Below are 72,089 nucleotides of genomic sequence, written 5' to 3'. Positions count from 1 at the left end.
GAAAACACGCGGCTCAGGTGCGGAAAAACGTGAGTCCTGGAGAAGCGCGCCTGTCTGGATTGGGTGATTTGGCCCCGCCTTCCTGCCTAGCGCAAGTCGGAGTGCGGTTCACGGGCAGGCATTGACTAGGCAACGCGTTATAATCCCGCAGGGAATCGCAAAAGAAATTAGCTTTAATTTTATTATAATAACACTTTAATTCGGACCGGAAGCCGAGCGATCATTGTCCTGACTATGTCCGAGCGATCGGTCGTCGAATTATGCTTTGAATTAATCTCGAGCACATTGTACGGAGTGCTGAGTACAGTGTGCAGTTGCGATCGGCTTTTGAAGTTCCACGGTGAATTCAGAAATGGGAATGCGGCAAATCAGAGCCGTTGTTCGCCGGCAAGCATACGTAATATATAGATGGGCTGCAGGAACTTATGTACCAAAAGTACTCTTGAAGATGTCGTTTGAAAGCACGACATCTTGCGTTTCAGATTACGTGGAACGGAGCTAGCTAGCATTAAGTTTGCAATGTGACGGGCACGATAAAGTTGCAATGAAGTTAAATATTGTCACGCAACCGCCGAAATTTATATCAGGCGATCGCGAATACCGATCACGAAAGCTTTAACTCTGAGGCGGAAGCTCAATGGCAGATTCCAAAATCTAAAACACCTAAGCGTGGAATGGAGGGAAGCAGCGCAAGTCCCCGCAGCCTTAACTACCAAATCAATCACCCGGTAAACTGCATTCAGGTATTATATACAAAAAGTAATGCAAGGGTTTATTGGGAAAAGCAAAGACAGTGAAAAGCACGCGCCGATAATAAAATAAGGTAGCTAAATTGGGATCCCACACACAACAGATATCAAATACAAAACGAGGGAATATGAATTAACAAAAAGAACACGTCACGTCGTGTACAGTGTACGCGGAGCTCGGGCTTATCCGTGTCGTCGTCTTCCTTGCTGCTGTCCAACACCTCCCCGCCCGGCCCGACCGCACACCACGAGGTCCTTCGCTCCAAGTCCCTCAAGGCCTCGCTCCAAGCGCCACGCGTACCACGCAGGCCAGCGGCTCCACACGAGGTCGACCCGGAACAAATTCCTGCCGCATCTCAAACCCAACTGCTCAAAACGGACTCAGGCTCTGCACTGCACTGCCAGGAATCCAACTGTTCGGGATCAACTGCGCTGAACTACGAACTGCCAGGAATCCAAGTGCTCTGGATCAACTGCCAACTCTGCCTGTGCACACCTCAAACGAACTGCCTGGCGTTCTCTCAACTCAACTCGACTGAGGAATGGAACTCGACTCTCTCAATCCTCCTGCTCAACTCGGGATCAGATCTGCACTCCTCACTCGATCCAACAACCAGCAAAGGCGTCCGGCACTGTTAATATCTCTCGCCGGTGACGTCAGCATTGGCGCACTGCTCTGCCAATCAGAGCCTCCACCGACTCGCCCCTGTGCACGCCCACTGCATCACTCCAACTCTCGTCCCCTACTCCGTGGTCCTTGTGTTATAGCACGTGCTATGCGAGGTGGGTAGGCCTCTCGGAGGTGTAAATGGTGGTGGCCATTATCGGTGGTGTCCGAGCCCGATTTCTTCCTAAGTCATGTCAGGGGGGAAGGGCGTCATTTAGTGTTGTACTAAAGGTCCTAACTAATGTTTAAGTGATGTGCAGTGCCAAAATGGACAGAGGTTTGGCTACCACGTGAGACATACAAGGGCTCTACTCATTATTCCCTACACTACTTAACACACGAATCTCCTGGTAGATTCACAATCATACATCTTAGCCGACAAAACGCCTACACATGACTTATTACAGGTAGATTCCCCATCGCGACAGTCAAAGCATGTTACCTACTCAGATCTACTCTGCTCTACATATTGCTCTACGTAATTCATAACACAGACCTCCCCCCCCCCACCTCCCCCCCCCCCCCCCCCCCCCTGGAAACGTAGCTCCTGCAAGGTTCACTGCAGGCGCTACCATTCCAGCCTTAACACTTACCGTCACACAATGAATTAACCTATGAAATAAATCAGGACGGGCTGTGGGAAGTGAGTCGGACTACCTACCTACACTTCCTTAACATGCTAAACCCCTTAACCATCATGCAATCAAATATGTACATTGATCTTCTTTGTTCCTGCGGAGGGAGGAAACAAACAACACGCAAAAATCTACCTTATCCACAAAACTTAACCTTACTCAAAAATTCAAAAATAACTCTATAAATCTGTACATACCCGGTCTACAGACCGCGTCCCCCGGTGGATGCCACAAGACACAACCTTACCTGTGGGGCCATCCACAATGCACCCCCTAAATTTCCACGGGCCCTGTCCAGGTGTTACAGGTGAGTGACATGGCTCGGTGGATTTCGCCCACATTCATTCGACACAAACCCCTTAACCACTCATTCTCATTCCGAAATTCAGCATGACACTTTATCATTACCAGCTCGTATTTCACCCCCCCCCCCCTCCCGCCCCCCTGCAGGACCATGGCATCGATGTCATATACATGTGTGTGCATTCCTCAACTAGGCAGCGGGGAGGTACCGCACAAAAAGATGGTGGGGGCGCTTCAGGCTGTGGTGCCCGCAGTCCCAATACAAGTCAACCGACTTACAAGTTCATTGCCCCTCCCCCCTCCCTTTACCTCTTGGCCCCGTGACAGCCCAACAGCCCCTTTCCGCCATTACCTCGCCGGTGAGGGTCTCCACACACACCAGGCTCCTCCACGGCCTCCTGCTTCATCGCAGCAACACGGGTCACCGGGGGACTTCCTCACCCCACGGCACCAGAACCTCCACTGACGAGCTCCAATTTCCAGATACCACCGGCTGCCAGGGGTAATTGCCGCAGAGGGGGGCCGCAGGCATCGCTCCTCAGAGCTTGATCCGTACCTGCGGACACACACACCTTCCCCACCCACAAGACCCCAAAACACACTTCCTCCCCCGCTGCCATTCAATTCTCACACAACTCAGCACAATTCCAGAAATGGTACAAAAGATGTTTCAAAGCTTTGCCATGGCCTGCCACATGTGAAATCCCATTCACAGTTCAAATCATTACACATTTCCATTTCCAAAACACATTTCAAAACTCAATAATCATCACTCGCTCATATTTCTCCAACCTCACGACCACATGAAAACACATCACCTCCACACATAAACACACGCCACCCACAAGACACTGTGTGGCCCCCATTCCATCCCCCTCACCGGCCATGTCATCACTCTTACCCACGTCCCAACTCCAAATTACATGTCCCCAAAATTTCCAAGCAAGTCCTGGAGCCTGGGACAGTAACCATCAACACTCACCTCAAGTGCAGGCAATTTCCGGTTGGTCAGGTCCAAAGTGCAATCCACGCTTCACAATCCCAAAATTTCTCATTGGGCCGACCAAATACTTCCAAATTTCACTTTTGTCCCCACTATACTGGCAGGTATGTGGATCCGCATCCAATGGTGATCATCACTACACAACTACCAGTGGCCACGACAGCTCTGCACCTCTACCGTGCAAGGGTCATCGGGACAAGGTGAGCAGTCAAAACGCCAACATGGCCCATGAGTGTCCATAAGGGTGCGACCCACCATCCATCCTTCGGCCCCCCTGCGAGGAACACGGCTGCACCAGCCCCAACTGGCCAATGTGATGAGCACCTGCTGCCACAACACACTCTACCGCACACACAACCTCGGCCCTGGGGAGACGGTCGCAATGCGTGGCATTTCCCTCACGTCACCTACGCTGCCCTCTCGTCCCCCAGTCCACAGAACCGCAGCCCCCCCAGTGCTCACCCACATTTGACCACACCAAGGTCCAGTCAACAGCCATGCTCCACCAGGAGACCCACCCAGAAGACATGGTCCACATGTTAGCCATTAGGGTTTAAACCCCATGACTCAATTGATCATAACATCTGAAATTATATATTGTGCTTCTGAAAACTGATTTGAACTCAGCTGCAGAGGCGGGTGGACAAAATGTGGTTTCTAGGCTCGAGGTGCAGGATACAGGAAAAACCTGTGGATCCTTAGCCCAGTAAACAAGTCCTTGAATGTATGTGCCAGACAGAAGATAAAAAGCCCACAACCCACGTACAGGGAAAAACATGTTGCCAAACGCCTTCTTCACAAAGGGAATAATTAATTATATATCTTTGTAGTTTCCAGTGTGTCTCCTAAATCAAGGACGTAACCAACCTTGGAAAAGAAATATAGACATTACATATCCTTTGATTGTTATGTATTCAGCATGTGTATTCAATCATTAATCTACTATTATGCCTAGTGTCAAGAAAACCATTGAAGGTATTATGAGAACATTTCCTTCGGCCTGCGCTCGGGTCTGATGTGTTTAGATAAAGAGCCAGAAAAAGGTCACCCTATCCTATGCTTACATCTTTTCAGTCTAAGTTTGGCCTTCTGCAGGAAGGGACGATGGTAGGTGGGTCTTTACGGCCCAGTTTCCTTTGTCTTTAGCGCAGACTCTTATCTGATATTTTTGCTATATATGAAATGCCTATTTGCTGATTTTGCAGCGAGTGTCTTGAAAATGCCTGCTGCGTGTCAGGCGGTGCATTCTTGAGCCTTGCTCCACATTGTGTGTTTGTAATCGATTTCATTAAACATTGCTGCTCTGCTCCTCGTTCTCCTTCCTTCCCTTGAGGTCATCGACCCCCACACACACACCTCGGACACACACAGCACCACGTTGACCCTCAGGCTACACAACTACATCCCCATGATCCCGCATCCCAAATATCAGCACAGTCACCCCCACAACCAATTGAAAGCTGTGTCCTGCTACCCTATCAATTTCATCACAGCCTCCAACACTTTTGTCTAACACGCCTGGATCACCAATGGTGTCACAAAACAGTGTCCACCATTTCTCTTCACAAAATTCACCCTTAAATTTGCATCTAATCCACACATTACCCATGCCATACATTTTCCACATTTCACTAACCTCACCAAAGAAAGATGCTTTGCCATACACATGCCAGCCAAGCATGGCCCATATGCTCGGCTCTTTACACATTCCAAATTCAACAACCCCATGGCTCCCTTCCCAAACCGAGAGTCCATAAATCATAACGGAGCATCTGTGGAAGGTCACTCTCACACCATCACGTTCTACAGATGCCCCAATGGTTGTCCAGCAGGCAATCTCCATCCCTGTCCATTCGGTTCGACCCGCGTCCATAGACCAACCACCATGCCAGGTCACCACATGCTGGTTGTCCCAGAGTCTCAGGGAGAGGGTGTCAGGTCGCATGCCCGGGTGGTCACCACATCAGGCCCAAGTTGGCCGTCCGCAGTGCCACCACCAAAGCGCGACCCACAACACCTCCCCCTAGTGATCCTCAATATCTGCCATCCCAGGCTTGAGGAGCCACCTTGGACCCCCCTTGAGGTCTTAACCCCCTTCAGGGTCCGGTGACCCTGCCGGCCCGAGCCACACGCCCGGACGGCGCCCCGACGGACAAGGGACGCCACACTCCACCAGACCCCCCGTGGGGCCCAGGTCGTACCTTGACACCTAAGGCTGGACCCCAGGTCCAAATCTCGCCAGCACAGCCCCCAGCTGGCTGGCATCACCAAATTTTGAAAGGGGCAACTTTTGCCCGAGGCCATCACCATTGACCTCTCCATGTCCAAATCCCGCAGCCCGGGGACCAACTCTCCCCATGGCTGCACCAAATCAATTTCCCATTTTAATTTAATTTTAAATTTCCTTTTAGAAATTTTCATTTCCTGTGCCAAACCGCAGCTGCAGGTAACAACCTCTACCACCGGTTGTTCTGCCCCTCCCTGCAGCTGGTCCAAATTCCCTATAGGGACCAAATCTCCAGAGGCTCTATCTCCCGACTCCCCAAGGTCCAAATCCAGCCCGGAGCCAACACATTCCCCCAACTGGTTGTTCAATTTCGGAGCCTCCGTTGCCCAATCAGAGTGCACGGTGAGGGTCCCCTTTATCATTCCAACCACCCCCTCGGACCAACTCACCTCATCCCCCAAACTCCTTTGGGCCTGAACAAACTCTACCTCCATGGGACTGTCCCGTGTCCCAGGTCCCCAGCCGCTGTGTCAAATCATCATCATCATCATCATCACAAATCATTTCTGGCCCCGCCAGGTCTTCATCAATATCCCCAATAAATACCCGGTCCGGCTCCATTACACAGACCCCCAAAAACTCTACCCCCTCTTGCTCTGCACCATCGCCCTGGTGCTGCACCAACTCCAATTCACCCCCCTGTTGAGGTGTTGTGACATCCACCCGGTCCCGACAAACAACCAGGCCACCAGGTGGGAAACGCTCCCTATTGCAATTTGCACATTCCATGCTCACCTGTGCGCATTCCCCATTCACCTGCTGGCATTCCCCGTTCACCTGTGGACACTCCACGTTTACCTGCAGGCATTCCCCATCTACCTGTTCACATTCCCCATCCAACTGTGGACATTCCCCATCCAACTGTGGACATTCCTCATCCAACTGTGGACATTCCTCATCCACCTCTGCACCTGCAGTCTCTCCATCTACCTGTGGGCACTCCACACTCACCTGCACACATGCCACAATTGCCATTCCCGGTGCAATTCCCAATTTTGCCATTCCCGGCTCCTGAGCCCCGTCGGCGTCATTCTTTCGTTCTTCCTTCAATTCATTCGTCCAGGCATCCATTTTGTTAATCAGTCCCTCAATTTTTCCTTCCAACTGTTCATTCATTTCCTTCATTTTATTCCCTTGTTCATTCATTTGTTCATTCATCACCTCCATTTCCCCCTCCAATCTATCAATTTTGCTGTCCATCCCTTCAATTTGTCCTTTCAATCCCTCCTTTAATCTATCCATGTTTTTGGTTTGGGCATTCAATTCTCCCGTCAACTCCTCAATTTTTCCGGTTTGAGCATTAATTTGCTCCTTCATTCCCTTCATTTCATTCCTTTGGGAGTCCATTTTTCCATCCAACCCATCAATTTTGTTTTCTAGTCGCTCACTGCGCTCACTCTGAGCCTCCATTTTGTTTTTCATTTCTCCCATATCTTTACTCATTTTGTTTTCCAGCCCATCAATTTTATTACTCTGAGCATTCAGTTCCCCTTTTAACCCATCAATTTTATTTCCCATTCCTTCAATTTGCTCTTTCAATTCTCCCTTTAATCCCTCTATGTTTCTGGTTTGAGCATAAATTTGCTCCTTCATTCCCTTCATTTCAATCTTTTGTTCATCCATTTTGTTATTCATTCGCTTCAAGTCTTCCTTCATTTGATCACTCAATCCTTTCATTCCTTCCCTACTTTCATTCCCCTGGGACTCCACTTTGTTTTTCAGCCCATCAATTTTATTACTCAATCGCTCACCCATTCTCTCACTCTGCTCCCTCTGAGCCTTCATTTCAATATTTTGTTCATCCATTTTGTTCTTCATTCGCTTCAAGTCTTCCTTCATTTCAATCATTTGTTCATCCATTTTGTTATTCATTCGCTTCAAGTCTTCCTTCATTTCAATCTTTCATTCATCCATTTTGTTTTTCAGCCCCCCAACTTGATTTTCCAATCGCTCACCCTGAGCCTTCATATCTCTCTTCAAATCCCTTTTCATTCCTCCCATATCCGTTTCTATATCCATTTTCCATTGCCCAATTATGCTTTCCATTCCCGAAATTCCTCTCGTCAATTCCCTACTGGCTCGCTCACTGCTCTCGCTCTGAGTCCTCCTATCTCTCTTCATTCTGTTTTCCAATCGCTCACCCATTCTCTGCATAAATTCCATTAAGGCCTGGTTGTCTATGGGGGCCGTCCATGTGGCGGAGAAAGTTCCGACACTACCCTGAATTCCCCCATCAACATCCGACCCACTCCCTAAACTGACGGAGGCCTCGCGACGTACCTCCATCTCGTCGATCTCCGACAACCGCTTTTCGGAAGATCGCTCCGCGCGCGCGTATGATTTTACTTAAAAAAAACAAATTTAAATTTGTCGAAGACGCAATATCGCGCTCCGTATGCCCAATTGACTATTAAATTTCTCCGCCTCACCTATAAAAAAATTTGCATTCGAACGTCGGGCGTGATGTACACCCGACCGTGTCGATGTCTTGCCGCGGACAAAAAAAATTTGTCCGACAGGTTCGAATCCCTAACTCCTGACACCAAATGTCGAGCAACCGCTGAAATTTATATCAGGCGATCGCGAATGCTGATCACGAAAGCTTTAACTCCGAGGCGGAAGCTCAATGGCGGATTCCAAAATCTAAAACACCTAAGCGCGCGGAATGGAGGGATGCAGCGGAAGTCCCCGCAGCCTTAACTATCAAATCAATCACCCGGTAAACTGCGTTCAGGTATTATATACAAAAAGTAATGCAAGGGTTTATTGGGAAATGCAAAGCCAGTGAAAAGCACGTGCCGATAATGAAATAAGGTAGCTAAATTGGGATCCCACACACAACAGATATCAAATACAAAACGAGGGAATATGAATTAACAAAAAGAACACGTCACGTCGTGTACAGTGTACGCGGAGCTCGGGCTTATCTGTCTCGTCGTCTTCCTTGCTGCTGTCCAACACCGCCCCGCCCGGCCTGACCGCACACCACGAGGTCCTTCGCTCCAAGTCCCTCAAGGCCTCGCTCCAAGCGCCACGTGTCCCACGCAGGCGAGCGGCTCCACACGAGGTTGACCCGGACCAAGGTCCTGCCGCGTCTCAAACCCAACTGCTCAAAACGGACTCGGGCTCCGCACTGCACTGCCAGGAATCCAACTGCTTGGGATCAACTGCGCTGAACTGCGAACTGCCAAGATTCCAACTGCTCTGGATCAACTGCCAACTCTGCCCGTGCGCACCTCAAACGAACTGCCTGGCGTTCTCTCAACTCAACTCGACTCAGGAATGGAATTCGACTCTCTCAATCCTCCTGCTCAACTCAGGATCAGATCTGCATTCCTCACTCGATCCAACAACCAGCAAAGGCGTCCGGCGCTGTTAATATCTCTCGCCGGTGACGTCAGCATTGACGCACTGCTCTGCCAATCAGAGCCTCCACCGACTAGCCCCTGTGCATGCCCACTGCGTCACTCCAACTCTCGTCCCCTACTCCGTGGTCCTTGTGCTATAGCACATGCTATGCGAGGTGGGTAGGCCTCTCGGAGGTGTAAATGGTGGTGGCCATTATCGGTGGTGTCCAAGCCCGATTTCTTCCCAAGTCATGTCAGGGGGGAAGGGCGTCATTTTGTGTTGTACTAAAGGTCATAACTAATGTTTAAGTGATGTGCAGTGCCAAAATGGACAAAGGTTTGGCTACCAGGTGAGACATACAAGGGCTCTACTCATTATTCCCTGCACGACTTAACACACGAATCTCCTGGTAGATTCACAATCATACATCTTAGCCGACAAAACGCCTGCACATGACTTATTACAGGTAGATTCCCTATCGCGACAGTCGAAGCATGTTACCGACTCAGATCTACTCTGATCTACATATTGCTCTACCAAATTCGTCACAATATACAGTCACGTGAAAAAGTAAGTACACCCCATGTAAAGTTTTGACTTTTTCAACATATTTCAACATACAGCTATTTGATCTTCATTTCAACAATATTGATAGATAAAGGTGATATAATATAACAAATATCATGAAACATTTACATTTTGTAGTCCATTGTAGAATTTAAATAAACATAAATGCAAATTTCGCATGTGGAAAAAGTAAGTACACCCCTACATTTATCACTTCTTCAAATACCTAAAATTAGAATCAGGTGCACCAGCTCAGGTGCAAGTGATTAGAACATCATCAGAGATGATCTTGGAGGAACCTGTCTTATTTATACCTCAGACATTTAGTTTGGTTTGCTCTTTGTTGTTGAAGTGTACGGCGTCACCATGCCTCAATCAAAAGAGCTCTCTGAGGCCTTCAGAAAGAAGGTTATAGATGCCGACGAGTCTGGGAAGGGATTTAAAAAGATCTCCAAACAATTTGAAATCAATCATTCGACTGTCCGGAAGATCATCTACAAGTGGAGAAGATTCAAAACAACTGCCAACTTGTTCAGGCCAGGCCGCCCCAGCAAGTTCAGCCCGAGAGCAGACCGCAAGCTGCTGAAAGAAGTCTTCTCTGAGAACCCCAGAATGTCATCACGGGACCTACAGGCAGCTCTTGCCACTGTTGATGTCAAAGTGCACGAGTCCACCATTAGAAAGAGGCTGCACAAATTTGATCTACATGGGAGGTGTGCCAGGAGGAAACCTATGCTGTCCAGAAAGAACATCAGGGCAAGACTAAAGTTTGCCAATGAACACCTAGGCAAAGACCAGCACCTCTGGAACAATGTGCTCTGGACAGATGAGTCAAAGGTTGAGCTATTTGGCCACAGTACCAGAAGACATGTTTGGCGAAAACCAAAGACAGCATTTGACCACAAGAACCTGATACCAACTGTAAAGCATGGTGGTGGAAATATTATGGTTTGGGGCAGCTTTGCTGCATTAGGGCCTGGGCAGCTCACCATCATATAATCCACTATGAATTCTTCATTGTACCAGAGGGTGCTTGAGGATAATGTGAGGCCATCTGTCGGAAAGTAGAAGCTCAACCGAAGGTGGACCTTCCAACATATCAATGACCCTAAACATACCAGTAAATCCACCAAGGAATGGCTGAAAATAAAGAAATGGAGGGTTCTGGAATGGTCAAGTCAAAGCCCGAATCTAAATCCCATCGAGATGTTGTGGGGGGATTTGAAATGAGCTGTGCATGCAAGAAACCCCTCAAACATCGCACAGCTGAAAGAGTTCTGCATGGAAGAGAGGGCAAAAATTCCTCCCAGTCGATGTCAGATACTTGTAGACAGTTATAAGAAACGCCTACTTGAGGTTGTTTCTGCCAAAGGGGGCAATACCACCTATTAGAGCCAAGGGTGTACATACTTTTTCTACATGCGAAATTTGCATTTATGTTTATTTAAATTCTACAATGGACTACAAAATGTAAATGTTTCATGATATTTGTTATATTATATCACCTTTATCTATCAATATTGTTGCAATGAAGATCAAATAGCTGTATGTTGAAATATGTTGAAAAAGTCAAAACTTTACATGGGGTGTACTTACTTTTTCACGTGACTGTATATACATAAATTAGTGTTGAGCCGCAAGACAGGTGTGGGGATTAGCGAGTTGCGTGAGTCTGTGAGCAGGACACCTCAAAATCTTGCGACCAGCCTTGACCAGAACGCAAATTTTATTGTGATAAATAAATAAATGGTGTTATGTGTGATGTAAGTGAGAATGGCTCTTTTTTTTTCTTCTTCTTCTTTTGTTTTTGTATACAGAATCGAGGCTCGTGAAAGAGCTAACATTTATCACACAAACAAATCAAACAGACAAACGAAATATATAAAAAGAGGGAGCGGTAGACAAGATGGGGAGAGAAGGGGAAGCACACAAACACAACATTTGAGAGCAGGGACATCGGGAGATGTGTGGGAGGGAGAGGGCTTGGAGGGAGGAGGCGTGGGAAGGGGGGGGGGGTTGGGAGAGGTATAAAACACAAGGACACCAAGGACTTCCAGGAAAGAAGTTGGTATTTCAAATAAGTGGATTTGGGGTGAAATTAGCGGGGGTAGAAAAGATCAAGGTTTTGGATGGGGGAAGATAAGAGATGGTGGTGAACAGCTGTTTTAAAGACCTGGAGGGAGGAGTGAGATTGAAGAGAGTGAGGGAGTTTGTTCCAGAGGCGGGAGAAAAGAGGAATGAAGGAGTGAAGGTGAGCAGAGAGTCTTGATTTTGGCAGTTTAACCATAAGAGGGTTGCAGGCAGATCTTGTGCGACCTGAAGGAATATTTGGGGGACAGAGCCCAGAGAGAGCTGGGGGGGGGGGCAAGGCCGGAGAGGAGTCGGTAGAAGAGGGAAAGACCACCAACCTGCCTGCGGTGAGTGAGTGAAAGGCCATCGGAGTTAGCTTCATCGCAGGAGATTCCAATGATTCTGAACGCTTTGGTTTCAACAGCGTGAAGACGAGCTCGGTGTGAGGCAGGAGCACCAGCCCAGAGGGGAGAGCAGTATGCTCTGGGGGCATAAACGTCTGACGAGCTGCCCTGAAGGTAGCGCTCAAAACTTTGGTGCAGAGCTGAAGTGAAAAGCTTTGGGACTTGGGCCAAAATTCACTTGGGACTTGGGCCATAGTACTCTTGGAGAGAGATATCGTGTGGAAGCGCGCGAACGTGCATGCTGACTTCGAAGGGAGATGACGTCATCTGTTGATTGGATATGTATGCAGTAACGGTGAATTCGAACTTCTTTTCTTTCTAACTTCTTTTCTAAGTTGCAATTGCCTGCCTTTTTCTGGCATTAGCTGAACTTTGGCACCCATGTTCATGCAATCTTAAACAAAAAAACACACTCATTAGATTGTATGGCCGGCCTTTCTGTAAACATTTTTTGCAACACCTGGCAAAAATAAACATTGCACATGATGAAGAAACTAAGAACAAACATTCATTCCACACAGAGCAGAATATTTGTAAACAGTTTTTGCTCCTTACATGAAAAGTTTATAACCTTAACTTCACGTTTCAGTTTAGATTTAGTATTGCACTTTTCGACCTATTTCCAAAAATTACTTTAAACGTACGTTTCACACAAGAAAGAAGCATTGAAGCACAATATATTATCAATCAGTATATAAGCAGATTTATCTTTGGTAAGAGTTTTGTTCACATCTTATGTCCATTTTGCACATGAAACAGTAAAACATTTTTTTAAATGTTGGGTGTACCTAAACTTTTGACCAGTAGTGTGTATATATATATATATATATATATATATAAATGTGTGTATATATATAGGAAATCAACACCTCTCAGTCTCATCCACAGATATTTCTCCTATTCATATATTTCTGTGAGTCCATTTTGCATTCAGGAACAGAATAATTATGGTCAACCATCTTGAAATTGCCAATCTTTCAACTAAATGCTGGACTGGAAATTATGTTTCAAATACGATTTCAATGACAAGTTTTGCACTAGCAATGGCTGGTTAAAAGTTCCCAGAGAGCAGAACGGAATCACCGAAAACACAAACACGCACAACGCATGCGCAAAAGGCCTCGTTTAACATTCATACGCCATTTTTAAAGTCCCCACAATCCAATGGCTATTGTCATTCCATTCATAACTTGCCTGTGTATCTGGAATCCCCGGTAGAAAAATCATGGGGATTCCTGTGAAGCACACAATATGGAGGGAGATTTAATTGACCACAGCCACGTGATCTACATCTCCTTTGTCATATTTCAGGTGCTCTCTTGTCATTTTCCTTTTATGGTAATTTGGTGCACTCTTTGTGTTGTCCATAAATTAGCAGATTTTATTATCAAATTGGAGATGCCAACATCCACTTCCTTACTTAATCCCATGTCAATAACGATAATCGAGAAACCTCTCTAGAAGAAAGATTAATTGGATGCCGCCGCTGTTATTAGGAAGAAAAGCTTTCCTCCATAAAATGTCGTTAGCCTTTGAGCAACAAAAGCTCTCATTCATTTACTCGGTCACATCACATCCATCGGAACAAACAGCTCGAGGCTGTGTTGGATGCATCGGAAGATTGCCAGGATTTTTTTCACAAACCTTCGTACAAGCATGGTTGAACTTGATCACCATATGCTTTAGCTAATTGCAGAGAATAGCCAGATGACTCGAGGTAAAGTTGCAGAAGAGTTGGCCTTCAGTGTTTGAAGCATGGAACCAATCATTCATTACCACTTGCTAACTCAATAGGTTAGTGTAAGTTGGGTTCGACAGGGTACATTCAAGATGTATCATGAGGCATCTGCGAAAAAGCTCCTGGAATACTGAAAGAGAAAGGAAGTAGACTTGTTGCGGAATATTATGCGCATTATGATGACTTTTTTGTCCTGCCACAACCCAAGTGAGCTAGCAAGGAGCAAATATATTCTTGCTCCCCACCACCAAAACATTTCGTGGTTCAGCCATCGGCTGGAAATCCAACGGCCATGGTGTTTATAGGCCTTAACGGTTCAATTCGTGTGGAATGTCCTGATCTTGGGAAAACCGTCAATACACAAGACAATAGTGATATGTAACACAAATAACCTTCTTCTGGATGATATGTAAACCCTCTTCTGGTGAAATTGCCAAAATCAAGACTCTCTGCTCACCTTCACTCCTTCATTCCTCTTTTCTCCCGCCTCTGGAACAAACTCCCTCACTCTTCAATCCCACTTCTCCCTCCAGGTCTTTAAACCAGCTGTTCACCACTATCTCATGTCTTCCCCCATCCAAAACCTTGATCTTTTCTACCCCTTTTAATTCACCCTAGATCCACTTTTTTTGAAATACCGACTTCTTTCCTGTAAGTCCTTGCAGTGTCCATGTGTTTTATACTTCCCCCACCCCACCCCCGCTCCCCGCCTTCCCATGCTCGCTCCCCCCAAGCCCTCTCCCTCTCACAGATCTTCCGTTGTCCCTGTTCTTTGTTGTTGTGCTTGTGTGCTTCCCTCTCTCTCCCCATCTTGTCTCCCACTCCCTTTATTGTATGTTTTGTGTGTGGTTTTTTTCTTGTTTTGTTTTTTTGTGTGTGATTGATGTTAGTTCTCACACGAGCCTCGATCTTGTATCCAAAAAAAAGAAGAAGAAAAAAGAAGCGAGACCAGTGATAGCAGATGATAGCCAAGTATGCTCTTTCAAGGTGTATATTTCCTGCACTGTAATGCTGCAATCCTCGCACAGCAGAAACGATCCGCACCACGACTATCCCACACCAAGTCCAAACTTGTCACCTTGTCAAACTTGTCACCATCCCTTTGGAACACTCAAAAAACATCTGAGTGGTAAAAATAATGAATGATGAAGACGTCAAATGATGTGTCCTGAAATGGCTGTGCACCATCCCAAAGAAGTGTACGTGCAGATCACGTTCTGTGGGCTGTCCTTTAAGCGATCATTTATCGATGTGAAATATTCCATGGAGTATTTAAAACAAGAGATTGTCCTTTGCATCAGCATCGACCTTTGGACATAGGCGAGCAAGACGTCGGCCGTTGGAAAATCATTTTGGACATACCATATGATCTGTCTGTGATGGGGCATGATGAATCCCACCAAAATGGGTTGAGAAATTACAATTCTGCCAAAGGTGAATTTCAGGCCATAAACGGGTTGATAAATTCAGAAAATCTTTCTGTGTTTCTTGAATGGAGACGATTGAAGGAATATATTTACAAAATGGGGTTACACTAAGGAAGGTTCTTACACTGTGGACCGTGTGGACAAAAGGACATTTTTTGGTCAATCGCTACACTTGCAGAGCGCCCACAAGATATTGCATGGCACTATGTAGGATTATCTAAGCTTTTTGAATTTTTTGCTACATATTTGGCACAAATGTTATTTTTAATCGTTATACCCTAAGGTGTCAAAAAAGGGTTGGTGCCATTTTTTTCTATCTCTCCTAAGGCGGCCATCTTGGATTTAAAGATGGCGGCCACCATTTTATGTGTTTCGTCATATTTTTGCAGCCAGAATACATAAAATGATATTTTATCAGCAATCTATACCTTTTCTGGTATAAGTAATCTTGTTGGATCTTAATTGATATTGTCAGACCAATAAAACATTTCAAAATATATGATTTAATACAACTTAACACCTATAAACATGTTTTTATGTTTAATGTCTTACTACTAACAGATATCAAAACATGTAGGTTATATTAGGTGTAAATTATTTCTACAAACATTGAAGGAACTCCAAAAAGGACAAACTTATTTTATACAGAGCAATAGAAACTTTTTCTAACGCAGTTCTATCAAAACACTGACTTCTACTTAAATTTCTAATGAGCGTATCGATATAATATATAACTGCGTAACGCCTTACACACTACTTATGTGAAATTGCTTTGCAAATCTCCTGGCTTTCTTAAAACAGACCATAATACAGTTTTTTTTCGATTGCTTAAACACGATTTTGAAAACAGGGCCCATTTTGTCAAAACACTACACACAATTCACACAACCACACACACAAGTAGCAGAACACCTCAGATCCTTTGCAAAATGAAACACTCTTGTAAAAACTATACACTCATTTATAAAAACCATATTTTGTTACCATATGAAACACACACGTTTCATATGACTTAATTGTGTTTGAACCAGTTACACACTGCTGTTGCTAACCTAAAACACTTTTAGCAATTCTACTTCTCAGTGATTGGAGTACTGTAAGTGAAGTACACAGAGAAAGTGCAAATATACAATAAATTCACCAAACACCACACAAGACCAATGCTGCGGACTGATGAAAATATAATTTATTTCTCTCCATATACCCAAATCAGTCAACATGTCAACATGGAGAATCACAACAAAACATGTCCCAGTTTTCATGCTACTACAGTAGTGTGCATAACACTGTAAGCTCAACAAATATCAGACAAACGTAAAATACTGTATCCAGTACAGGTTACAATTACAGTAAAAAGAAAAAAAAATCTGAAAAAAACTGAAAATACAGTACAGAAAATACTAGACATTATCTCTTCGCCGAGCTGGATCTGGCCAGAGAATTTCATCAACATCACAGGTGACATCCTCATTGGCAAGACAACGTGGGAAGAACCGTCTCGAATGTCGAATCCATCCTTGCACAGCTGCGGCGTCGATTTGGTCACAGGCCTCCTCCATGGCCTGAATGAGGGGTACCTGAGCCTGAGGCCGGAGATCGTAAACCCTCCACCGCCATGCCGAGAAAAACTCTTCGATTGGGTTTAGAAACGGAGAGTATGGTGGAAGGTATAGTACTGTAAACTGTGGATGGTGTTGGCCCAGACGACAATGTATTGCATCTGGTGCATTTGGTTTACTGCTTGGACGATGTTGTGCAATCGGTCCAAAAATGTGAGAATTGTAAGGGCCCATATTGGCATGACGGAGGAGGACCCCAGTCTGTGTAATGGCAGCGCAAAGGGTGATGTTACCCCCACGTTGCCCTGGGACATTGATTATAGCCCTGTGGCCAATTATATTTGTGCCTCTCCTTCTTGCTTTTGTGAGGTTGAACCCTGCCTCATCTATGTATATGAAGTCATGCGGGATTTCCTCAGCATCCATCTGTAAAACTCTCTGAAATACAGTGAAAGACAAGATTGTGTAGTTCAGCATAGATCTAGTATACAGTAAATTTACATGTAAAAAGGTTACGTGTGCAGTATGCAACATCACAGTGCTAAAGTGAACAATACATACCTCCACATACTCATGCCGCAGCTGTTTGACCCTCTCTGAATTCCGCTCAAAAGGCACTCGATAAAGTTGTTTCATTTGAACCTGATGTCTTTTCAGGATGCGTGCCAGTGTTGACTGAGAGACCTGATGGACATTATTGAAAATGGCATGGTCACCGATAGTGTTGGCTTGAATTTCTCTGAGCCTGATAGTGTAGCGGTTCCCGCTGAATGTACACAATCGCCTTGCACCTGCCAGGACGCGGCCAGGGCGCGATCGCCATGCCGGGCTCGTCCGGACGGGCCCAGACGCGCCTCTCCTGGGCATGCCCGGACTCGCCGTTCCCGGGCACGCCCGAACCTCCCGGGCACGCCCGGTCTCGTCTTTCCCGGGCGTGCCCGCTCTCGCCTTTCCAGGACTCGCCCAGAGCGCCCGGGCATGCCCAGCCTCGACTTGCCAGGCCGCGTCCAGGACGCCCGGGCATGTCCAGACTCGCCTTTCCAGGGCTCGCCCAGAGCGTCCGGGCATGCCCGCTCTCGCCTTTCCAGGGCTCGCCCAGAGCACTCGGGCACGCCCAGCCTCGACTTTCCAGGCCGCGTCCAGGACGCCCGGGCATGTCCAGACTCGCCTTTCCAGGACTCGCCCTTGACACCCGGGCATGCCCGGTCTCGGTTTTCCCGGACAAACGCCCCGGCATAAATGTGTATATATATTGCTGCCCGATAAACGGGCTTGTGAGAATACCTGAGCTGTTTTGTTTCAATAAAGCAACTCGGACGAATTCCGTCTTTGGTCGCGTCAATTCTTTCGACTCGCGTTGGAGCACAGCTCCTTCACTGGTGACCTACCGACATGGACACGGCAGTGACTCTTAAACTGCCTACCTTCTGGGAGGCTCACGCGGCTGTTTGGTTCGCCCAGGCGGACTCCCAGTTCGCCCTGCGAGGCATCACCGCGGACGACACCCGCTTCCACCACGTCGTGGCAGCGCTCGGTTCCGCCACCGCGGCCCGCGCCCTGAGCCTCCTCGAGCACTCGCCGGCTACCGACAAGTATGACGTGCTGAAGACGCTCCTCCTCGACGCTTTCGCCCTCTCACCGGCGGCACGCGCACGGCGCCTGCTCGACCTGCCCGAGCTCGGCGACACACGCCCGTCCGAGCGCATGGACTATATGCTCTCGTTGCTCGGTGAGCACTCTCCAGATTTTCTGTTCCGCGAGCTGTTCCTTCGCCAGCTGCCTCACCCGGTACGCCTCGCCCTGGCTGGCACGTCGATCACCGATCCCCGCGCCCTCGCCAGGGAAGCCGATAAGATCTCCTCGGCGGGCCAACACATCGGCGCAGCTACCTGGAGCCTGCTGCCGTCCGAGGCGACGCCCACGATGCCCGAGCGCCCTGCACGGTTGGAGGCCGAACTGCCGGTGCAACTGGCGGCCGCCGCGCCGCGCCGACCGCTTCCGACATGACGGCCGGGGCCTCCACCTGACCAGGCGTGGTGTTATTACCACGCCAGGTTCGGACACAAGGCTCGGACGTGCCGACCCCCGTGCACTTTCGGCAAGTCGGGAAACGGCCGGGCCGGCGTTCATTCCCAGCCATGAGCGCCGGCCACTCGGGCAACTTGCTTTTTATTCAGGACAAAGCGTCCGGGCGGCGTTTCCTTTGTGACACCGGCGCCCAACTGAGCGTCATACCCGCCTCCGAGCAGGACAGGCGGGACGCCGTTTGCGGCCCCTCTTTGGTCGCTGCTAATGGCTCGGCCATACGCACTTTCGGCCCGCGTGACGTCACCCTCTGCTTCGGCAGCCAGCGCTTTCAGTGGACCTTTGTGACCGCCTGCGTCCCCATGGCTTTGCTGGGCGCCGACTTCCTCTGCGCGCACGGGCTGCTGGTCGACGTCAAACGTCGTCGCCTTGTCAACGCCGAGACCTTCAGCTCCCTGGCGTGCACGATGAGCAGCTCCGCGCCGACCAAACTGGCGTGCGCCCTCCCGACGGCGAACGAGTTCGCTCGCCTGCTCGCGGAGTTCCCGCCCCTCACGTGGCCGACGTTTTCGGCCGTCGCAGTGCGGCATGGGATCGAGCACCACATACCCACTATGGGCCAGCCGGTCTATGCCAGGGCCCGCCGCCTCGACCCGGCCAAGCTCGCCTTGGCAAAGGCCGAGTTCGATGCGTTGGAGCACATCGGCATCGTGCGGCGCTCCAATAGCGCGTGGGCCTCACCACTGCACATCGTGCCAAAGCCGGGGGGCGGATGGCGCCCGTGTGGTGACTACCGCCGCCTCAACGACGCTACCACCCCCGACAGGTACCCGATCCCGCACATCCAAAACTTTTCCGCCCGTTTGGCGGGACGGGTCATATTTTCCAAAATTGACCTGATACGGGGATACCACCAGGTACCTGTCCGGTCGGCCGACGTCCCGAAGATGGCCGTCATCACGCCGTTCGGCCTGTTCGAATTTTTGAGGATGCCGTTTGGCCTCAAAAACTCGGCCCAGGCATTCCAGCGCTTAATGGACGGCGTGCTGCGCGACCTGCCATTTCTTTTCGTCTATCTGGACGACATCCTCGTCGCCAGCACGTCCCGCGCCGAGCACCTCCTCCACCTCCAAACACTGTTCGGTCGCCTCAGCGAGCACGGCTTAATTGTCAACCCGGCCAAATGCCACTTCGGCACGACGGCCGTTGACTTTTTGGGCCACCGCATCACCAAGACCGGGGCCGTGCCGCTGCCGACCAAGGTCGAGGCCATCACCACGTTCCCGCGTCCCTGTTCCATCAAGGCCCTACAAGAGTTCCTCGGCATGGTGAATTTTTATCACCGATTCGTGCCCCGCGCTGCTCAGCTCATGCGGCCCCTTTACGAGGCCCTCCGGGGCAAGCCGGCCAAGCATGACATCGTTTGGTCCGCGGCCATGGACGCGGCCTTCGCGAGCGCAAAACGGGCCCTCGCCGACGCAACGCTGCTGGCTCACCCGGTGCTCAACGCGCCCATCGCCCTCACTACGGACGCCTCCAACTACGCGGTGGGCGCCGTCCATGAACAATGGGTGGACGGGGTTTGGCAGCCACTCGCTTTTTTCAGCTGGCAGCTCCGGCCGAACGAGTTAAAATACAGCACGTTCGACCGCGAGCTGCTCGGTCTATTCCTGGCCGTTCGCCATTTCCGACACTTCCTGGAGGGCTGCCCGTTCACGGCTTTCGTCGACCACAAGCCGTTGGTCTACGCAATGGCCAAAGACACGGAGCCGTGGTCAGCCCGCCAGCAGCGCCACCTCTCCGCCGTGTCGGAATTCACCACGGACATCCGGCATGTCGCTGGCAAAGACAACGCCGTGGCCTACTGTCTTTCTCGGGCCAGCGCGAACGCGGTCCACCTCGGCGTTGACTTCGCGCTCATGGCGGCCGACCAGACCACCGACACCTCGGTGCAGGCCCTCCGGGCGGCGGACACGGGCCTCCGCCTGGTCGACATCCCCTTCGCGGGCACCGTCCTGCTCTGCGACGTCTCCCAGGGCCAGCCTTGCCCCATCGTGCCCGTTTCCTGGCAGCGCCGCATCTTCGCCTCCATCCACGGCCTTTCTCACCCAGGCCGGAAAGCTTCTCAGAAGCTGGTGTCGGCGCGTTTCGTCTGGCACGGCCTTCGACGGAACGTCCGCGACTGGGCCAACGCCTGCATGGCCTGCCAGCGGGCCAAGGTCCACCGCCACACCCAGGCCCCGCTAGCACCTTTCACCGTGCCTGCACGGCGTTTCGACCACGTCCACGTGGACATGGTGGGTCCCCTGCCCCCATCGCGGGGGTTCACCCACCTGCTCACCATGGTGGACAGGACCACCGGGTGGCCGGAGGCCGTGCCCCTCACCTCCACCACCACCGCCGACGTGGCGCAGGCGTTCATCGCCACCTGGGTCGCGCGCTTCGGCGCACCGGCGGACATCTCGTCCGACCGCGGCCCACAGTTCACGTCCGAACTTTGGGGCGTGGTCGCCCGCTCGTTGGGGGTCACGCTGCACCACACCACGGCTTACCACCCCCAAGCCAACGGGTTGTGCGAGCGGTTTCACCACTCCATGAAGCCCGCACTCATGGCCGGCCTTCAGGACGACGGTTGGACCGACTGGCTGCCGTGGGTCCTTTTGGGCCTCCGCACGGCCCCCAAGGAGGACCTCTGGGCGTCCGCCGCCGAGCTCGTCTACGGCCAGCCGCTCCGCGTCCCGGGCGAGTTCGTGCCCGACGCTACCAGTCCCTGGTCCGCCGCACACCAGCGCTCGGACCTCCAGGAGGCTGCCCGACGATTTGCCCCCGTGCCAACGTCCCGCCACGGTGGCCCCCAGTCCTACGTCCCCCCGGCGCTTCGCACAGCGGAGTACGTCTTTGTGCGTCATGACGCGCACCGGGGGCCACTCCGGCCGCCGTACGACGGGCCCTTCCGGGTCCTGCGACGGGGCGACAAGTCCTTCGTCGTCGACGTCGGCGGCCGGTCGGACCGGATCTCTGTGGACCGCCTCAAACCGGCGCACGTGGACGTCGACCGACCACCACGGTTGGCCCTTCCTCCGCGGCGAGGCCGCCCCCCGTCCACAATTCCCCCCGCTCGACCACCCACCACCGGATCGGACCCCCCTCCCCCCCCCCCCCCCCCCCACGACCCTCCAGGGGTCGCTTCGGCCGGGTCATCCGGACCCCCCTTAAATTGACCCTGCCGGTGCAGGTCGATTCTGGAGGGGCGTGTGTAGCGGTTCCCGCTGAATGTACACAATCGCCTTGCACCTGCCAGGACGCGGCCAGGGCGCGATCGCCATGCCGGGCTCGTCCGGACGGGCCCAGACGCGCCTCTCCTGGGCATGCCCGGACTCGCTGTTCCCGGGCACGCCCGAACCTCCCGGGCACGCCCGGTCTCGTCTTTCCCGGGCATGCCCGCTCTCGCCTTTCCAGGGCTCGCCCAGAGCGCCCGGGCACGCCCAGCCTCGACTTGCCAGGCCGCGTCCAGGACGCCCGGGCATGTCCAGACTCGCCTTTCCAGGGCTCGCCCAGAGCGTCCGGGCATGCCCGCTCTCGCCTTTCCAGGGCTCGCCCAGAGCGCTCGGGCACGCCCAGCCTCGACTTGCCAGGCCGCGTCCAGGACGCCCGGGCATGTCCAGACTCGCCTTTTCAGGACTCGCCCTTGACACCCGGGCATGCCCGGTCTCGGTTTTCCCGGGCAAACGTCCCGGCATAAATGTGTATATATTGTTGCGGATATGGGATTTGGCCTCCATCCATATCCGCTTGTAAATATTCCCCTATTTCCCCAATACTCCCCAACTATCCCCAATCCCCCATTCCCTCGTCCCATTGTCTGTAAACAACACTCTGTAGAACCGACCTTCCCCTTTTTCCCCCATTAAATGTCGTGCCCAGGTTCACCGCATCTCACGTAGACAACTATAGGACATCTTGCTAGTTATTCTTAGTCTATGTCAGTTAAGGACTCGTTTCCATTAATTCTGACTCTTCGTTGCACCAGAATGTGATTGTATGGCACCAGTAGTGAGTTTAGGACCTCCCAATACCTCCCCACAACCTCATCTCCGCATCCTCCCATCTTCCTCATGAAACTACAACAACAACTACAAGCGCGTCCTCACTCCGGCTTCGTTAGCCGCCATTGACCATGCGCTCCGACGGGGTTACCACGAAGGGGCTCACTGTCAGCCCCTCGTCAAGGGCGGAGCCCGGTAACCCCCCCGCACCCAATAAGAAGCGGCGGGCCGATTCCATCTGGGGCGGAGCTAACGAGCCGAGGGCGTGTCACTCCCCGCTGGATATACGCAGCCACTTACCGGAGGTGACGTTAGAGACGCGCCCCCAGCTTGAAGAGAACCAGACGCCACCTCCAGCGCGACGATACCTCCCCGCATATCTGGACCGGACCGTGTGGATCCTGTCCCTGAGCCAAGGTGCACCTTGTGCTGTCCATCGACTACCTGCCCTTCCTTGCCATCAATCCCTGTGTGAGTCAGTCTTGTCCTGTTTATCTGTGGTCTGTCGGGGCTACTATAAGACCGTGATTAAGTGCCCACCTTCCTATGCTGTCCCTCTTGTCCTTGTAATCTAAACGTTCTGCATACAAATATTATAACCTCCTCCGGAGGTCTTGAGAACTGTACCCCTGGTGTCGTTTCATCTAACCCAGCCGTTGTGTCCTTTCCTTAATTGATTTAGCATAGCGCGATTTGGCCAACGTTCGAGTGGAATCGGGTAAACTGTGCAGACGCGGTCATACCAAACCGCTCGGTAAACTAACATCCAAAACCGCGTCTGTAACAATATATTGCTGCCCGATAAACGGGCTTGTGAGAATACCTGAGCTGTTTTGTTTCAATAAAGCAACTCGGACGAATTCCGTCTTTGGTCGCGTCAATTCTTTCGACTCGCGTTGGAGCGCAGCTCCTTCAATAGCATTATTGGCCAAAACCATGTTTATGATCTCTCTCTCTTGTTCTTGCGTGAATATGGGCCCCCTTCCTCCTAATCGTTCTCGACCCTCAATCCTATGTAGAAAAAAATACATGTAACCTACTGTAAAATGTCACAGGAAGGGGTATCAAAGGTGCTGATATGGTGCATACAATAAGCAGCTGATTACTGTAACTGTAGACAGATTTTTTTTTACCTGTTTTCTTGTCGAAATGTCCTAATGACAGATGCCACTGTATATCTGCTAAGATTTGGCTGAACTCTTAGTCCCGCCTCCCTCAGCGTCAATCCGTGGTTCACGACATGGTCAACTAGTGTTGCGCGAATTTCATTTGATAAATTTGGTGCTCTTCTTCTTTGAGCACGTTCTCCTCCTGCTTCAGGTCTTCCTCTTCCTCTACCTCCTTCTCCTCCTCCGTGGATTCCCCCTGTCACCCTCACTCTTCTTCTTCTGACTCCTTCCATTTTGGTTGAAGACAGGTGAACTCACCTGCTGCATTTTTATAGTTCTTAAACCTGATTGGTGTGCCTACAATTAAGCAATCGTGTGTTTGCGCACCTGCTGGCTGTGTTTAACCGATTGGCTCATAGGTATGGTAATTTGACAGTCCGTGCTTTGGAATTGCAAGGAAGTGACATCATGATATACTTCTGTGTCTAATGTATACAAGTGTGTTTAGTGTTTTGCAAATCACTGTGTGTATTGTTTTGTAAAAGGTGTGAGGCTGACATTGTGCTTATAGTGGTGCAAATCTGGGCCGATGTTTTGCTCCTTGAGTGTAAGGTTTTGATAATTGTGTAATACTTTTGATTTTAGTGTTTATGCAATCGGAAAAAACTGTAAACCTGATTGGTGTGTCTACAATTAAGCAATCGTGTGTTTGCGCACCTGCTGGCTGTGTTTAACCAATTGGCTCATAGGTGTGGTAATTTGACAGTCAGTGCTTTGGAATTGCAAGGAAGTGACATCATGATATACTTCTGTGTCTAATGTAGTAATGTATACAAGTGTGTTTAGTGTTTTGCAAATCACTGTGTGTATTGTTTTGTAAAAAGTGTGAGGCTGACATTGTGCTTATAGTGGTGCAAATCTGGGCCGATATTTTGCTCCTTGAGTGTAAGGTTTTGATAATTGTGTAATACTTTTGACTTTAGTGTTTATGCAATCGAAAAAAACTGTAATGCAAGTTATAAGCCAATTAAAATATATGACAGTTATTTTGAATTCATTCATCTTCATCTGAATCATCCATTTCTTGATCTCTGTGTAAGCATGCAGTGTTCTCAGTCCTCTGCACCCTCACAGATACACATCTCTGTACATGCTAGGTTATTCATCTTGCATGTAAATCGTGCGACACATTTGCTGACCCCACAACCACATTTGACAAGCTCAACAAATGAAGATGGTGCAGCAAGTAACTCGGAGAGCACAGATTCCAATTTACCATCTGATGCTTGTGTCCAGCCGAGCTAGTATAGATCTGGATCCCTTGGATGAAGCACGAGGTCTTGGTTCCAGATGAATGCTTGCAAGTGAGCTCTAAGGATGTGCTGACGCCGTGCACCTGATGTTGGCGGAAGTTTGTCTACCCCCGATTGCTTGATTGCTTCTTGAAGCAATCCCATCTGAAGTTTCCGTAAAATTCCCATAAATTTGCATGCCCGCAGATCCTCTGCTCAATGAAGGATTGAAGTGCATGTTGTCCACGTTTTTCCATGTTCAGGATGTCTTTTTCAATATTCTCAGACATCATCTGCTTTGTCATGATGTTGTGAAGCCTGGGCGATGTACCTGCAAATAGGTTGCAGGGTTCCAATACTGTCAGTAGCTGGTTGACAGACTTTCCTCTGTGAATGAATTTGGCTTTCGCCAAGTGGTGCTGACGAACACTGACTGCTGTTGTCATGCCGATCATGTCATCAGTCTCTTTTGCGAGTCTTGCCAGTTCTGGAGCACATAGACAGAAAGTCAGGAGTGTGGTAGGCCGATTAGTTATTTCTTTCAAACCACCCTCACCCTTGAGAATTTTATTGCGGAATTCCTGTCCTTGGTCGACTACTGTACCAGTGAAGGAGATGTCATTCGCCTTCAAAGTAAAATCGCCCGCTACCAGCTAAGTCTAGCAATGTATGGTGTTATGTTCTGGGCATAATCAAGTCTCTCGTAAATGAAGAAGTATTTACACAAATTCTCCTGTGATGCCAAATACATGTTTCAGGAAAGTGTGAAGTTGAGGAGAGTCATCACTTGTTTAATGTACATCCTTGCCGATTGATGGAGTGGGAATTGACTGTGGGCATTGTCGAAGTCAGTTATCTGCTTCTCTAAGTTCAGCTGTTCAATTACCACCAGAATATGCTGATGGGCTTCTTACCTCTTTCTTGACACTTGAAGGCTTCACCCAACCTCTCCAGAATCTCTGACAATGCATCAGAGGCTGCCGGCCTTTCTATCAGAAATGCTGAAAACCACAGACCGAAGAATACGACCAGTGTAATCGCATGAACCTGCACTGCATGGTTTTGGTAATTTCCGTTCAGTGTTTGATGGAGTCACAGTGCTGTACAAATCTTTGCTCCAGGATTCATCCTCTAGGACCACTATGTTCAACAGTTTTATTACCAAGGTATCGAAGTGCACACAATATAATGTGAAATCCACCAGGATTTCCTGATGTCCGCATCCACTTCCTGATGTACTGTACTTACTGATCATGAAGATACTCCAGTTTGAATACATTATCCACATATAAAAGTACATACTATTTAATTTGTGTTGAAAGTACGCAAGCATAAATATAATGAAAGAATCATCCTTTTATGTAGTCTGGCTGCAAAGATATGACCAAAATCGTAAAATTAGGGCCGCCATTTTGAAATACAAAATGTCCGCCTTAGGAGTAATAAAAAAAAACGGCACCAACCTCAGTGTGATGGCTTCGGGTATAAAGTGGATAATAAACACAAGTCCAAAAAATGTAGCAAAAATTGAGAAAGATTACATAAATAGATGCAAACAAGTGTGAAACTGCTGGATTGCACCTGAGTAAGTTATCTTGCACCTTGATTATTTTAAATGACCTTGATTATTTTTTAACCAAACTTGGTGACGTAATAGTTGAGCATCCGATCCGAGTCTGGGAGTCTGTGGCTCAAACCCCGGCTTAGTAATACCAAAGACTTTTAAAAATGAGTCTTGCTGCTTCCTTGTTTGACGTCCAGCTTTTAAAAGGATAGAGCACGGACAATCCATGGGGAGGAGTAAATTCCACCTGAATAAATTAAAAGAGAATTTCAAATGGGTGTAAAGATCTGCTAGGGGTCTAAAAGGTATAAAAGGTCGAAAGGGTGAAGAGATCTAAAGGTGTCTAAAGTCCTGAAAGGGTCTTAAAGACAAAACGGGTATTGAGGGTCTTAAGGATCTTGGGGTCTAATGGGTCTAAAAAGCCTGGCGGTGGGTTTAATGGTTAAGGTGGCATGCTTGAGATCTCAGGGTCCTGAGTTTGAGCCTCTCTCGTTCCGTTGAATTAACACCAGGTAGTTGATTCAGCCTGCCATCCTTTTGAGATCGGCAAAATGAGTACCAGATGACTGGTTATAGAGAGGCATTGCATGATGCAACAGGCAGCCACAGGCTGCACACGAACCACCATGGGTCTAAATGGTCTTACGGGTCTTTGGGGGTCTCACGGGTTCTTGGGGTCTTAAGGGTCTTTGGGGTCTTTTGGGTCTTTAAGGTCTTCAGTGTCTTTGGGGTCTTTGGAGTCCTCTGGATATTTAAGGGTCTTCAGGGTCTTTGAGGTCTTTAGGGGGGGGGGGGAGTCCTTAAAGGTCTAAGGGGTCTCAGTAGTCTAAATGGTCGAAGGTACATTCCGAAAGTACGTAATTAATAGATATACGTAATTAATAGACAAGATGCAACCGATGTTCAAACAGTACATAATTAATAGACATATAGTCATACGACTTCACAGACGGAGCTCTTTCTCACGACTAACTGTGTGACGAGGGCGAATTCATTAGATTTTCGTGAAGATCCCGATCTGGATTATTTTTATAAATTTTTATTTATTTATTTTTATAATTTTTGAATCATCAGCATTGATAAATCAGGCCAAAAACGGTATATAGCATAATATTTTAAAAACGTTTGGACGGATTATGACTAAACTTGATGGATGAGTTGGTTAGGCCACAAGAACAAGCCGATTAGATTTTGGTTCAGGTCCGAATCCAGATCCGGCCTATCATTGGGATAAAAACCACAAACTGTTCAGCCTGGCGGAGGTATGCGCTCTACCGAGTGCTGTTCTTATTGACTTGTGTACAACGGAATTTGAGATGACCTATTAAAGCCATAACGATGTCCTTCAGTCAGTCCATCCTTCGTTGCTTCCGGCAGTTGGTCCATTAACTTTTTATTCCTGTTTTCCCTTGTCCGAGGCAGCTCAACGGATTGTTTTGAAACTCAGCAGAAAAAAAGAATGGAGCCCTTTTTAATTTCCTTCCAGGTGGTGAGATAATTAGCAAATTAACTCAAAATGTCATCTCCTCGTATGTTTGTGTCCATCACATATCCTGTGATTGTCATCGATGTTTCCTCGTTATTTAATTTTAACCTCTTAATGTAATTTGATCTCAATCATTATTTAATTTAACCTCTTAATGTAATTTAATCTGTCATTATTTAATTTAACCTCTTAATGTAATTTTATCTCAATCATTATTTAATTTAACCTCTTAATGTAATTTAATCTGTCATTATTTAATTTAACCTCTTAATGTAATTTAATCTCAATCATTATTTAATTTAACCTCTTAATGTAATTTAATCTCAGTCATTATTTAATTTAACCTCTTAATGTAATTTGATCTCAATCATTATTTAATTTAACCTCTCAATGTAATTTAATCTCAGTCATTATTTAATTTAACCTCTTAATGTAATTTGATCTCAATCATTATTTAATTTAACCTCTTAATGTAATTTGATCTCAATCATTATTTAATTTAACCTCTTAATGTAATTTAATCTCAGTCATTATTTAATTTAACCTCTTAATGTAATTTGATCTCAATCATTATTTAATTTAACCTCTCAATGTAATTTAATCTCAGTCATTATTTAATTTAACCTCTTAATGTAATTTGATCTCAATCATTATTTAATTTAACCTCTTAATGTAATTTGATCTCAATCATTATTTAATTTAACCTCTTAATGTAATTTAATCTCAGTCATTATTTAATTTAACCTCTTAATGTAATTTGATCTCAATCATTATTTAATTTAACCTCTCAATGTAATTTAATCTCAATCATTATTTAATTTAACCTCTTAATGTAATTTAATCTGTCATTATTTAATTTAACCTCTTAATGTAATTTAATCTCAATCATTATTTAATTTAACCTCTTAATGTAATTTGATCTCAATCATTATTTAATTTAACCTCTTAATGTAATTTAATCTCAGTCATTATTTAATTTAACCTCTTAATGTAATTTGATCTCAATCATTATTTAATTTAACCTCTTAATGTAATTTGATCTCAATCATTATTTAATTTAACCTCTTAATGTAATTTAATCTCAGTCATTATTTAATTTAACCTCTTAATGTAATTTGATCTCAATCATTATTTAATTTAACCTCTCAATGTAATTTAATCTCAGTCATTATTTAATTTAACCTCTTAATGTAATTTGATCTCAATCATTATTTAATTTAACCTCTTAATGTAATTTGATCTCAATCATTATTTAATTTAACCTCTTAATGTAATTTAATCTCAGTCATTATTTAATTTAACCTCTTAATGTAATTTGATCTCAATCATTATTTAATTTAACCTCTCAATGTAATTTAATCTCAATCATTATTTAATTTAACCTCTTAATGTAATTTAATCTGTCATTATTTAATTTAACCTCTTAATGTAATTTGATCTCAATCATTATTTAATTTAACCTCTTAATGTAATTTGATCTCAATCATTATTTAATTTAACCTCTTAATGTAATTTGATCTCAATCATTATTTAATTTAACCTCTTAATGTAATTTAATCTCAGTCATTATTTAATTTAACCTCTTAATGTAATTTGATCTCAATCATTATTTAATTTAACCTCTCAATGTAATTTAATCTCAGTCATTATTTAATTTAACCTCTTAATGTAATTTGATCTCAATCATTATTTAATTTAACCTCTTAATGTAATTTGATCTCAATCATTATTTAATTTAACCTCTTAATGTAATTTAATCTCAGTCATTATTTAATTTAACCTCTTAATGTAATTTGATCTCAATCATTATTTAATTTAACCTCTCAATGTAATTTAATCTCAATCATTATTTAATTTAACCTCTTAATGTAATTTAATCTGTCATTATTTAATTTAACCTCTTAATGTAATTTAATCTCAATCATTATTTAATTTAACCTCTTAATGTAATTTGATCTCAATCATTATTTAATTTAACCTCTTAATGTAATTTAATCTCAGTCATTATTTAATTTAACCTCTTAATGTAATTTGATCTCAATCATTATTTAATTTAACCTCTTAATGTAATTTGATCTCAATCATTATTTAATTTAACCTCTTAATGTAATTTAATCTCAGTCATTATTTAATTTAACCTCTTAATGTAATTTGATCTCAATCATTATTTAATTTAACCTCTCAATGTAATTTAATCTCAGTCATTATTTAATTTAACCTCTTAATGTAATTTGATCTCAATCATTATTTAATTTAACCTCTTAATGTAATTTGATCTCAATCATTATTTAATTTAACCTCTTAATGTAATTTAATCTCAGTCATTATTTAATTTAACCTCTTAATGTAATTTGATCTCAATCATTATTTAATTTAACCTCTCAATGTAATTTAATCTCAATCATTATTTAATTTAACCTCTTAATGTAATTTAATCTGTCATTATTTAATTTAACCTCTTAATGTAATTTAATCTCAATCATTATTTAATTTAACCTCTTAATGTAATTTGATCTCAATCATTATTTAATTTAACCTCTCAATGTAATTTAATCTCAGTCATTATTTAATTTAACCTCTTAATGTAATTTAATCTCAGTCATTATTTAATTTAACCTCTTAATGTAATTTGATCTCAATCATTATTTAATTTAACCTCTTAATGTAATTTGATCTCAATCATTATTTAATTTAACCTCTTAATGTAATTTAATCTCAGTCATTATTTAATTTAACCTCTTAATGTAATTTGATCTCAATCATTATTTAATTTAACCTCTCAATGTAATTTAATCTCAGTCATTATTTAATTTAACCTCTTAATGTAATTTGATCTCAATCATTATTTAATTTAACCTCTTAATGTAATTTGATCTCAATCATTATTTAATTTAACCTCTTAATGTAATTTAATCTCAGTCATTATTTAATTTAACCTCTTAATGTAATTTGATCTCAATCATTATTTAATTTAACCTCTCAATGTAATTTAATCTCAGTCATTATTTAATTTAACCTCTTAATGTAATTTGATCTCAATCATTATTTAATTTAACCTCTTAATGTAATTTAATCTCAGTCATTATTTAATTTAACCTCTTAATGTAATTTAATCTCAGTCATTATTTAATTTAACCTCTTAATGTAATTTAATCTCAGTCATTATTTAATTTAACCTCTTAATGTAATTTAATCTCAGTCATTATTTAATTTAACCTCTTAATGTAATTTAATCTCAGTCATTATTTAATTTAACCTCTTAATGTAATTTAATCTCAGTCATTATTTAATTTAACCTCTTAATGTAATTTAATCTCAATCATTATTTAATTTAACCTCTTAATGTAATTTAATCTGTCATTATTTAATTTAACCTCTTAATGTAATTTAATCTCAGTCATTATTTAATTTAACCTCTTAATGTAATTTGATCTCAATCATTATTTAATTTAACCTCTTAATGTAATTTAATCTCAATCATTATTTAATTTAACCTCTTAATGTAATTTAATCTCAGTCATTATTTAATTTAACCTCTTAATGTAATTTAATCTCAGTCATTATTTAATTTAACCTCTTAATGTAATTTAATCTCAGTCATTATTTAATTTAACCTCTTAATGTAATTTAATCTCAATCATTATTTAATTTAACCTCTTAATGTAATATAATCTGTCATTATTTAATTTAACCTCTTAATGTAATTTAATCTCAGTCATTATTTAATTTAACCTCTTAATGTAATTTAATCTCAGTCATTATTTAATTTAACCTCTTAATGTAATTTAATCTCAGTCATTATTTAATTTAACCTCTTAATGTAATTTGATCTCAATCATTATTTAATTTAACCTCTTAATGTAATTTGATCTCAATCATTATTTAATTTAACCTCTTAATGTAATTTAATCTCAGTCATTATTTAATTTAACCTCTTAATGTAATTTGATCTCAATCATTATTTAATTTAACCTCTTAATGTAATTTAATCTCAGTCATTATTTAATTTAACCTCTTAATGTAATTTAATCTCAGTCATTATTTAATTTAACCTCTTAATGTAATTTAATCTCAATCATTATTTAATTTAACCTCTTAATGTAATTTAATCTGTCATTATTTAATTTAACCTCTTAATGTAATTTAATCTCAGTCATTATTTAATTTAACCTCTTAATGTAATTTAATCTCAGTCATTATTTAATTTAACCTCTTAATGTAATTTAATCTCAGTCATTATTTAATTTAACCTCTTAATGTAATTTAATCTCAATCATTATTTAATTTAACCTCTTAATGTAATTTAATCTGTCATTATTTAATTTAACCTCTTAATGTAATTTAATCTCAATCATTATTTAATTTAACCTCTTAATGTAATTTAATCTCAGTCATTATTTAATTTAACCTCAATGTAATTTAATCTGTCATTATTTAATTTAACCTCTTAATGTAATTTAATCTCAGTCATTATTTAATTTAACCTCTTAATGTAATTTGATCTCAATCATTATTTAATTTAACCTCTTAATGTAATTTAATCTCAGTCATTATTTAATTTAACCTCTTAATGTAATTTAATCTCAATCATTATTTAATTTAACCTCTTAATGTAATTTAATCTCAGTCATTATTTAATTTAACCTCTTAATGTAATTTAATCTCAGTCATTATTTAATTTAACCTCTTAATGTAATTTGATCTCAATCATTATTTAATTTAACCTCTTAATGTAATTTAATCTGTCATTATTTAATTTAACCTCTTAATGTAATTTGATCTCAATCATTATTTAATTTAACCTCTTAATGTAATTTAATCTCAGTCATTATTTAATTTAACCTCTTAATGTAATTTAATCTGTCATTATTTAATTTAACCTCTTAATGTAATTTCATCTCAGTCATTATTTAATTTAACCTCTTAATTTAATTTGATCTTGATTATTATTTAATTCGATCTCTTAGTTAAATTTTGACCTCTTAATGTCATTAATGCCCTATTGCTTTGAAGACCTGAAAAGAAAGATCCTTTAGATATTTTAGAACCCTAAGACCCTTAAAGACCCCTGATACACCTTGGAATGCAAAGACCCATAGGATCCTTTAAAGCCCTAAGTCTCTTTAAGATCCCTAAGACCTTTCGGAACGCAAAGACCCCTAATACCCTTAGGAACCTCTAGACCCTTTAGAACCCTAGTATTCTATAAACCCTAAGGCCATATAGGACCCCTAAAACCCCACCTATCACCTAATGCAGCCCGAATACGACCGCCTCCTTCGGGAGACGAGCATCTGCCCAACAATTGGGACCATTCATTTTGATATTGAATCGATCGAATAGACAATACAATAAAATGCTTTCCTGAGCTGGAGAACGATAGGATGTTAAAAAGAAGTCTTTGTAAATGTCATTTTAAACTCGTTACGTAAACCCCGCATGAAGCATCTAATAATGAAGTAACGACACTTTAATAGAAAGTACAAACTTGAAGCCATGAAATAGTAAAGTAGGGGAACCTGCGAGGCAAGGACGATGCTCAATCCGAGGCTTCCATCGACACCTGGTTTGAGTGTCTCCGCTTTAAGCACGCGCGCACACTCACATAAACAATGCACGGGCAGGTACTTTTGACGAGTGAAGATGGGCGTGCCTGGATTACGTACGGCCCTTCGGAGTCAGCCCACCGGCTCTCCGTCCGCTTTTCCCGCCTATAAATGCAGGACCGGGTCTGCGGACGGACAGTGAGTGGGTGGAACGCACAGGCAAGGGCAGGGGTCGCTCCAGAACCGCACCTGCACCGTCGCTCTGCACACTTGGAGAAAAGAACCACAGGGACAGGTAAGAAACACCTTGCAGCAGTCACATCCACAAGTATCTTCTGCACATGAATGGCATGTCTATTTCACGTGTTGCTGCTGGAAATTACCTGTCTGATATATCTACACGAATACAATAAGAGAACCGTTTGCCTGTCTGTCTGTCCGTCCATCCGTCTGTCGCCATTTCTCTCAGAGATGGCTGAACGAATCTTTGTCAAACTTTCAGAGATTCATCAGTGAGTGTCGGGGAGTGTTTTAGGTTATAAAAAATTCACAAATTGGAAAAAACAAAGGTGGATTTTTGGGGATTTTTAAAACTCACTATGTCATGCCTTCTTAGCCTTCCTTGTATATATGTGAAATGTAGCATTAAATGGTCACTGCCCGCATGTATTTGTGGATGTAGGGAAGTGTTTCAGCCACTCACAAAAAAAATAGTAAAAACAAAACAAATTTGATTTCTTCAAAATGCCACCTGGATTAGAACAGCAGCGGGCAACGCCGGCTACTCGTATATCACAACATTCCAGTCGAAATCCTCCTCACACCGTCAATTCTGGCCAGCTGGTTCAGAGAAAGTCTCGGGCCAAAAACGTTCCCTGGCCGACCCCACAATAATGTGGGAATTAGTGGTGCCGTTACAGAAGCGGTGGAATCCATATGGTGCTTCATCTGCCATTCTGTGATGGGTCTGATCCGCAACCCGCAATGTGGATTGTTACCTTCGCCACCAGAGGTGGATGGAGGTTATGTTTTCACCCCTGTCTGTTTGTCCGTCCGTTTGTCTGTGAACAAAATATCTCAAAAAGTTGTGGACGGATTCGGACGAAATTTAGCAGAGATGTAGAGTATGTGACAAGGACGAAATGATTAGATTTTGGTGAAGATCCGGATTCGGATCCGGCCACGAGAATTTTTAAAGTAATTCTTCACCATCGGGAGATAGGGCCAAAAACGATACACAGCAGGATATCTCAAAACGTTGTGGAAGGATTTGGACAAAACTTGGTGGACCGGTTGGGTGTCTGACAAGTTCAATTTTGGTGAACATCTGAATATGGATTCGGATATGAGAATTATTTAATTTTTAAGTGATTCTTCACAATTGGGAGATCGGGCCAAAAACGATACATAGTAGGATATCTCAAAAAGTTGTGGACGGATTCGGACGAAATTTAGCAGAGATGTAGAGTATGTGACAAGAACGAAATTATTAGATTTTGGTGAAAATTCGGATCCGGCTACGAGAATTTTTTAAGTGATTCTTCACCATCGGGAGATTGGGCCAAAAACGATACATAGCAGGATATCTCAAAAAGTTGTGGAAGGATTTGGACAAAACGTGGTGGACCAGTTGGGTGTCTGACAAGTTCAATTTTGGTGAACATCTGAATATGGATTCGGATATGAGAATTATTTAATTTTTAAGTGATTCTTCACAATTGGGAGATCGGGACAAAAACGATACATAGCAGGATATCTCAAAAAGTTGTGGAAGGATTTGGACAAAACTTGGTGGACCGGTTGGGTGTCTGACAAGTTCGATTTTGGCGAACATCTGAATATGGATTCGGATATGAGAATTATTTAATTTTTAAGTGATTCTTCACAATTGGGAGATCGGGACAAAAACGATACATAGCAGGATATCTCAAAAAGTTCTGGACGGATTTGGACGAAACTTGGTGGAGAGGTTGTGTGTTTGACAAGGAAGAATCGATTCAATTCTGGTGAAGATCCGGATCCAGTCAGTATAATTTTAAAGTGATTCTTCACCATTGAGTGATATGGCCAACCAGGCGGAGCTAGGTTTGCTCTCTACTGAGTGCCGTTCTAGTTTCATCCTGATTTAATTAATAAATTCCAAGAGGAGTCCAAAAGGTTATCGGATGAAAGTCTTGCAATACAGTAGTCCAAGAAATTGCGACGTTTAAATTTATTTATTTTCAATCTCTGTGCCACGATGGAGGGCGCACTTGCCTTGTGGGTTGTGTGGTCTCCATCACGTGCCGTGCTGTTTGCGGTCTTCGCATTAAACATAAGTGGATCTGAGCTTGACCATGTGGCATCTCTTTAACAAGTCCTGATGCTCTGTCTATTTTTGGATCCCTTGGAGCGTGTTGCGCGCACACAGCCCAGTGTTATCGAGCAATAGAAGTTTGCAAGGTAGATGGTAGATTTGCAAGGTAGAGGTTTGCAAGGTAGACAGAATTCCAAATGAACGAACGTGGTTAACGAACGTCGTTATTCAACCGTATACAGTTGTCAAATTGGGTACGATTGTTCAAATCAGGTTTTGCAACATTTTTGAGACAAATCTGAAAAATACGTGCCAACATGACCCAAATATTATAAGTACCCTTAAGGCAATTGTCACTTCTTCCCAGTTCTTGCTCCAACACCCAACTGTATTGTATATGTTTGAGCCTTTGCTCTTCTACAGCTAGTTGTTCTTTGGTAACGTTAACGTTGTGCTGCTTTCCATACATAGTGCGACCATGAGCGGCAGTGTATATCTGTTTGCACTGGTGCTGCTTCTTGGACTTGCTGTATGCCTGGCTCGTCCAATGGATACGATGGGAGACGGCCGGAGGGCGGTGATCTGGGGGAATCATGGCTCGCCCCGCAATAATGAAGCCCTGGGGGCAATGCAGCTGCAAGCTCTTCTCGAGCGTTATCGGCCAACACTGCAAGATGACGGTAGGGCACCAATTTTGATCTCAGATGTTTGTGGAGATATTCGCCTGAACGAGGGAGGGTATTTGTTAAGAAAGCAACACGTGCAGCCAGAGCAGTATGTTGTAAAATATGACAGGATCCAAACCAAAGTGTACGAATTGACAGGATCCCACTGACAAACAATGTAATGGTACTTGGAATTTGCTAAATTATTTACACTTTTTTTTTTTTTCTTCGTATACAAGATTGAGGCTCGTGTAAGAGCTAACATTAATCACAAAAAGACAAACTGACACATAAAACATAAGATAAAGGGAGCGGGAGACAAGATGGGGAGAGAGGGAAGCACACAAGTACAACATTTGAGAGCAGGGACATCGGGAGATCTGTGGGAGGGAGAGGGCTTGAGAGGAGGAGGCACGGGAAGGGGGTGGGGGGGAGGAGAGGTATAAACCACATTGACATTGCTAGGACTTCCAGGACAGAAGTCAGAATTTCAAAAAAGTGGATCTGGGGTGAATTAACGGGGGTAGAAAAGATCAAGGTTTTGGAAAATGCTTTTCGGTATCGGTATCAGAACTACAGGTACCAGTGAAAATGAGGTGAGATGCAGATACTTTTCTCAGTTATTATTATTTTGTAGGCAGCTTGTGGCTGCTGGTTGGTAGTGCATAGCACCGGACAGTTGTGTCGAACAATCCCGCTGCACAGAGACAGCCAATTGATCTCTCAGGAGCGACCCAGAGACCCCCGCTTCCAGGATGGTGTACTCCTGCCTTCACGAGGTCAGGGCCACGACAGAGTGACAGAGAGAGAGAGAGAGAGAGAGAAAGAAAGGGAACGGGCCTGTCCATGGGGACCGATTGGCACTCTGGCCGTGACCGCACTGCCCTGACGAATTTGGCCAGTACGGAAGAACGGGGAAGATTTGGCCCCGAACTTGCGTTGCGGTGTACAACCACCGATAAGACGTGTCCCCAACAGTTGTATGCTGGTTGCATCATTTCTGGGAACACAGCTGTGCCACCTGTTGCAATACCCCATTTCCAGTACACTGGTACTCATATTACCGACCTCAGAATGACGACATCTCAGTTCTCAAACAGCCCTAAGTTAACAAACATGTTCAGTTTGGTCAAACTGAAGACCCTAAGATCTTAAGGCAGCCACCTTCACCATTAAGCCAACACCAGGTTTTCTTGCTCACAATGGGAAGGGTCGACTATTTCCAATTGAAGGGTGGCCCCCAGGATAGCAACAAGTTCTGCTGGTTTCAATCGTGCAGCTTTTGACATTTAGGCATTCCTGTAACAATTTAGAAAATGTTTTTTTTGTATAACAGAGAATTTGTGCACAATTTTTGTAATTTGAGAGTCATCTCTCAGAGAGCGTATACAGTACACAAAGTCCGTTTGAAAGACTGTTGGTCTGTCAATTTCCTACTTATCCCAATGTCAACTGATATAAGTGTATGGCGATGGCTCCCTGTCCATCGCCTTCCTGTATGTATGGGTTGTATATCCAAAGGTCCTCTATGAGCTTGGTAACCTACAAGTGAGAGGGTTGAGGGAATTCTGGTAAAAGTGTATAAAGGATCATGGCAAGGGATAGGGGATCACGCACATATCATGAGTGTAACGCACCACCTACCTGAAGTCCTGGAGGGAAGAATGTGATCAAACCATCTCAGGAAGGCGTTTCTCCAAATGGGAGAAAAGAAGCACAAAAGATGTGGAGCCTGGATTTTGGAAGTTTAACCAGGAGAGGTTACTGGAAGTACAAGTGCCTGCTGGAGGAGCTTGGGAAGGTCGGAGAACTGAGAGAGCAGAGGGAGCTAGACTATGGAAGAAGTAGTTTAAAAAAAATAGATGCCGACCTGTCTATGATGTGGGAGCAATCCTTTCCTTCGAACTTCTCATGTAAGATCTCAATAGTGTTGAGAGATTTAATTCCACAGAATCCAGGAGTGCCAGATGCCAGGTAACTTCTGGACAAAGGCATTGAGATATGAACAAAGGCTTTGTAGGTTATGAGTACTTCTAAAAATTTAAGTAATGGCTTGGAACGATAGAGGATGCTCAGTTTACGGCTGGGTTTGGAGCCCAGCTTTACGATATGGTCAGCCCAGGAGAAGTCAAAGCTGACGGTAATATCTCGAAGAAACCAAACCTCCTCCAGTATCTCTTTATGTTAAAAAAAACTATAGTACCCCTTCCATACTACACACTGCTTGTGTCGGGGTATACTCACTCCATGGTTCTTTACCCCTCTTTCTCTTTCGCACTGGTTTCACTAACCCTGTGGTTAACTTAACGTGGGACAATCTTCTCTGGGGTATTTCAGTATCATTTCAGGCGATACATTCTTGATTACAGTCCAGTGAATCGAGTTGAACCCACAATGCTTTAGCCTCCAACCTACTGCCACCCACATGCTCCTGCCAGCCATGCCACCTGCTTGTGACTTTTTTATGGACCCTAAAGGCCCAAGAATCACCTTTGTGAAAGTCCACATGGACCATATATCATTTTTGGTGTTGGGCCATAAAGGCCATGAAGAATCACCTTCATTGAGAGGTCACATGGGCCCTGTGCAATTTTTGTGGGCCATAAAGGCCGAAGATTCATCTTTGTGAGAGGCCACATGGGACATTGTCGAAGGGCCATTACTGGTTTTGATAGACCCTGCAGTCACCAAGGACACTTGTAGTGCCAGGATCCAGGGCCCCAATGGATAGCGTTGGGTGAGAGAGGTGCTACCAGGTTGGTGGGTCCAGAACCAATGGACTTCATGAACTCCATCGGAGGGAGAGGAAGGTAGGGCGTATAAAATTACGAGTCAGGTAGATCTGAATAGGTAACATGCTTTGTCTGTCGCGATAGGGAATCTCCCTGTAATAAGTTCTGTGTAATCCGGTTTGTCGGGTTAATATGTCTGCTTGTGAATATACCAGGATGTTCATGTGCTAGGTAGTTAGGGATTAAAGATAACAGCCCCTGTGTGTCAAACCTGGTTGTCAAACCTTTGTCCCTCATGGCAATGCACACCTATAGACACTTAGACAGGCCTTTAGCGCAACATTAAATAATTCCCTTCCCTGACAAGGATTTCGGAAGAGAACAGGCAAAAGTAAACCAGGCCAGGACACCGCCGATGATGGCCACCACCAGCTACACCTCCGGCAGGCCTAGCCACCTCGAGTAGCACGCGCTATGACCACGCTACAGGCCTGTGATTCGGTGGACGGCACTGATTGGGTGGCGCGCCGAGGCTGACGTCACCGCCGCAAGGCTATATAGGGGCGCGCTGAACGACATTTTCCCTCTTGGAGATCCAGCAGTTCGTCTTGCACGTCCGGCGTTTCTTGCTTGCGCAGCTTCGTCTTGCACGTCTGGTGTTTCTTGCTTGCGCAGCTTCCTCTTGCAGCTCGAACCCTCTTGCAGCACGTCCTTCCCTGGCTGTCTTGTGCTCTCTGCGCTTCCCTGCTTGGTCTTGGGAGGTCCCTGGTGGTCGTTGGCTCGCCATCTGCGTGGTGCTTGGAACGGGGCTCCGTGCTGTGGTGCTGGAGCGATGTACCTCGTGGGTGCATCGGGGCCGAACGGAGCCGTGTTGGACGGCAGACAAGACAAGACGAGGGACAGTTAAGACGCACCACATTTACATTACACGACGAGACAATTATTTTCCTTTAATTCATTCCTGTGTCTTGTTTCCGAAGTGAGGTGTGTGGGATCCTAATTTAGGCCATTTATTTGATTACAGTCGCGTTCCTTGTTATCGGGTCCGTGAATAAATCTCTATTTTTGTACGATAAATCTGGTTTGTTGAGTTCATTAATTCCCTGCAGGATCGAAGCTGCCGTCGGTTCACCAGAAGGTAAGCGCTTTTACCACAGCTTTCCACTTCCCTTCTTCCTCCCGCGTTTATTATAGCACAATCCGTGTTTGGTAGTCGCCTTGAGTAACTCCATTCCGGTCCATCCGCGAGCCCTGGTATTAACCGAAGGGTCCGTGCGACACCAATGGATAGCGTTGGGTGAGGGAGGTGCTACCAAGTTGGTGGGTCCAGAACCAATGGACTTCATGAACTCCATCGGAGGGAGAAGAAGAGGCCCGTCCTGATACACTCACCCCATCCTAACCACACGTTTGTTATGAAAATGCATCCAAATATAGTTGTACAAATTATGTGGTTTAGTGAGATTGTGTAGGATCAATGGAACGATGCATTCGACTTGGGAAGAACTGTTTTTTAAATAATTATTGTATGCAGGTTTTAGACTAGGTTGGGAAGTTATATTGTACGATATGTGAAGATGGACGTAGCGCTTCTCTCCATTCTGGATGCAGACTCTGGAGAGTCTAAAGGAGGGAAGTGGGGGGTAGTGTTGTGGGAATACCTTCTTGGGGGTAACTATGTATAGTATAGTGATAGTTATTTCCCATATTGCAAGCGTTACGTAATTTAATTGTGGTATTTATAAAATATGCGTCGTTTTATTTATAGAAACAAAGATGCTGTATACCCTCCCCCATTGTTTCTAAAACCGCCATCCCTTCTTTCCCTTTTCATGTTTTATCCCTTTGTAATCTGTCCTAAATATTCTTTAAAGCATCTTGCCAGGCCAACAATTTAGACGGGAGAGCTGTCTTTACATGCCAGTTTAGACCGGAGAGCTGCTATCATGGCAAAGCATGCCAAAGTCCAGGGTTAAAGGTCAGGGTTGGGTTCACCCCACCCAGACGCTGAGCTGCGGGCCAATAGTGGCCGGGAGGGGGGGGGGGGGAAGGGGGAGTTTAGTGCTTCAAGGCTGAAGGTGGAGGCCATCTCTTTATAAGGGCATGTTACATACGATAGGGTGTGATTAAAGACGGAGCCTGCAAAGGTGCCTGCATGTGAGCTGCGTCGAGGTTTTTACCCAGAACGAGCAAATGCTGCCACCTCCCCCATCCACGCCCCCTCACAGCAAGCCACGCCCACTGCACCCCACCCCTCGTACTAGCTCAGTTCTGCCTCCAGGACTTGTTAGCCTCTATTTATCATCATCTCCTGTGGAATGTCAGGCCTTAAAAGTCCACAGACACAATGTTTTGTTTTGTTTTGATTATTTTGATTTTTAAGTAATAAACAAAGAACTGAGCATGATTTTTTGAGGTGTTACACTTTTTAAAAAAATCAAACCTCCGCTAAAAATTCCGCGATGGTTATGACATCATCTTCATGACATAATCAAGGGAAGAATTGTCTCAACACGCCAATGTACAAGGGCCGCATAACTCGCATCTCATTCGTCAGAAAGTGAATTTAACGAAGATTTTCTGATCAAGAATCTTCAGATTAGGTTGGAGACAGAAAGTGATTCGGGCTGGAATTTGCAATTCGTTCAGGATGTCGGCAATAACTCGCCTACTCCGCAAAAGACAACGTAGGATATTTAACGCCCACCAATGCTGGAAGACGAAACACCAGGCTTAAGAAATATTAGTGCAAATCTAGCGAAGGATATTTAAATGATCCAAGGGTTGGGTATACTTTGTGATGTGAAGGTGTTTTTCATGTGAAACATGAACCATGAAAACATGAACCATGAAAAACAGCCCCAGACCATTATTCCTTCTCCACCAAACTTTACAGTTGGCACCATGCATTCGGGCAGGTAGTGTTCTCCTGGCATCCGCCAAACCCAGATTCCTCCGTTGGACTGCCAGATGGTGACGCATGATTCATCACTCCAGAGAACGCGTTGTCACTGCTCCAGAGTCCAATGGCGGCGATCTTTACACCACTCCAGCCGATGCTTGGCATTGCGCATGGTGATCTTCAGCTTGTGTGCCATGGAAACCCATTTCATGAAGCTCCCGACAAACAGTTGTTGTGCTGACGTTGCTTCCAGAGACCATGTTTTTCATGTTTTTCATGGTTTCATGGTCCAGCTTCCGAATCACCAATCTGATAGTTTGTCGTCAGGTCAGAATCCCACCCACATTGGACAGCCAGCACACCTGTGCACCATCTGTCAGACCCTACATGTAATAAACACAAGTTCTTACCCTAACCTGCAACACCTCGCAATGGAGTGGTGACCCACATGTCCAGGGGTCTGTTCCATTACCAAACAGCTTAAGCACTCACGCAAGCACTCCAAGCAAATTGATGATACGGAATGGCTGGCTTGGCAAGCGATAGCAAGCTGATTGTTAATCTTACTATAATTCACCAAATGTCTGTCTATCCGTTCCCAGGTACCGCAAAAACGGCTGAACCGATCGCAACGAAATTTTGGGTGGGTAATCCTGGGACCCCCTAGAGTAAAATAGGCTATATAGTTTTTCCAATTTTTCCAGTTTTTCCAAACATGATGGAATAATATTTATCGATATGAACAGTGACGTGGCTTTTATTGAAATTCTACAAATACTGTTTAGATTTTGATGATTTGCGTGTGATATGATTTAACGGATGTTTATATAAATCGTTTAAAATAAAAAAAGCCTTCCATTTCTGATATTTTGCCTTTTCATTTGGGCCTCCAAATTGAAGCCCCGCCCGTAGGGCAGGTACCGTTGCTAGTGAATGGAACACACCCAAGGGTTTGTTCTCGGCCAACTGCCGTGCAAATGCCTGGGAATCCCAAGACCTTGATCTAATAAGGGTGTGGGGGGCAAGGGATACGGGTGACACAATCATCACTCTACTGGCAATGCGCTGGTAAATAATAAGTGACAACACTCAAAAGTAGAAGTCAGACAATAATTGTTGCAATTTCCAACTGGAAGACCCTCTCAACGTCATATGTGTATCGCCATGCATCACGCACAGTTTCTCCATCCATGAACGTTTGTGCCCCCCATGGCTGCATGCCCAGCCCATGCCACCCTGCGGTGCACGGCCGCATCCACAATTAACGGGCACTACAATTTGTTTGTTGCTGTCAAATTATGCACCATGGTTATGGAGATTAAACATCATTTTTTCATAGTTTTCTCCGTTTCTGTAGATTTATATCTATTTATATTTCATAGACACCAAATGTTAAGGGTGTGTTGGCCAGGTCATGAGTGGCCTCTCGGACTCGCTTCCCTACCTTTGACTCGGAAGCCGACGAGCCAAGGATAACTCTGTGACCGGATGGGTTGCTAAGTAACCACAGACGCCATATGAGGTGACTAAATCTGGTAGGGTCCCCGTGCCCCAATCTCACGTTACCTCACTGCTGATTTAGTTATCCCAGATGGAGAACAATGCTCTTGACACCCCACCTTTATATATTAATTATGTACGGCCGAGCGGAACCATAAGCGGGACGTAGGCTAGGCTAGCGTAGCAAATCAATGTGTCACAACCTTCCATCTACTTATAGCATGATATGTCTAACCAACAAAATAGAGAAAATAGAAGGAGAAAAATAGGATAAAAAAGACAACAAGCAGGTTTAGAAACAACTGCTTCCATCAATAACTGAAAGCTTGTCAGGATAGAAGTGACAATGGATGGTGCAAAGTACAGGAAAGTCCTTGATGAACACCTGCTTGAGTCAGCCATAAATCTGAAACTACAGACTTGGCATTTAAGATGGAATATTTTATTTTCTTGACTTGGGTTTACTTTCTTAACTCAGTATATCAATCTGGTGAGTTTCTTTCACACTTTGGTGATTTATTTGTTAAAAGAACCATGTCACTGATTGTCTGTCGCAACAAGAAGTCAACAACAGGATTATATCACAGGTGGCGTGGCAAAATGTACGGACATGTGCATTTGATGATTGGCTTCACAGTCGGGCATACAAGGGTTGTTGTGTTCTGTATTAGTGGAAAACAACTGCTGCACGTCTCCAAAAGTTATTGCCGCTTCCTCTGGAGATGGTCCGTCAACTCGACAATGCTGTTTGTCATGGAGTGGTGGCTTTACGAAATTACGGCATGAAACAGCGTGCTATTGCTCGGCAGTATGGCATCACTCAAGGTCAGGTGTCAAAGATCCTGAAACAAAATGCTCAGAGGGGTGTCCCTACACCAATACCGAGGCCAGGACGTCCCCGCAGAACCACAAGGAGGGATGATCGCCAGCTAAACCAGGTTAGTCCGCAATGGCCGTACCAAATCAGCTAATGGGCTTGGGGCTGAGTGGCAGCAACTGACAAATGTGCCTGTATCCAGAAGGCTAGTCAACCAACGACTGGTTCAAGCAGGCTATCGTGCCAGGCGTCCCCTGAGAAAGCCACGCCTGACCAGACAACACCGCCAGCGCCGATTGCAGTGGGCCAGAGAGCACCGTCAATGGCAGCCAGGACACTGGAATCATGTGATCTTCAGTGATGAGCCTAGATTTCTGGTCTATCGTCAAGATGGCCACGTCCGAGTGCACAGACAAGTGCATGAAGCCTACAACAAAGATTGTATAGTGCCAAGAGTCCAAGCTGGAGGTGGTGGGGTGACCGTTTGGGCTGCTTTTCATGCAGGGGGCAAAACTGACCTGGTTGTTCTGAATGGAAATCTGAACCAGTTCAAATACAGGGCCATTCTGGAAGAAACATTGCTTCCATTTGCTCGTGCAGCCTGTCGAGGAAACTTTGTCTTCCAAGATGACAATGCACAGCCTCATCATGATCGCATGATCCAACCCTTTCTTGCTGACCGTGGTGTAGAGCATATGGAGTGGCCTGCCATGTCCCCGGTTATGAATCCGATAGAGAACCTGTGGGCAGAATTAACGTGTCAAATCGACCACTTGGACCAGCAGCCGACCTCTGTGCGTGAATTGCAGCAGGCTATTGTCACTGCATGGCAAGCGATTCCTGTCCAAACCTTGGCAAATCTCGTGAACAGCATGCCTCAACGTGTACGTGCTCTCCTGAATGCTCGTGGGGGTTACACGAAGTACTGAACTGTAATTTTACTGTCCGTAATCCCAGTCGTAATTTAACTTTTGTTTTTGTTTTAAAAAAATTTGGCTAATGTGCAAAATAAAGAGATACTTCTGGAAAACGTACAGAAGTTTAACACTGAACTGTCCATGAATTGAGTTCGATATCAGTTTACATCACTTTCAAGGGTCAATTTATTTGTTTCGAAATGTCAAATGTGGTTTTTGTTTCTTTTAAAGGTCACATTAACAAAATCTAGAATAATTTCAACATAATTCCAATGAACTTTTGGTTCTAAGACATCTTGAAAAGTAAGTTCACCCCCACAAAAAAAATATTCCATATTAAATGCCAAGTCTGTAGGTATGAGATTCACAGTTCAGGACAATGCTCCAAAGCACAAAGCTAAAGCTACACTGGAGTGGCTGAATAAGAAGAAAATAAATATTCTAGAGTGGCCCAGTCAGAGTCCTGACTTGAACCCATCCCATCTAAACATTTATGGCAAAACATGAAGAATGCAGTGCAGACAATCCCCCATCAAACTTGGCAGAACAAGAGCAATTTTCATGTGAAGAATGGGCAAAGACTACTCCAGAGGTCCTATATATATATTTCAGCGTCTCACTGTGCAAAGCTGATAAAGACCTACCAAACAATACTCGTAGCTTCCACCAAGTACTGGCCTAAGGGCCTGAATACTTTTGCAACCAGTACATTTTGATTTGTACATGTTTTTTTGTAGGTGTTCCTGACATGTAACCTCCAACTTCAAGTGTTTAGTGTGATCTCTTCAGTTATGAATTAAAAAGTTCATTTGGAAAAATTGATTCCACATAATTCGTAATTCATCTAAATGTGGCATTATTGATAGGGGGTGAATACTTTTGCAGGCCACTGTATATACAGCGCCTTCAGAAAGTATGCACACCCCCTTGACATTTTTGCATTTTAACGTGTTACAGCCTGAATTTAAAATATATTAAATTGATATTTTTTTGTCACTGATCTTCCCATAATGTCAAAGTTGAATTTTATAAGCTGAAATGTCTTGGGTCAATGGCTATTCAACCATTACTCCAAATCGACTTCGGGTGCATCCACTTTTCCTTTGATCATCCTTGAGATGTCTCTACAACTTCATTGGAGTCCATCCAATGGATGGCCCACGGGTCCTAAAATCCTGTTCTTCCGCTCTTTCACTCCCTCTCTCTGTTCTCTTCACCCTCTCTTTTGCTCAAGGTCATCTTCCATCTGCTTGGAAATCTGCCAACATCACCGCTTTGCACAAAAAAGGTGCAAAAACAGATCCCAGCAACTAGAGACCAATCAGCCTTCTCCCAATTATCAGCAAAGTCATGGAATCCATCATTGCTTCAGATATGAAATCTTTCCTCTTCTCCAATGGCTTGATCTCTGATCATCAATTTGGTTTCAGACCTGGACACTCTACTCTGGACATGCTGCTTCTGCTTTCTCAACAATGGATGGAGGTCCTCAACGCCAAACAGGAAATTCGAGCAGTCTCCCTTGACATATCACGTGCCTTCGATACCGTCTGGCACCCCGCTCTGCTCACCAAACTCTCCTCTTTTGGTATCCATGGAAATCTCCACGCATGGCTGGCGGACGTCCTCTCTAGTCGTAGTCAACGTGTGGCCCTGAATGGGTTTCTCTCATCTCCTCTTCCTGTTCAGGCTGGAGTTCCACAAGGCAGTGTTCTGGGCCCTGTGCTTTTTCTGGTCTTCATCAATGATCTCTCTGACTCTCTTGAAAATCCTCTGTATCTCTTTGCTGATGACTCTACTCTCTGTCGCTCCATTCTTCATCCCTCAGATCGGCAGTCTGCAGCCTCCTCACTCTCTGCAGACCTGGACAAAATCACAGACTGGGCAAACAAGTGGAACATGTCTTTCAATCCTGACAAATCTCACACTCTTACGATGTCTCTCCGAAAAGACCGACTGGACAACCCCTCCCATCCACTTTCTGAATAATCCTCTCCAAGAAGTTCTGTCACTCAAGCTTTTGGGTCTCACTATCTGCCATGATCTTTCCTGGGAAAACCACATTTCAAATCTGGCCTCCAAAGCCAGTCGCCGACTGGGCATCCTCCGTCATGCGAAGTCCTTCCTTGGCACACCTGAGCTCCTCACCACATACAAGGCTTTCATCTGCAGCTCAATGGAATACTGCTCTCCCCTCTGGGCTGGTGCTCCTGCATCACACCAAGCTCGTCTTCACGCTGTTGAAACCAAAGCATTCAGAATCATTGGAATCTCCCGCGATGAAGCTAACTCCAAGGGCCTCTCATTCACTCACCGCAGGCAGGTTGGTGGTCTTTCCGTCTTCTACCGACTCCTCTCTGGCCTTGCCCCCCCAGCTCTCTCTGGGCTCTGTCCCGCAAATATTCCTACAGGTCGCACAAGATCTGCCTGCAACCCTCTTATGGTCAAACTGCCAAAATCAAGACTCTCTGCTCACCTTCACTCCTTCATTCCTCTTTTCTCCCACCTCTGGAACAAACTCCCTCACTCTCTTCAATCCCACTCCACCCTCCAGGTCTTTAAAACAGCTGTTCACCACCATCTCTTATCTTCCCCCCATCCAAAACCTTGATCTTTTCTACCCCCGCTAATTTCACCCCAATTCCACTTTTTTGAAATACCAACTTCTGTCCTGGAAGTCCTTGGTGTCCTTGTGTTTTATACTTCTCCCTCCCCCCTTCCCACGCCTCCTCCCCCCAAGCCCTCTCCCTTCCACACATCTCCCTGCTCTCAAATGTTGTTTGTGTGCTTCCCCTTCTCTCCCCATCTTGTTTTCTGCTCCCTCTTTTTATATATTTTGTTTGTCTGGTTGATTTGTTTGTGAAGTAAATGTTAGCTCTTTCACGAGCCTCGATTCAGTATACAAAAAAAATAAAAAATAAAAATAAAATCTGTGGCCAATCCAATTCATTGGACATGATTTAAAAAGAAACACACCTTTCTATATAAGGTCCCACAGTTGACTATGTCAGAGCAGAAACTCGACCATGAAGCTCAAGGAGCTGTCCGTAGAATTCCAAGATAGAATTGTGAGGAGGCATAGATCTGAGGAAGGGTATAAAACAATTTCTAGAGGTCTGAAAGTTCCCAAAAGCACAGTGAGCTCCATCACTAGGAAATGGAAAGAATATGGAACTACACAGACTCTTCCTAAAGCTGGCCATCCAACCAAACTGAGCAACCGGGCAAGAAGGACCTTGGTCAGGGAGGTGACCAATAATCCAATGACCACTCTGACAGAACTACAGAGTTCCTTGGCTGAGATGGGAAAACCTGCAAGAAGGACAACAGTCACTGCAGCACTTCCCAAATCTAGGCTTCATGGGAGAGTGGCCAAACAGAAGCCACTCCTGAGAAAAAGGCACATGACAGCACACCTGGAGTTTGCAAAAAGACACGTGAAAGACTCTAAGAGCACAAGGCAAAATATTTTGTGGTCTTATGAGACGAAAATTGAACTCGTTGGCCTGAATGCAAAGTGCTACATCTGGCGGAAACTGAGCACAGCTCATTACCCATCTAACACCATCCCTACCATGGAGCATGGTGGAGGCAGCATCATGCTATGCGGATGCTTTTCAGTACAGGGACTGGGAGACTTGTAAAGATAGAGAGAACAATGAATGGAGCCAAATACAGGCAAATCCTTGAAGAGAACCTGTTTGAGAGTGAAAAAAACCTTAGACTGTGGCAAAATTTTCCATTCCAACAGGAAAATGACCCCAAGCATGCAGCCAAAGAAACACGGAAATGGCTTTAGAACAAGAACGTGAAAGTCCTTGAGTGGCCCAGCCAAAGGCCAGACTTGAATCCCATTCAGAATCTGTAGAAAGACTTGAAGATTGCTGTTCACTGATGCTTCCCATCCAATTTGATAGAGCTTGAGCAAATCTGCAAAGAAGAATGGCAGAAACTCCCCAAATCCAGATGTGTAAAGCTGATACAGACATACCCAAGAAGAATCAAAGCTGTAATCACCGCGAAAGGCGCTTCTACGAAGTATTGACTCAGGGGGTTGAATATTTCTGTAAATTTGATATTTCTGTATTTCATTTTTAATCATTTTGTAAGAATTTCTAATATATTGTTGCAGTTTTGAGAACCCACACAGGTAACATCATTAAAGGTTAAAGGTAACACCCCATAGTTAGGCCACAAGCAACATGTAGGTCACCTTAGAACGTTGGTTATTTCTTAGTATATGTGAGATAAGGCCATTTCCAATAGTTATCATCTGCGTTGTGTAAAACAAATAAGAGTAGGCCCCGTTCAGTTTGCAGCCCTCCCTCCAATCGACTCCATTGCACACCATCCAGTCTGCACCCCATTGCTCCTCGCATTAGGATGCTCGCAGTTTGTTACGCGTTGGGCCGGCAGCGTTAGCTGCCAGTTGCTCGCTCAAACCAGCCAAATGCCACGAGGTAGGCCTGGAAAGGGGGCGGAGCGCAAGGTCGGGGGTATGGCCACGTCAAGCAGCCATCAAGGGCGGAGCGGGTAAGACCCCAACAACCAACCAGGGCTCGGGTGAGATCGCCTGACAGGGTGTGGCGAGAGATTTCAGAGGGTTCGCTGGGCGTGGCAATAAAACCCCTTGCGCGAGGCCCCCACCTCAGTTATAGTCCTTGAGCCAGACCAAAAGTAATGCTCCGGCGGGGGGAGTAATTCTCATTATGATTTTCCATTAGACCAATGTCTCAAGTGTCAGAAAAGGTGTGATGGACATCTGAGAACGGTAGCTTAGTGCCCGGATGGACGCCATCTTTGAAACCACCCAGCTCGAAAATGCCCATTTGGTGGGGTACATTGTTGCACGTGTATCTGGACTTCTATACTAGCTATCGATGTGCGGTTGACGACTAAATATACGTCCGATGTGTACCGTCTAAATAAAAAATAATATGAAGCATTTTGTTTTAGATTAATTATTATAAAAATCAATTATCGAAAAAAAATCATATATTTTTCAATATTTTATTATTAGACTTGTACTTTTTTTAGTGAAACAACACTGGTATGATTTTCCAAATTATGCATTGTGCTACACCGTTTATCTGTCTATAAAAATAACTCAAAAACTAAAACATATCATCCACCACGAGTTTACAACAAATAAATGTAAAGAGGCATAAAATGACTTAGGCCGCCGCTGGCATTATCTATTCTGACGATAACGCAAGTTAGGAATGTCGTACGGAGAGGATTTTAACACCATACGATATCTAATAAGCAGGCGGAAATTGTTACATAGGAAATCTGCACTTTGGTGGCCATCTTGGATTTCAAAATGGCCGCCAATTATATTAATTATTCATTACTAGAGTTTGGAAAGACGTATGGAGCTGATTTTAACACCATACGATGTATATTCCTAATAAGCAAGCGGAGGTATCATTGAACATGTCATGTTATAGTCAAATAACACCGGTATGATCTTCCAAATTATACATTTTGCTAAACCGTTTATCTGTCTATAAAGATTTTCAGGCAATTTGGCCTGCATTATAATAGAGAACAACATATGCTATACAATATACAGTGCACACAAAGTTAATCATCAGAGTCGCCATCAGAGTCATTGGCATCCTGAGCCACGAGAGCATCATCCTGCACCATGTTGGAGCATCCCTGCAGCTTACACACAACAGTGCACTTCAACCCATTCAGTATGCAGGAGCAATCTGACGGTCGACACGTCCTTCTGCATGTGCATGAGATGAGATTCAAGACGACATCTGGAGCTGGTAGACCCGCCATCCATCGGATTGTGAGCGAACCGCCATCATCGAGTTCCCAACCATGTCCTGCTGATGGTGTTGGGACGTCTGGTAGGTTTTCAAGGCTGCGTCACCAGATAGCCGCCTGATAGTTGGCCCTAAGCGTATGCTGCATCAAGGAGTCTTCACAAGGCGGCAATTGTCCAGATTCGATCTGGCCCTTCTTTGCACAGAACATGTGATAACGGAGCGAATTAACACCGACGATCTTCATGTTCTTGGCGTACAGCTGACACGTGAAGGCCTGAATGCTATTGAAGACGTCTGTTGGTACATTCCACGAAGATCCCAGATCTGTGAATGCTTGAAGATACAGCTCATTCGCTTGCACAAGCTTCAAAGCCTTTATCTTTCCTTGGCTAGCCAGAGCACTCAGTGTCACACCCGCTCCATGCATGAAGCCCTGGCAATGCACTGCAAACTCCAGACCCCAATACCGCAGCCAACTTTCCAACGTCGATCATTCTGACTCGAACCTTTGTTCCTCGTCTGATGAAGAGCTGACTATCGATGGTTCTGCTGAGATGAAGACTGATGATCAGAACGTCGGTGTCATCTGCCACTAAGATGATCGTCTTGTAGTGGGTAGCGGCGTGCTTTGCGTGGAGAAACATACGCGTGTCTGCTTCCTCGTGGCTACATTCGAGTGCTTGCACCAACTTCCACCTATCGCGGGTCAGTACCAGACATTTTTCACCACAGGTGACATAGTGTTCTGTTGCCTAGCTTTTCGCGATTTGTTTCATGTTTCCACGACTCCGCCAGAAACACAACCAGTTTCTCCTTTGTCTGGCTGCAAGCAAGGAGACGCCGCCAGTTCATGATTTTGTGTGCGGGTCTGATCTCGCTGAAACTGATGCCTTCATTTGAACCGCGGTTCACACGCTCAGCTGCTTTGATGGATTCTTCTGTGTATGTGTCAAAGACAACATCGATGCGCTCACTGCCTTGACCAGCGTGAAGCGCTGCAGCAAGGATGCGGTCAGATAGTTCTTCGAACGTGTCGTTCTCGCCATGCATCTTTTGTATGAGAGCCATCGCATCAATTATTGTTGCACTTCGCTTGTCAACGTTCTCGGCTGGTTCCACAAGACCTTCCATGTGTTTCGCAAGTGCAGCTTTGTTCGTTTTTTTCATTGACCCATCAACGTTTGCCAAAGACCATGGTAACGGCCCTAGTGGGTGACAAAGGACAAGTTGCATGTCGAGGTTCCTTGTCTTGGCGATGAGTATCATGGTGGCAAACAGTTGTCTGTCAGCTCTCAGGACGATCTCCTTGTTTGTGCCCTTCACAACTTTCTGCTTGATCTTACCAAAGGTCTTCAAGTTTAGCTTGTTCAATGTGTCATGAAAGCCTGTTCCCTCTTCAAGACGTTTCTGGAAGCTTTGATACGCCGCTTCCCCCTTTTGCAGGGTGTTGAGTAGGTCATTAGAAACGTCCTCCCTCGCAGCCGCTCCGGTAGATATACTGAGAAGACATGACGGATCATCGGCGAATGGATTGGTCCAGTCATTTTCCAGTAGATCACAGATAGCTGTGACGCCAGACTCATCACGTTTGATGCGAGAAGTAGACAAGTCAGGGTGCTTGGCGTGAGATGTGTCGCTGCCATTCACAAGGATAGTTTCTCGTAGTTGCCTCAGTGCAGTAGCCCGATTTTCTGCAGTTAGATAGTATCGTGACACAGCCCCTTGTCGAAGACTAAAACCTCGTGTTCCTCCAGCTGTTTGCGTATCTTTGTTTACTGTTTCTTCTGTTGTCTGATCAACAGCGATTCTGGCAAATGGATTCCCTGGTCTAAGCTGTACTTGATTGAAATGCCTGTACAACTCGGGGCATGTTTCGTGGAGTTGCGTCATCTGTGCATAGTACACTGGTAGATATCTAGCATAGTTCACCTTGTTCATTGCGAAACACCAAGGGATCACTCTTCTGACACAAGCCAAGTGAAGCATCCAGTCGCCTTCTCTATCCGCATGAATCAACCCCAGCAGGGTCTCTACCATATCAATATACATCATCCAGAAGCGAGCCAGGTCTCCATGTTTGGTTCGCAGAAAATGTAGGTATTTCGCGAACATGTCAAAGCTCTGTACACATGAATCATCATCGAGAGCAGCAGCGAGAGTCTCGTGGCAAACATCCTCCTTGATGCTGCGAATTTTGAGGTCAGTGCTTCGAATCTGGGGTTCCTTGTCAGGATGATTGCTTTCTATCCACACCTGGAAGCCCTTCCAAATGATGCGCATTAGTGCCTCGTACATCAACTTGTGGAGTCGCACAGCACGGTTGTATTGCTTGCCTTCCAGAACCCTGTTGATGGAACCTTCAGCGATTACTCCTGACTCAACAGCTACATCCCGAAGGCCTGCATCTCCAAACATTTTCCCAATGCTCGACATGAAGTTACAGATGGTATGGAAGTTCCCCATCATGAGCACGATTCTTCCATATCGATCGACATCTTTCCATGCTATTTCGGTCGCCTTAGCAAATAGTGCCTGGTCTAGCACCACCGGTATACGCTCAAGCTGAAGTGATGACATGATGTTCAGAGCTTCTCTGAGGATTTCTTGCACTGTTGCCATATCTGTGGCAGGCGCGTTTATAGTCGGCAGGTAGCCAACTACATCTTCCGTCACCTGAACACGATCTCTAGTCATGATGTTGAAACCAGTCCACGAACTGATTGTCTGATCGCATGGTTCCAGCATGCGAGTCATAATCCATACGTGATTTCGGCGCTGCGCAAGGGATGTTGCGCCTGCAAGAGTGTCAGAAAGATCTGCAGGCTTGATTGCAGGTGGGCCCTCTCGTTTCCCACCGCTGTATATTGGAACTAAATCGCTGGATGACGGGATAGATCGCTTCTTATCTGCTTTGGATACTGCCGATGGAGGTTGGGGCGGCAAACACGACTGCGACTTCGGTTGGACGATGATACCGTTGACGCGATGCGATGTTCCGCCACCACTCAGCGATTCCTCTAGCCTGTCGATGTTATCGAATGCTAATATAGTCGGGACCGAAGGGTGCACATGTGACGGAAGTGGTACTGTATCTTTCTCCACACTTGCTAATTTGTCTATGCATAGCGCTGTCTCGATTTCTTCCAGAACTGTGTACGAACATCCGTGCCCGAGTCGATTCAATATTCTGATGACCTCTGTATTACCGGTGAGCGTTTTCATGACCCACGGAAGTAGGACATGCTTCGATGTTCTGATGGTACCCCGGTGTACAGCATTGATGATATCTTGAGCCATCGACCATACCAGTGTGTCGGCACGCGCAGAGCTACCCCCACTCCCGCAAATCAAAGTATGCAGAAATACACGAAGAGAATCTGGTATCTTCACGTAATCTGAAGTGAGTTCTGCTGGCTGAGGCGGCCAACGTTCATTGTAATGAGCATCTTTGATCTGGTGTCGCAGTGAAGTAGCTGCACGCACAATGTTACTTTCACCGTCCGTTCGTTCAAATGCTTTCACTTCTGCTTTCAGGTTTACGCACTCTGCAGCAATCTCTCGCTTTGTCAGATTATCGGGCATCAAGTATACACGGTGTTTCACATTGAAGAAGATGAGCGATTCTCCAAACTCTCTTTGTAATGTGCGCTGCAGATTCTTCTTGATGGAGTCACGAACATCAACTGAAAATGTATCTGAAGACAGGATATCTGTTGCAACATCAACTATTGGAACAATCCTCGGGTTCAAGAACAAGTCAGTGCGAATGAAATTGAATATACATCGTATCATTTCTTTTTTCTTGATATTATCTTCAATGTCAGTTTCTACTTGAGGTTTTTGGGGCCGTGTGTAGTTTCTATAGCAGGAGAAGTGGTAGTGAGCCTCAGCTGCAACCATATCTCGTGTAGTCTATGCCAAAACTCTCTCATCATTGCGAGCTGTCACAGCATCTCTTATTGTCTTATCTGCTCGAAGTTCAACAGCCAAGACAACTGTTTCACGGGTACGACTGCCTTTTATGAATTTTGAAGCACGCTGGCAAAAAATGCATTTATCATCGTAGACCGTTGAAGTTGATCCTGTCTCTTCCCGTGATGATCGCCGTCGCACCGCATCGCCAGTATCAACTGAAGAACTTCTAGCTGCATTGGTCAAAGTAGCTAGGTGGTTTTTGTGAGTGAAGTCTGATCTACAAGCCCTATGGTATAATATTGGAATATTAGGAAGTTCAACTGCGCCTTCTTGGACTAGCTTTAGAATTGGATAAAAGTTTCTAACTGCGGCTGCGTCACACAATGTCTTCCAAGAACTGTTGCCCGCTGCCTTGCTTAGTTCAGAGAGTGGCGACTTCTTGCTGCACAGGATGCACGTTCCGGACTCAGGTTCAATCTTCGCCCGTTTCGCCTCGACACCGGCCATCTCAGCTGAAAGAACAAAAAGACTGACGTTAGATTACTCCGATATCCGAAAAGCTCGCCAGCTTACATAGACATACTCATCCAAGTCAGTGAACATGTTAGATGGCGCCACAATACAACTCTATAATAGAGTTGTATGTGGCGCCATCTAACATGTTCACTTTTAGTTCGTAAGCCACCCACCCCCCCCCCCCCCCCCCCCCCTCAGAGATTAATCAGGTCAGACTGAGATATAGAATATAGAATATAGATATAGAATAGACTGACGTCACTTTCGGCACTGGGTTCTGTGGGTTGATTATCGGCGGGAAATTCCAACTGACATAGTTTCGGTTTGTGGAAAGTGCATGCCTTTTCATATATTTTTTGTGTAAACTCGTGGTGGATGATATGTTTTAGTTTTTGAGTTATTTTTATAGACAGATAAACGGTGTAGCACAATGCATAATTTGGAAAATCATACCAGTGTTGTTTCACTAAAAAAAGTACAAGTCTAATAATAAAATATTGAAAAATATATGATTTTTTTTCGACAATTGATTTTTATAATAATTAATCTAAAACAAAATGCTTCATATTATTTTTTATTTAGACGGTACACATCGGACGTATATTTAGTCGTCAACCACACATCGATAGCTAGTATAGAAGTCCAGATACACGTGCAACAATGTACCCCACCAAATGGGCATTTTCGAGCTGGGTGGTTTCAAAGATGGCGTCCATCCGGGCACTAAGCTACCGTTCTCAGATGTCCATCACACCTTTTCTGACACTTGAGACATTGGTCTAATGGAAAATCATAATGAGAATTACTCCCCCCGCCGGAGCATTCACTTCAAAATATGGCCGGTTGGCTCAAGGACTATTATGAGAAGGGAGAGGACTTGCACGATTGCGTTTTACCAAGAGGACTGAACGACACTCGATATATGAGAAGGACTCGCGTGCATATGGCAGTGGCAAAGAACTGGGACTTGGCTTGGCTTTAGTGACACCATTGGGAAAGCATTGCCGGAGCGACGCCTTGCAGAGGACTTGGGGAAGTGGCGCATTGTACCGAGCTATACCGGGAGCGCGTATAAGGCACCGGTACAACTATTACGTACGCCAGTATAATCGCCAGCTTACCGATCCCCCCCAGTATAATTGTCCGATCCGCGCCACCGACACGGGGCAATCTTGCCTGCCATCTACCATCACCATCTGCTTCGTGGTACGAGTCGGGGACCGGAGCGAGCTGTGGACGCCATCGGTGGACCCTCAACCCGACCATCTACAAACCCCGTGTGAGTCTGAGCCTGAGTGCGAGTGGGCCCGTGTCCAGGGATAAGTAAGACTGTATAAGGCTGCCCTGTGTATCTGCTTCTTCTTCTTCGCTGTACATTTCTGCTTCTTCTCCCTCTTAGTTGTACAAAGTGTGTAATAAATTCCCTGTTCTTCCTGTTTTCCTCTTCATTCGACCGTCTTAGTGATTTCTCCATTGGATAAGCGTGGCACGATCAGGAACCGCTCCAATTGGGTTAGTTCCCATTAACGGCCCGAATCGCGGCTCGCTTTTGCTCGGCGTGTCCACTGAAACCGTGGTTCGGGTGAGGTTATTTCCTTGCTTCCCGGAAGGTGTTAGTACTTAGGTAATAAGACTAATTCGGCTTATAACCCTATTTAACAACGACCGGAAGGAACGTGATAGCCCCGGATCGCGTCGGCTAGTAAAAAGACAAGGGGATTCATCCCCCCTTGGTAAGGGGAAGGCCGACGTTCTGAGATCCGCAACAATTGGAAGTCAGGAGTGGGGATTTGGAACCTGGGAATACATTTTTTAGACCAAATTTTGGACACCAATTGTGCATATTGGCCGCAACAATTGGTGTCGGGGAGTGGGATTTGACCCGAAGTGCGCCTAACGCACTCAAAATTACGAGCGGCCAAAATTTTATTATAAACCTAAATTAAATCATGCCATGGATAGCCAAGGCGGTCGGATGCCGGTGGGGTTAGATGAGGAGTTAGAAGTAACCCAGGACCCCCAGGAAGAATTTGGACAATTGGGAGAAATGGAAGAGGACACGGATGAGGGTGCAGCGGTAGGGGTGGCAAGCAAACAAAATGGCAGCGCCTCGCACATGACGACGAGGGCTGCGGCCGCTGCGCAAGTGGGGGGGGGGGGGTACACATACAAACCCTAATGGCGCAAATCAAAGTGTGCTTCACGGCGCAGAGTAAAGAAATGAAAGAATTTGAAAACCGAATGGGTGTGCACGGTGTGGGGAATGGGGAAGAGTGTGCACGATTCACGAATACCCGGTGGCGGAGGTGCGCAGGTAAGTAGGACCTGCTGGTAGAGCCACGCGACCCAGCCCCGAAATTGTGCGAAGGCACAGACAGAAAAAATGGGGTAGTGAGACCCCAAATTTGGGAGGCACCACAGGATGGTTGGGAATTGGTTTTTAGAACCGCATAGTTTAAAGATGCCAATTGGCAGGGCAAGACCCCGGGCAGGGCAAGACCCCGGGCAAATCAAAGTGTGCTTCACGGCGCAGAGTAAAGAAATGAAAGAATTTGAAAACCGAATGGGTGGCCACTGGCCACATAAAAAAAATTGGGGAGAACATAGACCGCAGGTCGGGCGGAAAAGGCACACTGATATGCGACGGGGTAGCGCGACTTGAGGAACGCGGGGAAAGCGAGCCTGAGCAAAGCATAGTTACGTGGACCGGGGTAGAAATCGCAACATGGGGTATAGAAAAGCCGACGGCCGCTGAATTGGAAAATCTTGTTTTATGTGCACCAGCGGTCGTCGAGCTTAATAAAGAAAAATAATTTATAATTAAAATTGGGGTTGAGGAGACGGCATAGGTAGTACATGAATTGAAGAAAGAAATGGAATGTACACAAAGTCTGCATTCGCATTATGATGTCGTGCTGCCTAACCAAAATGGAAGTTTGCAGTTTGTGCAGGAGAGGAGGATCCCGAAGGTAAGCAGGATTGTGTATGGCGCGAAAGTGTTTGGCGCGAAAATATTTTTTGCGCGCTTGGGATCCCAACGTCACCCAGGCGCTTGTGGAAGGTCCGTGGTGAGGTGTATGAAGGTGAATGGCGTGCGTGTGCAGACGGCGCCGGAGCGCAAGTATGAAACGGATAGTGAGAATTAATGTATAGCGGAGTGTATGTGGGAAGAGTGTGAAACGGAGTGTGACCAAGAGTGTGCAATGGCTGTAGAGAGTGTGCGGGAGTGCACACCAGAGCGCGTTGGAGAGAGTGTGCGAGAGTGTACACCAGAGCGCGTGATTGGGTGTGCAGCGGGAGATTGCACACCCGTGGGTAGGTGTGCGCTGAGTGGGTGTACAATAGAGTGCACCCCCGTGGTGGTTACAGAGTACGTAATGGAGGAGAGCGCACGAGAGGAGTGCGGGGAAGGTGTGTTATGGAGTGCGTGGAAGAGAAGTGTGTAACAGAGTGTGCGAGAGAAGAGTGTGCACGAGCGAGTCCAGTAGTAGAATGCAGGGAGTGTATGGGATGTACGAGTGAGAAATGGGTTGCTTGGTGTGGGAATGCGATTCGGGCATCGATGCGGACCGGGGCAGCGTTTAGGCCGACGTATAGCCGACGCGAGCTCTCGAGGCGTGGTGTTCTTTGTGTGCCGCGGGAGCCGGCGGGGATCGTTGCCGCGGCTCTCTCGCAAGGAGCGCCGTGCATGATTCGGGCCGGGTCCCGCCGTGTATGGTCAGTGCCGTGCCGTGGTGCAAGAGGCGAACGGCACGATTCCGGGGGAGGTAGGCCAGGTCGGACCTTCGCCCCCTGGCGGGCGCTGTGCTCCAGCCGGGGGAGGTTGGGTCATCGTGCCGGAGACCGGAAGGCTCCGTGCCGGGATGGCGCCTGGAACCTCGGTCTGAGTATGCCTCCTCCCCAGAATCGAAAATGCCGGACGGACCCAACCAACAGTAGACCAACTACCAGTATGCATTGCTCGGCTTTGCGAAGCCGAGCTGTAATGAAAATGTATTACGGCGCACCGAGAGGCTCGAGAGTAGTGGACTGGAAGAGCAATAGTGTTGGCGATGGTAGCCGGTGTAGAGGGATGTTAAACCTACCATCCCTCACCATTGGGGCAAAGGAGCAGTAGAGTATGGGGTTTGGCAGTGAAAACTAGCCAGGGTGGGCTCGGATAATTGTTAGGGATCTAGAAAGATGACTTTAGGAGACAAGATTTAAGTAGTGACATTGATACAGGTAGTGGGGACGTAGTCAGATTAGGTGGATGATCATGACGAGGGATGTGCTTGGTATAAGGGAAGACGGGGAAAGCACAAGTATTAGAGGGAAGGAGTTAGGTAGATGATGCTGTGTGTGTAAGCTAGAGGATGCGCTTTCAGCGCAAATGAGGAATTGAGAACGAGAATCTTTGTGGTGAGAGTGAGCAAATGAGGCAATGGTCGTGAATGATGTGTGTGTGTGTGTAAAAGTGTGTGAATGGAGTATTGAGGACATGTGTAATGGTGTTGAGTGAAAGAATTGCATGGGGTGCAAGTGAATAAATGGTGTGGAATAAATGGTGTGGAATAAATGGTGTGGAATAAATGGTGTGGAGTAAATGGTGTGTGGAATGAGTAGTGTGGAGTGCATGGTGCGACGGAGTGGATGGGGGAAGATGGACTCCTTCACGAATACCCGGGGAGGGTAGTTTAAAGTTAGGTAGAGGGAGTAGGTAAATTTGTTGGATATTGACATCTGTGGTGCGTGTAGTAGCAAGTTGTTGCTTTGAGGGGTGCATAAGTAAGTGGAATGGCTGGGCGTGTGAGCCTGTTAGTGAGTATGGTTACATGGGCACTCCGCCACTGGTAGTCTGTCGGCCAGGTGAGGCCGCAGGTAGGCTCTGGGAGCCAGGTAGAGTTCAGAAGTGGAGTTCAGCGGGGCCCGAGGATCCGAGGAGAGGACCCGGGTAGCCCAATGCCAGGGAGGGCATCACAGGGTGAGAGAGCCAGGAGGGCCTTCCCCAGGTTAGGGTAGTTGAGGAGCTAGGCAAGCTCGGGTGGCGACGTCGGTGGCGGAGGTGCGCAGCTAAGTAGGACCTGCTGGTAGAGCCACACGACCCAGCCCCGAAATTGTGCGAAGGCACAGATAGAAAAAATGGGGTAGTGAGACCCCAAATTTGGGAGGCACCACAGGATGGTCAATGGGAATTGGTTTTTAGAACCGCATAGTTTAAAGATGCCAATTGGCAGGGCAAGACCCCGGGTAGTTTAAAGAGTTTGTCAATTAGAAGGATAGTTAGGATGAAATCTCTTCGCACCATACACATCCACTCGCCAAGGTGCCAGGACTCCACACCAGGTTTTTGCAAATGTTTGGATGGAAAGACGCATCATGACGTGGGTGAGACATTGTGTTTATTCCATCCCTTCCTTCTTGGGAGGGATTGGCAACGAATTTGGAATTAGGGGGAGATATGGGAGACAAGACGATAGAGACGGAATTTGTAAATTGTAAATACGAGGAAGGGCAAGGGTACAGTAGGTTGACATGGGGGGTCACGAAAGGCGAGGGACGAGCTTTCTCCGCTCGCTCTTCCGCGCCCCTCATGTTGCATTACCTTGTTTTGACGTGTACCCTTGCGCCCTTGCCCCCGCTAACCTCTGCTTGTCTTTCCTCCCCACCCATGGACCCATTACCTTTTGTTGAGGGGAGTGTGCAGGTGTCCTGAGCTGTGCGGCTGCACTCTTGCGCTGCACCCTGCTGCCTGCACCAGTACACCATATGGACCACACGTTCTGTGGCCTGGCACCTTTGCTGGGCAGACAATCGCGGCAAACGTTATCTTGCCCTGCGGACCACTGTGTTTTTAAGTGGCATCGATGCCATGCACGCGGACCACCTAAGATGGCCCTGCTGGCCATAAATAAAAAGCGGACACGGTTTGTGCCTTTTTATTAATCTTTGGTGTGTCAGGGACAAGAAGACTTTAAGTATGACGATGGCACATGGAAGAACATGAAGCAAGAAGACGTCGCAGCCCAGCAGCCAGTGTGGGTGTACAATAGAGTGCAATAGGCATCAATGATATATTTTGAAATGTTTTTGTGCATTTTCATGTTGGTGCTTTTTGTGCATTTTTTTTTTGGTGATGGTGCATTTCTGATTTATTATGGGGTATGGTGTATTGGTGCAGTGCATGGCATTTGTGTTTCCTCTTTTCAATATTTCTTCCCACAAAAGACAGGTCCTGGGTTGTAGTATTGTAAATAATTAGTAGTCTTGTAAATAACATGCTCCCCACCGGCTTTATGTGTAGTTTGAAAATAAATCCGTAATTCGGTTAATTGTGGGTGTGAGTCTGATTAGATAGTACACAACGCAGTAGGTGGTGTTACGTGGTCCTCCCGGTAACTACCTGGTCTTGGTGACCCCCGGACCGTGGGAGGACCCCGCCAGAAAGATATCTGATTTATACGCTTTCGTAGCGCAATCAATATGAAAGACACAATAATTCAAGTCAATAAGAAACCCCACACCAAGGATCCGGATTACTTAATAATATATTCTCCATCCATCATCAGCAATCAACAATCCATCAACAATCTTACTAAGATGGCCATCTCATAAATTTCCCCCCTTTCCCCACTCACGACCCCTCAATGGTCACTGTCCCTCACAATGTCTCTGGGCCCCTCCAGACCAAGGTGAAGGTCGACTTCTCCGCACACGGGCGGTTGAACGAACCCCTGGCTGACGTGTTCCAAACGTGCACGTCGCGTACCGGGAACAGCTGCTGCAGCGCACACCTCCTTGCAAAGCAAAGCGGGCAAAGCACAGCGCGGCTTGCAAAGCGCGCGAGGCCCAAGGTGCGACCCGTACGCGTCCTTGTAGACGTTGAGGCGAACTGTGCCGGACGCTTGGTTCCGTGCACGAACCCACGGCAACTTGACGTGTAATCGGTAATTACCCCGCGCAGATAACTCCTTTCGCCAGACGGGCTTTCAAAACGCAGCGTCCCCCAGGCAGCTCAATATCGACACCGCTCGTGTCGGAGCTGGGCGAGGAAGAAGAAGATCGCCGCTTCTCCCGGACCTCGTGTCTTTTTCTTCTTCCGGTTCACTATCCCGTTTCCGGTCTCCTGTTATCCGGAGCCTCACTAACCCTTTAACCACAACAACCTTTAATAGAATAAACATTAATAAGCAATGACATGAATAGTAACTCCTCTAAATCCGGGATCCGTAACAGTGGGACATATCTAGTGTTTAAAACTGTCGCACTCAGGGTGTTAGGTTAAAAGTAGAGGGTAACCACACCTAAGTGTCACACTAATTTAAAAGGTAGTCCTGTCCCTTGCTTGAAGCCGGCCGTCCTCACTGGTATGTGGTTCGGCTCGGGTACGAGCCTGGCAAAGGAGGGGTGCAGTGTTGCGGTTTTGAGAACCCACACAGGTAACATCATTAAAGGTTAAAGGTAGCACCCCATAGTTAGGCCACAAGCAACACGTAGGTCACCTTAGAACGTTAGTTATTTCTTAGTATATGTGAGATAAGGCCATTTCCAATAGTTATCATCTGCGTTGTGTAAAACAAATAAGAGTAGGCCCGTTCAGTTTGCAGCCCTCCCTCCAATCGACTCCATTGCACACCATCCAGTCTGCACCCCATTGCTCCTCGCATTAGGATGCTCGCAGTTTGTTACGCGTTGGGCCGGCAGCGTTAGCTGCCAGTTGCTCGCTCAAACCAGCCAAATGCCACGAGGTAGGCCTGGAAAGGGTGCGGAGCGCAAGGTCGGGGGTGTGGCCACGTCACGCAGCCATCAAGGGCGGAGCCGGTAAGACCCCAACAACCAACCAGGGCTCGGGTGCGATCACCTGACAGGGTGTGGCTGGAGATTCCAGAGGGTTCGCTGGGTGTGGCAATAAAACCCCTTGCGCGAGGCCCCCACCTCAGTTATGAAAAGGGAGAGGACTTGCACGATTGCGTTTTACCAAGAGGACTGAACGACACTCGATATATGAGAAGAACTCGCGTGCATACGGCAGTGGTAAAGAACTGGGACTTGGCTTGGCTTTGGTGATACCATAGGGAAAGCATTGCCGGAGCGACGCCTTGCAGAGGACTTGGGGAAGTGGCGCATTGTACCGAGCTATACCGGGAGCACGTATAAGGCGCCGGTACAACTATTACGTACGCCAGTATAATCGCCAGCTTACCGATCCCCCCAAAGTATAATTGTCCCATCCGCGCCACCGACACAGGGCGATCTTGCCTGCCATCTACCATCACCATCTGCTTTGTGGTACGAGTCGGGGACCGGAGCGAGCTGTGGACGCCATCAGTGGACCCTCAACCCGACCATCTACAAACCCCGTGTGAGTCTGAGTCTGAGCCTGAGTGCGAGCGGGCCCGTGTCCAGGGATAAGTAAGACTTTGAAGGATGCCCTGTGTAGCTGCTTCTTCTTCTTCGCTGTACATTTCTGCTTCTTCTCCCTCTTATTTGTACAAAGTGTGTAATAAATTCGCTGTTCTTCCTGTTTTCCTCTTAATTCGACCGTCTTAGTGATTTCTCCATTGGGTAAGTGTGGCACGATCAGGAACCGCTCCAATCAGGTTAGTTCCCGTTAACGGCCCGAATCGCGGCTCGCTTTCGCTCGGCGTGTCCACTGAAACTGGGGTTGGGTGGGGTTATTTCCTTGCTTCCCGGAAGGTGTTAGTACTTAGGTAATAAGACTAATTCGGCTTACAACCCTATTTAACACCGACCGGAAGGAACGTGATAGCCACATATCACGTCGGCTAGTAAAAAGACAAGGGGATTCATCCCCCCTTGGTAAGGGGAAGGCCGACGTTCTGAGATCCGCAACAATATATATATATATATTCCACTTTGACATGATGGGGTATTATGTGTAGATCAGTAGCAAAAAATCTCAATTTTATCCATTTTAAATTCAGGCTGTTGCACAACAAAATGTGTAAAAGTCAAAGGGTGTGAATACTTTCTGAAGGCACTGCATACACTAGAAAAAATTGGAACCTCTCCTCCACTTCACTCTTCCTTCCCTTTTCAAAACCTTGAGTTCACGTATTGGCAGGGAAGGATTCACCTATTCACTCTCTGTGTCAAATTTTCATGTGTTTATGGAAAAATAGACGAAGGTAAGTAATGCAACACATGTTTGGTGTTAATGGTGAAAGAAACCCTTACTAAAGCTCTACCTTTTCATCCCCTTCAAGGTGCTCATTCACAAGAAAAGAATCACAACCTGAGAAACAGTGACTACTTAGGCTGGTTGGACTTCCGCAAGAGGAAAACACCTTTTTACGACTACTAAGCATGCTTTGTAACCTCAAAAGTGTTAAATCCACAATGTACGCTAATCTGAGATTTGTTCCCTTGTATTTTAGTTCCATTCGCAGAAAAGGAAGTTCCAATGTGGGAGAAAATGGTGAATTCATCCTCGTCGTCACAAACGACAAGAGTTGTCAGTTGATTAATTTGGATTTGGAAAGGCCTAGAATTTGACTTTCATTATGTTTTTAAGAAAAGCCCAAAACATTTTCTGCTCCTTTATTACCAATGACTGACTGCAAGTGTTCTTATCCCAGCTTATTTGACATTAGGTGAATGCAAATCTTATTGTAATTTTCACCTTTAATACCCATTAAAGCTCATGTTAAACTGCTCTCTGCTGTGTGACTACTTCATAACATGCTTAAACAGGGTAGTATTACGACCTCGCCCAAAAGAGATGGCACTCGGGGTACTGTAAATACTGGCTCCGGAGGTCCTAGTTTATGTGCTCAGGAGATCACTAAGTTGCCCGTTTGTGGGTCGCACCATGAAGGTAATCGGATGTGACCGAGCAGAATTATAATCCGAATACTGCCACTGATTTAAAATAACTGTCACCTAAATTGCACATGCATGCTATTCAAGCAGAGTTGCGCTTGAATTGCTGTTGAATAAATAGAAATCCTTCACTTGAGATTAGGAAACAGGGTAGGGAAGGTATGCAACACTCGAGATACCCATTGGCACCCGGTAGTAATGAAATAATTAAGTAACTAACACATAGGCCACAACGCGAGGGCCGACAATTGCACAGCACAAACGGAAGTCTCTAATTCCAAAGGGCGTGGAGTGGATGGGAAAGCAAAATAACAAATGAATATTTGCAAGGACATAAAGGAAAATAATGAGTTAAAGGAGGAAAGGAATTCAGGCCTGTCTGAAGTGATGTTCGAGCAGTTTCATCCAAGCAGCAGGTGACAAAATCACATCGTACCTGTCGAGCACGCCACTAATCACAGACACATCGCAACAAGCCACAAAATGTCAGCTTCTTCCAGGCTATTCTATCGTCTCTCTTAGCAGGCATCTTTGCATTGAGCATGGTCTTCTCCACCACGGCTCATACTCCCATATGCGGCTGGTCTAAAACACGGTTTTCTTCCTTAGTGTTTCTTGTCTCTTACTGTCCGATGCCGTTTCTCAACACAATGGTTTCTTCTTCCCTCCAATCTCAAATAATCGAAAATCCAAAATGCTTTTTTAATATGAATCTGCACTTTTCAGATGATCCATTATGTGAAAATGTAAACTTGGGGTATAATACTACTTCACTTGAAATATAGCATCTGGAATATTCCCCCCAAACGGAACCAGTAACTCAAATTTGAGGTTTGCGCCCACTGATACTACCTGGTGGAGGTATGCGCTCTACCGAGTGCAGGTCTCGTTTAACCTGATTTTGTATAGGCTCAAAGAACAGGTTACCCCACGATTGGTTTTGGTTGAACACCGGTATATTTATGCAGGTACAAAGCAGCCATTGACATGTAAAATGGTTATTGTACAGTGTTTGTGTCCAGACGTTATGTCAACTTCTACTTGATGGAATATAAAAGTAAAATGTCAATTTTACCTCTCCTCCACTTTCCTTCACAGGTTGTGTGAAACAAATACATAGGTTGTGTGAATACAGGTTGTGTGAATAAGAAACAAATACATTCCTTCACAGGTTGTGTCGCAGATGTTATCCTGGGACTGTCCTTGCCAAAGAAGATAAAACTACTTAAACGGCGCCCCTTCTTGTCCAGGATGTATAAGCACAACGGAGCACTGGGCTCCGGGCCGGTTTACAATGGCACCAGGTCCACACTCAGAAAAGGACAGTAAAGAAAAAAACTTACTTTTTAAAACAACTTTTGAAAGGTGCACCATAATACATTTTTCAGTGTGGTGTAAACGGCATGCGTTTCAGTGTGGTGTAAATGGCATACGTTTCAATGTGGTGTAAACGGCATGCATTTCAGTGCGGTGTAAACGGCATACGTTTCAGTGCGTTGTAATCAACTAGGGCATGCCCGTACTATATCTATATCTAAAATTATATCCCCCCCCTCTATTTACATGAAATGGTTTGGTCCAAAGCGAACGGCTTGCGAGTACGGTGACAATCCCCCCCCTCTATTTACATGAAATGGTTTGGTCCAAAGCGAACGGCTTGCGGAGTTTGGTAAAGAAATCGCCATAGCATGCACAAACGCGCAGGAAAGCGAAAGAATCGCAAATTAGTTTTAAAACATCGTTTAACGCCAACATAGCGGCAACATAGTTTGCCAACGTGAAATAAATGAATACGCTCTCAAATGTGCCGTCCGAGGCAGAGTCTGTTCGCCACGTTCGGCACACGTGATAGCTCGCTGCTCTCTGATTGGTTGAATCGTTTTTTGGACATAGCTCGGTAACTACTTCTCCGATTAATATGAAACCTTGAAAAGGCACATCCTCGGGTCCCCAGCAATATACCTGGCAAGTTTAAAGTATATCGGACCCGTGGTTGTCGAGAAACAGCGGTCACAGACATACAAACATACAAACATACAAACATACACACAGAGATTACTGGAATTATAGATAGATGTAGGTTTCAATGTGGTGTAAATGGCATACATTTCAGTGTGGTGTAAACGGCATAGGTTTCAGTGCGGTGTAATCGGTGTGCGTTGCAGTGCGGTGTAAACAGTGTAGTTCGTCGCAATACAAACACCGTTTCAGACGTAGGTGAGAGGCAGAGCAGACGAGTTCGTTTAGAGAAGTGGTGACAAAAATTATGAAAGAACATTGAAGTGGCACTCAGAAACACAAGCATAAAACAGAATTAGACAAACGTAAAACATAAAACTTCAGTAACAGTGCATCGACTGTTGATGCGGTTTCTGATGACATTATTTTGCTGAACAGAGAACACACTAAAACCTACAGGAAGATAGATATAACCATTGCTGGTACCCAAGTGGCAGTCACGTCCATCTGCAACTTGAACTAGTGAATATTGTAAGTAAAACCTGTGTGCTGTTAGACACTTTTGTGTCGATCTCCTATGTCTTACAACGTTTCTCCAAATTAGTTTGGTGCCAGGCCCCACAAAATGTTAATCCAGAAATGATTTTTTTTTTTAAACACCTAATAAGTAAGATATTTGCACGGTTTATTTATTACCCTCTAGTAAGCTGGTTCTCATTTTGCCGACCTCAGAAGGATGACAGACTGAATCAACCTACCTAGTGTTATTTAACAGTCGACAGGGGCTCCAACTCAGGACATTAACATGTTAAGCCAACACGAGGCGTCCATGATAAGGGAAGAGTTTTCATTTCTCCGTTCGGCTCATAAAAAGTGATATTTGTTGGAAACAGTCATTTATTCCGAGTGTTCCTCATAGCAGGATTCGGAGATTACACTCGCTTACGGATACATTCCATACACTGCAAATAAAAACTGAAGCAGAAAATAATATTCAACGAGAACGGCACTCAGTATAGAGCATACCTCCACCAGGTGAACAGTTTACATTTTGTATCCCAGAGTTTTGTGCCAGTCTGCTCACCAGGTCGATGTCATCCACGGTAGTGCTCAATGTCCTGTTTCCGGTTGGTTTTTATTAAGTGTGGTTAATGGGTGATTTCTTACTATTTGTGTGTGCTGTGTGTGTCATAAGGAACAGAGGAAAATAGCAGAGGCCATTACATACGGGGGATTAATTTACCCATAATCCCTAGCTAATTAACAAACCCTCGTGATGGGAACGAAGACACTCTGCCACGACATATGGTCTACACAAATTTCCTACTTGTTACATGGGGTTTCTTCTTCTTCACGACAGTCGAAGCACACCACCTATACATTCTACCTGGACTAAAGTATTGCCTACTCCCTACAAACGTAACACAGCCCCCCCCCCCCCCCCCCTGGAACCGTAGCTCCCGCAAGGTTCATTTCACGCCCTACCATCTCAGTCTTAACACTTACCGACTCGCAATTAGCCTATGAAATAAATCAGGAGGGCTGTGGGAAGCAAGCCATAGCTACTCTCCTTAGCATTCTACCCTCTTAAGCAACAATTCACATATGTACAAAACTTTAATTTAAAAAAACAAACATAGGAATTAACAATTCTGGCAGATTATTTATATTTGCACAATTTTCTCGATATTCCAGAAATTTCAAGGACTCTGTGAACCCTGGTGAATGGCATCATTAACCCAAACCCCCCCCCCCCAGTCCATGACTGACAAAAAAAAAAAAAATTACCATTTATTTTAAACCTCATTTAAACTCAACGATTATTTTCCGAACATCGTCAATAATTCACTATAAACTCAAGTTTCAAGGAGGTTACAAGTCCCCAGACACAAAGTCCTGACTCCAAGTCTCAAATAAATTTCATCACATTGAAAGGCACAAAGTTTTGCGGCTCGAGTCCAAGTCGCAAACTCTGGTGTGTAATGGCTTGCTAGAGGGCTGAGTATCGCTTGTCTGTGCTTTGAATTATGTGGAAGAAACTCAAGTTTGGAGTTCACCCGATCGCTGGTTTGCACATTGATCGCTTGCGACATAATTAAGGATAGAGTGAAGGGAATGCTGAATGCTGGTGGCTTTCAACCAAATTATCTAGAACTTTCTGTTTAATGTGTGCGAATATGAAAAACAGCTTCACCCATCTATATTTCATGGGTTGTTTTGAGGACAGCCACACAGATATCGGGCACAAATTGAGGTAAATTGAGACTGGGGTGTTGAGAGCAAATGTGAGGTTGCTGGGAGAGATGATAGTCATCAATTCTGGGTATCGTGTATCAGGCCATTGTAATATTTATACTCGGCTTATTGTTCACATTAGTGATGGTACATTCACCACGTATGGGGGGTTGGGGCGGTGATGGAAACCACACAAAGAATGCTTTGATAGTCCTCGGCATGGATAGTGATGCACATTTAGCAAGTGTTCGGAATCTCTTTCAAATTGCGAGTTGAACAGGCGACTGTATCGACGGGTTTCTGTGAAGTCGATGATGGCACAATAAGAAAGCAGAAAATGTTACATACTCCACTGTTTTGACGTGGGAATTTCCGTTTGCCTTTACGAGCAGGAGGGCGAGAGTCTACCTTTTCCAATATGTCCGAGTGGTGCACCATCGCAACAGTGCTCTTGAGGGCACTGACTAAAGTCTGGAGGATCTTGGAGTAGGTTGGTACTCCAAATGTGTAGTGTGTATGGCCCTCCTTTGTGAGGACTTGCTGTGACACTCACCAATCCAACCAAGGTAGGTGGAGCTCTTTAGCCTTGGTAGGCAATCCACCTAAGAGATGGAAACTGATTGCAAACTCCCTGCTGCCTTGCAGGGTATGTCTCTTTTGACAAAAGCTGGGTCCACAGCTGATTCTGTGGTGGTGTCAGGAAGGGAATCCGACCACAAAAAAAATAATAATAATAATAAAACGTACCTCGAATATGTCTTTTGGACAAGCACAGCTCACACATGCAAGCATGGAGGCCATAAAACAGTGACGAGAAAGTCCATGAAATCCTACTATAATACAGACTGGTGTTTGTTTTTGCGCTACTCTGCCCACAGTTCTGGCCCGATAACAGCCAGACTTGCTCCATAGGATCAGCGTGACCCCAATTAATGTATAGGGGCATTTTTATATTTGCTAGTGGTCTTGCTTGGGGTGTGGGGTTGCGGGGGTTACAAATTCACGATGTAAATGTGTATCGTGTCGTGCTACCTTCACATGAGAGAGGGTATTACAAATACCCACCCATTACAATACATTATTCCTGGCCCAACGTTTCCATTATAAGCTGTCGGCATATGGCAAAGCCGTCTAGAACAGTTTGTCGATCTGTATGTCCTCTCAAATGTACACCAATTAGAGCAGAGGATCTGGTCACATGACAGGGGTGATGTGATGTCATTATGGCAGTACTGCTGACTCCAAACACCACCATTTAGATTCCTATGCCGTTCATATCGTTGAACCTGTCAGGTATCACAACCCTTTTTGCTCTACCTTTAGATTTTTAATTCAGTGTGAAACACATGAAGTAAAACACGTGAAAATAAGGATCTTTTTTTATTACACTAGATCGTTATCATGGCTGTGGTTGTTGTTGTTTGTGGGTTTTTGTGTAGTTTTATATATTTTTCGATTGCTTCACAAAATATCACTACTGTATATATAATTCTGTAAAATAAATTGTATATATAATTGTGAAAGATGATGGGAATAGAGCCTGTGATAGATGCTGTGAAGAGGAACAGGTTGAGAGAAAGCATTCGATAGGGTTCCACGCAAAGTATTGACATGGGCATTGAGGAAGTTAGGAGTGGAGGAATGGTTGATCAGAGTAGTGATGGCAATGTACAAAAGAGCGCGCACAGCTGTAAGGATGAAGGACGGGAACAGTGGTGAGTTTGAGGTGAAGGTGGGAGTGCATCAGGGGTCGGTACTAAGTCCACTACTATTTGTAGCTGTGATGGAGGTGCTGGCTCAGAACGTAAAGGAGGGTTTACCGTGGGAGTTGTTGAATGCAGATGATCTGGTGTTGATTGCGGAAAGTATGGATGGACTGAAGGAAAAGATGAACAAGTGGAAGGAATGTATGGAGACAAAAGGTCTGAAGGTGAATATCGGAAAGACGAAGGTGATGGCAAGTGGTAAAGCATGTGGTGAGGTGGAAACAACTGGGAAGTGGCCGTGTGCTGTGTGCAGGAAGGGTGTCGGAGTGAACTCCATTCAATGTACAATGTGCGCTGAGTGGGTTCATCAAAAATGTAGTGGTCTGAGGGTCATTTACCAGTGTGGCAGCTACATTCAAATGTAAGGTGTGCACAGAGGGAGCTGCAGATGGAGGAAATGTTGAGTTGGATCTTGGAGACGGCGTGAAGCTGGAAGGTG

General features: G+C 45.5%; 1 protein-coding gene and 1 long non-coding RNA gene across 2 annotated transcripts; one reads left to right on the top strand and one right to left on the bottom strand.

Moving 5' to 3' along the window:
* Positions 1-16,369: 16,369 nt before the first annotated feature.
* On the bottom strand, positions 16,370-17,604 carry LOC144892527 (uncharacterized). The gene is made up of 2 exons (XR_013623729.1): positions 17,319-17,604; positions 16,370-17,195 (listed from the first exon to the last, which is right to left on the bottom strand). It is a non-coding gene; the product is annotated as an uncharacterized LOC144892527 (long non-coding RNA).
* A 16,396-nt stretch (positions 17,605-34,000) lies between these two features.
* Positions 34,001-65,518, top strand: LOC144892652 (uncharacterized). The gene is made up of 4 exons (XM_078780442.1): positions 34,001-34,120; positions 36,593-36,801; positions 65,075-65,129; positions 65,246-65,518. The coding sequence occupies exons 2-4, from the start codon at positions 36,600-36,602 to the stop codon at positions 65,361-65,363; spliced, it is 375 nt and encodes a 124-aa protein (XP_078636568.1). The 5' UTR covers positions 34,001-34,120; positions 36,593-36,599; the 3' UTR covers positions 65,364-65,518.
* Positions 65,519-72,089: the final 6,571 nt, after the last annotated feature.

This window comes from Myxine glutinosa, chromosome 6 (assembly GCF_964187855.1).
Source record: "Myxine glutinosa chromosome 6, kmMyxGlut1.1, whole genome shotgun sequence".
NCBI lineage: Eukaryota > Metazoa > Chordata > Myxini > Myxiniformes > Myxinidae > Myxine > Myxine glutinosa.
Note: the sequence above shows the minus strand (reverse complement) of the source record. Positions and strands in the feature narration are given on the sequence as shown.

Bases quoted from the DNA above. Each gene is read 5' to 3' on its own strand.
- LOC144892652 (XM_078780442.1), top strand. From the start codon at position 36,600: ATGAGCGGCAGTGTATATCTGTTTGCACTGGTGCTGCTTCTTGGACTT. The intron at 36,802-65,074 runs GTAGGGCACCAA...ATCCCCTTCAAG, and splicing joins GCCAACACTGCAAGATGACG to GTGCTCATTCACAAGAAAAG. The intron at 65,130-65,245 runs GTTGGACTTCCG...CTTGTATTTTAG, and splicing joins AACAGTGACTACTTAGGCTG to TTCCATTCGCAGAAAAGGAA.